General features: G+C 33.9%; 3 protein-coding genes and 1 pseudogene across 3 annotated transcripts; 2 read left to right on the top strand and 2 right to left on the bottom strand.

Moving 5' to 3' along the window:
* Window positions 1-5,617: 5,617 nt before the first annotated feature.
* On the bottom strand, window positions 5,618-46,503 carry LOC139976849 (uncharacterized; annotated as a pseudogene).
* On the top strand, window positions 17,696-29,828 carry LOC139977274 (uncharacterized). The gene is made up of 11 exons (XM_071986560.1): window positions 17,696-17,828; window positions 17,968-18,059; window positions 19,386-19,693; window positions 20,117-20,443; window positions 21,038-21,190; window positions 23,945-23,988; window positions 24,967-25,006; window positions 25,761-27,295; window positions 28,608-28,786; window positions 29,250-29,314; window positions 29,764-29,828. Exons 4-11 carry the CDS (start codon window positions 20,335-20,337, stop codon window positions 29,826-29,828), a joined length of 2,190 nt encoding a protein of 729 aa, XP_071842661.1. The 5' UTR covers window positions 17,696-17,828; window positions 17,968-18,059; window positions 19,386-19,693; window positions 20,117-20,334.
* LOC139976851 (fibroblast growth factor receptor 2-like) lies at window positions 33,642-43,603 on the bottom strand. Its single transcript, XM_071985681.1, has 9 exons — window positions 43,348-43,603; window positions 42,697-42,846; window positions 41,489-41,599; window positions 41,125-41,324; window positions 40,295-40,414; window positions 39,684-39,795; window positions 39,082-39,178; window positions 38,550-38,652; window positions 33,642-37,529 (listed from the first exon to the last, which is right to left on the bottom strand). The coding sequence occupies exons 2-9, from the start codon at window positions 42,761-42,763 to the stop codon at window positions 37,491-37,493; spliced, it is 849 nt and encodes a 282-aa protein (XP_071841782.1). The 5' UTR covers window positions 42,764-42,846; window positions 43,348-43,603; the 3' UTR covers window positions 33,642-37,490.
* A 4,206-nt stretch (window positions 46,504-50,709) lies between the features above and the next one.
* On the top strand, window positions 50,710-61,353 carry LOC139977476 (uncharacterized). Its single transcript, XM_071986827.1, has 10 exons — window positions 50,710-51,020; window positions 51,416-51,742; window positions 52,321-52,473; window positions 53,751-53,794; window positions 54,353-54,410; window positions 54,677-56,325; window positions 56,520-56,713; window positions 57,055-57,134; window positions 57,862-57,948; window positions 58,469-61,353. The coding sequence occupies exons 1-9, from the start codon at window positions 50,768-50,770 to the stop codon at window positions 57,936-57,938; spliced, it is 2,835 nt and encodes a 944-aa protein (XP_071842928.1). The 5' UTR covers window positions 50,710-50,767; the 3' UTR covers window positions 57,939-57,948; window positions 58,469-61,353.
* The last annotated feature ends 953 nt before the right edge of the window (window positions 61,354-62,306 follow it).

Genomic DNA, 62,306 nt, shown 5'->3' with positions numbered 1-62,306 from the left:
TGGACATGAATTAAACTTTGATCCTTATGAGATAGCGAACGAAGTAGCAAACCGATAGTTGATGTCACCTGTTGGATTCGCATGCACTGCATGAATAAAGTGCATTTAAAGAGCTACGCATCACATGAGAACATATATTCTTCCTCAGTGAAAAGTGTAAACAAACTTGACATCATTCCGAAATGATTCCGTCAGGGCAACCCATTATTCTTCACCTGTTTTACACGCAAAACGGATTTGTGGTAGTTTGCCCTGTACACTACGCCATACTGCTTTAATTATTGCTAAAGCCACACAGCTGTACCTTACGAATGTAACCCATATATCCAAGTGAATACTTGTAAAGATACAACATGTGAAATTCAGCGACTACTCGGTCTTCCTTTGTTAATACTTTATTAAAAATTGCACACTGAAAGAATATTTACAGTAAAATATTTCTAAGCTAAGAAAACTGACGGACAAAGATCTTACACTGAACATTTTAACAAAATCGGTCATCTGGTTATCTTCTGACATTTTCCAGACGACCTCCGTTCAAAGTATTTTACAGAAAGACAGCAAATCCGGACCTTTCCAGTGTGGCCCTGAATAACCACCAACGATCCTCTTTAAAGAAGGGCTTTTATCTGACCTACCGAAAACCTAGACCCAGTTGGCTTATGTTTTAACTGATATCAGCTCACTCGTAGGATCATGTTGAAGGAATTATTCAGAGAGTAAAAACGATCCGGAATTAAAACAGAAGATGATTTTGGTCGCCTACCAATGGTACAGGCAACTGCATGGACGGTTAATAAAAAATATGATCTCGTATTCACATCGTTGCCTTCATCACCGGAATATGCATCAATAAGTATTCCAAAATCTTATCAAGAACGCAGAGCAACACAATATCTACGTTATAACAAATGTATTATGCATAATTCAATTGGCCGAAAAAAAGATAGCTATAGACAATGGTTATTTCCTCGGATTATGTCACGGGTTGGAGTAACAGTGATTTTATCTGGACTTATACCAACCATATAATATTAATGTATCACTATTTTTTGCTTGTTTCGCACCTCCCCCAACGAGCTCATTATCCAAAAATGATACCGTAAAATTCTTAGTCATGATTATCATGTTTATTATACTCAGACGTCCACTTTGTATAATGAATACTCGTAGACAATATAGCTTTTACGCTTATTGAGCATTGAATTTGAAGGGAAAAAAAGAGAATTAGAGTTGATGTTAAATTCGCAAGGTTCCCTTTAAACGGTCACGTTATAATGACAGTAGTAACAAACAGTTTCTTGAATTGCATCTTTAATTAATAAATGCAAGTCCACTAATTTTCAGTTTCCACATAATCTTACCACGTTTATTTTCTACCTGAACAAAACAATCAAATTTGAAATTTAATCCACAGTAAGAGATAATTGAATTATATTTTTTCGAATTTCAATTATATCAGAGAATGCTAGAGAAATTCAATCTGTGGAATGTTTCTGAGAGCGCTAGTAAAGGTCCAGAAGCGAAGCTTTCTGTGGCATTATCATTTAACAAAACATGACATGATATAACATGGACATGAATATGAACACAAAAATCTCTATGTAACTGACACTTAAATTGGGCAGTAAAGTATATTAGCCCTTGAAACCTGTGTTCCCCAAAATTGTCAGAATTTCGTTGATATCTGTATGCGAGCTTAAACTCTTAGAAAGGAGCAGTAAAATTATTTGGAATGTTGTCACGCACGAATCTTAATTTCTTTACACAGCTGTGCATCAAGGTCTCCGCTAAACCATGATTTGAAAGCTATGAATTTGTAGACCTAGTACTCTTGAGGTTCTCGTATTCTACCATTTGCAAGTCAGGCCATGTCATATTACCAATGGTACTGTACGTAAATGTTATCTGACAAGAACTGTTGCAACAGCATTTGCAAGTTTTCTTAATTAATAAACAGTCAGTTTGTATTGTATATGGTTTTACGTGAATGCTAGCTATATAAAAGAGGGATACAATCACTCGAAGTTAACCAGCAGTCACGAACACAACAGAAGATACAAGAAAGAAGAATTTGTGTGGTTCCTGGTAGGTTGGCGAAATAAGTCGGTTTGGTAGTGTGGCGAGAACGTGGTTTTGTAATGTTGACTTAATAGGTTGACGGTGAAGCGTGGTCATTGAAATGGCGAATATACAGGTTGAAGACAAGTTTTTCACAAAGGGATATGGAAAAGAAGGTTCCAAGTAAAAGTTATTCATAACCTAAATCCGAATCTAGAACATCCAAGTAAAGTACAATACTTACAAGGTAAAAGTTCTGCAAGCGAGAGAGAGATAAATCAGCATAGGTGTATTCAATGAGAATGGTATAGCAAAAACCACGTGGAAGAAGGCACGGGGAAAGCAGAACGACAATATTAACGTTTAAGTAAGATAGAAATCCATGTGTAGTAAAGAGAGGACACACATCCTTCTAGTTGGGCGGCATGAATACAACTATATCATTTAAGGCTGCTGCATAAGACAAGCTAGCATGACGAAGCGATTACGCAACATTGTGTATTAATACATTCCTAAGGTACACGATCAATTAACTTTAACTACGTACGGCAGTTGTACTTTACTTGAATAGAATGCAGAGACATATTACACTCATTACGTATCAAAAGTGTAAAATCTACCGACTTGAAACACCTTGTAAGCAAGGTAGGGTGCCATAAATATATACAAACGCATACACATACGCATGCTCGTACACACACACACATATCAAATGTTTGGTCCTTATTTTATTCATATACGTTTGACAAACACCCGTCACCTATCAATGAAACAAGTATTACCAGAGGTAATTCACGATATTTCCACACAGGTGTAGCAATTATTTCCTACTTATTCATAGTAAAAATCGTAGAAATCGTTAGACGTTGAAATTATAAAGCCAAAAGTGAAGGAACAAGTCACATTTTGATTTGAAAGAGGGAAAATGGAAAATAAGTGACCGTTGAAGTTTTATAACGCAAACAATTCATTTGGGACATTTCCCCAAGCCCAACTGGTTTTCTTATGTTCATAATTTAATAGCTGATCTAGTTTTGAAAAAAATCCAAAGTTTTTATGTAAGAAAACTGCCTCGTTGATGTGTTAAAAGAAACCCTATTGTGGGATAACTTGTTTCTAATATGATGTCATTAGTTACTAATAATTCATTTTCTATAATACTTTCAATCGTTTCCCAAATTACCATTTGGTAATTATGTATCGCTTTTAGTGACTTGAAGTACGTATATGTAAGAAAGGGGTATTTTTATTCTATAGAATATATTTCAAGGACTTCAGCTTTATAGTTTGTATCTATTCTTGTTCTCTTGAAGTGACTTTAAATACACTGATTTCTGATTCGACTTGCGAAATGTATTATCAAATGCCTCGTATTGATTTTTTTTTTTCATTTTTTCATCGTAAAGTTTCTCAATTCCGATATGTGATACCCCACCTCCAAAGTCGTTGACAATTTGAGTGAACGTTTGGTATTCTAGCTATTTCAACGTAAATTTACTTGTTTTAAGAGGCTGGTATACGGCTGAACCTATTAGCCTTGATGACGTAATCGTAGCTCAGCTATTTGTTTGAAATTTAAGGAGAGCGTAGTAAAGAATATTTCACCAAAAATGTGAGCATTTGCACAAGAAGTCTATAAACATCAACAACATATATTAAAAGGACATTTCAGCCTATGAAACAGAACAGTTATGTATTTACACAGAACTGGAATGTGAAGAATACTAACATAAATAATAATAAGTTTCGCTAAACGGTGGCTATAATGGGACTTTCATTAACATGTGCTATAATTGTACACAAACGTAAATGAAACTTCGTAAGTCCAAAATTTATCTAATAATCGGTTGCCGAATGGTGGAACATCGAAGTGGCTCTTACAACATTCATACCATTACGCAACAATATTAAAGCAGCTCCCTGGTATAACGCTACTGAAGATATACCAAATAAGATGTAATACCTCTATTTATAATTGGTTCCAGTACTGCAGTAAACATAATTAGTGTTACATGTTGTAGCGTTGTCCATGTCTTGCTGTACAAGTCAATACAATTCAGCACACCTAAAGAGGTTAAGAATGTATCAAAGAAATACAGGCTCAATCCTGCTATTTTGTTTGTATTTTTACAATTAAACTCACTTAAAATACAACTATGAGGTATGGTGGGGTTGCGAGACCCTTAAGTAGATTGTTGGAATTGAATGATAGTTTGCTTTCATTTTTGCCCCCCCCCCCCCAAAAAAAAAACGAAAAGAAGAAAGAAAAAAAAAAACATGGAATAATGGCACCTATGCTAGAATGTGCGTTGGAAATAATATATATTAATATTAAACCTGGTCTATCTTTTGATGATATTTTCCAAATTGAATTCCCAACAAGGAAAGTTAGACATCAAGGACCCCTTCAAGAGCACAAAAATATCGTCAAATATATGATTTTTTTTTAAACAAAGAAACTACTTGACGGCAACGAAAGTACTAGTCATTATTATATTATATTATCATATCCATGATATGCATATAATCTTTAGGCTAGCATTAGCCATGATGCTATTGCCCTATGTAGATGCGATGATATATTCCATATTGAAACTCCACATGTTGTAAAATTCCTTGGAATGAAATCTCCTTTCATATTGTTATATATTAGTTTTTTCATTGTATTACTCATCTTGATATGTTTCATTTCATTACAATGATTTGGTGCCAAAATCCTGTCTTAGAATAGTCTGTCATATATATAATAACACTTCCACTTCTGATTATCTTTAAAACTTTGGTTACATATTTGTCAAATACACAATTACGAAGATACACGTGATTCTCCATCATCAAAGCCAACTTTAGCCTTAGTGTTCATATCATACAGGGAGTACTGAAAATACCGACTGTTGCAATATACCTTACGATCGCGATAACAAGCTATAAAACCGAAACTACTGTGTACTTCAATATCCAACAATACATACTTAGGGACAAAGTGCAACCATTGAAGTATTTCTATTGATTGACATGAAATAGTGATAAAACAGGCAGTGGCATGCCTGCATATAAACAGCACGTTGTTATATAGTTAAATAACTTCATTGTACAAAACGGCTATATGTAACCTTTTTCTAGACAATTTCTCAATCTTAGGCTGTGTTTTGCATGTTAAAGAATATGATTTCTACACTCAACTATAAGTTACTTACATGCATGTTTTGTTGTATTCTTTTTAGTCCACTCAAATGTGAAACAAAACAACCGAAGGTTATCTCAACGATTGCAAGGAAACCAATAAGAACGCACTAATGCTAGGTTGGCTTATTATGGTTCATAACGTTAAAAACCGTATCTCGCAGTGACATTCTTTAATACGTTCAGTGATTGGAACTACTGTTTAACCCAATAGTATCCGCATTCGTTTGACAAACTCGTCGTAAGGTCTTATTCCAGAATGCTAGTGATTTAGTGTACACTACATATACACTTTGCACGTACGTACATACGTCGATGAATAATCTAATTAGTGTGTGAAATGTACTGTAGTACGGTTTCCCATGAAGTACGGAGTACGGTTGCCCTAGTTAGCATAACCAACCAATATATTTCCAGATTTCGTATGTGTGCAGAATATTGACTTTAAGTGTACTAGAGATGAATCATATAAGAAATTAGTCTGACTGTAAAGGCTTGGGAAGTATTGCCTCCGTGACCTATGACGTCATAGGATCAAAGTAAAAGAACCAAAAACGGCAGTTTGACCATTATGCGCATGTCAAGATAACAAATTTGCACAAACCCTTAAAATATTATGTGTTGATTGGAACTACTGTTTCATGTTAATAGTGCATAAATCAATACAAAACTTCAAAAATAACCTATTCGAACGTTATACTTAAAAGTAAGAACTCAAGTTGATATTGAAAATAAACTTACTCTAGTAAGATAAAAAAAAGTACATAAAAAAGACAATTGGAGCAATCTTGGTGTACAGTATACCGTCTAGTTTTTCTTATCAGCACTTCTCATCCAAATGTCTTTGTTTTTCGCCAACAATGTCCAAAGCTGATATGTGTTCCATATTTGTGAGGCAAGTAACTGGCGTTCCAGAAAGGTCGTTTTGGAAGAGCAAAAGGATCCGCTACCAAATGTGTGTACATGGGAAGGGCCTTAAGAGTGCCCAGCCTCCCTTAAAGAAATGTTGGCATGAGTAGGGGTGTTTATATATAATAGGCTGTCACATTTCGCGAAATTCTGCTAAACTTTGAGAAAACAAATTAATTAATTACTTTTGTGTTAAAATACTCATGTTACAGTGTTACTCATCACTACATATTAAATACAGACAAAACTCAGCATTTATAGGTCGACGTAAATAAATTGGTGTAGTTCTTTTAATCAGAATGAGTAAATGGTAAGAATTATTGAGCTATGCATATTTTCACGTTCTGTCTAGAGATTTGCTTGAATGCTCAACTATACTTGATCCAACACGACAGCTGCAAACGTTAGCGATAAAGAGAATGACTGTAGGATTTGGTGTATATCTGTGGAGGAGAATATGTTACCAGTGAAGTTAATAGTGAGCAGTAGGATTAAGAAAAGTCGCAGCTTACAACTTATTTGAATAACAATAGTCAACAAATTCTTGACCGTCTGGCTGAATTAAAAATTTTCGCTGTAATAGTTAAATGTACGTGATAAATCACAAACCAAGCAGTTGGTTGGAACGCTTTGTAAATATAGACTGTAAATACTTTGAGAATAGAAATTTTTCACTGTTTCATATATTCTCTCATGTTAAGTAACAAGCAGTTTATTTTGCGTCTTCCTGTAGGGAATCTTCAGTCAATTTTCACCAGTCTGTTAAAGACTTTTCTTTGTAAACAGGAAATTAACTATGGTTCTGTAAGCTTTAAGCTTTAAGTTAAACAGAAAAGAAAATGAAAGTAAAGAAATTCAGAGAGGCAAGTAGCCTAAAAGAAATAAAATGACTGATACGCTAACTCTAAAATGATTTGCTTTAAACAGACAACTTTAAAGAGCAATAGAGCAATGTTTCATGGTTGGTCTTTTGAAATGTGAATACAAAACAATTAGGAATAGACACCTAAGATATAAGCACGCAATAAACGAATTAATTTCTTCTTGGTCATTCTTTCTAGTATTTTCGAAATTTTGTTCAGCGACTATTAAATATTATGAGGCGAACTGAGTGAAATTAATTGATTCAAACTTATTCTTCAACCCAATCATAAAATTAAAACGTACATTTTTGTTACAGAAGTGTCGTAGGAGCCGTGCTCTCATTATTTATATAATGTTCAGTAGTAAAATAATTTGAACGTAGGAAATTTCTGCTAATACTTCGCTTCTCTTAATCACATTCCACAAAATTAGTTAAAGTATGCAAAGTATGCAGAGTAAACTTTCCTTAGTGATATTCTTGAGAGAGTGCGTATATTTTCTCTAAATCGTGCCTATATATAGTGCATAGAGTAATATTGTTCATCATTGCATCAAATCAAGACTGTTAATCTCTAAATTATTTTATTATCGAAACAATCGAAATCTTTACTTACGACACTTTCACCATCAATAAATCGTTTTAACCCTTCTTTGAGCTTCGCCAACTTGATTCTCGTTTCGGGTTGAAGGCAAAGACAACGTTTCATTAACAGGTAGCTATTATTGGAGTGAGGAAGACAATGGTGAAAATACTGTGCATTTAATTTAAAAAGAGACCAAAAAAAAATAAGCAGACAAACACGAGGATAAAGAAAAGAAATTGACAACCAGTGCTGAGTCAAAGTTTAGTCATGATGCAACATAATTACTTCGGATGTGAAAAAACCCAAGACAGTCAGTAAAACATCAAACTTTCGTCAGAAGACAACAAACAGTTGACATCTGCAAAATATATATCTTACGTTACAGAATAATAAAGACTATGATTATCTAAGTGAGCATATCAGGGGTTAAAATGGTATGATTACCCTTCAGAATAGGCACAATTTAACTGGAAATTAGTATAGTAGTATAGATTACATTGAAATTAGCAAAAATGTTATAATATGATGTTAAATTGTGCTATATTTAATGTGTATAATGCTTACATTTCATTTGGACAACGGTTTGGTTGCGACAGAGGAGGGCTTTCATCAAATGCAGATTTAATGTCGCCTAATGTTCTCTGGATAAATGGTGTCCCACCTGCGACAAGATAATAATCCGTGTAGGCCTATGAACAATAATTCAGTCAAGGACAGACAAAACGAATTGTTGATGAAGAAATCATGTTCATAGAGTGTTCTCGTAAATGTAACGCAGCTTGCTCACTTCTATATACTTGCATGAGCGATTTAATTTTGTTACAATTTGAAATCACATAGTAATCACTAAAGAGTGTTTTTAATAACCGACTGAAGTAGAAATTTTACCTCAGATCTGTAGGAAAATACCAACTGGTTTACATTTTTAAAATCTTGAACTATATATAAGACTCATACTAATGTAACATATTATTTCATTCATTTGTCAGGGTTTTCAGTACATTAATGCAACAAAAATACAAAGTGAGCTTTTATAAATTCATTTGGTGCAAGCAATAGAGAGAATACACATAATATTTTGTTTTCCTGGCTGTCAGTGAAACAGTTTTTCTAGCATGGTAGCTCCCTTGACCAAATTGGTACCATCGTTATTTTACCGTTTGAGTAGACCTCCCACATGAATACTGCAAAAGACCAGGAATCACTTGAACGACTGTATTCACGTTTGAATATCGTTTCTGGTGCAAACCATGGGAGACGGCTGCATCTCTGCAAATGATAGCATAGTGTCAGTAAAATATATACATTTACGTGATACCTCTTAAATTTAAAAACGACTTAATGTTATGGTGGAGGGTACAAGGTCATCGGCGATCTGTTCTGATGGAAGCAGAAAATCGTTTTGAGGCAGCAAAGCCTGAAGTACCTGCAACACACACAAAGAGGGGCACTTTTCCAAGTTTACATTGAAAAACATCCAAGTTGGTTACCGCCATCAGTATGATATAAATTACATGATTTTGATTACATGATTACAAGATTGTGATTAACGTAATTCTCCATACAATGGAAGCCCTGAAGGGATTGTATTTGTTTTTAAAAATCCACTGTTTAATCCTTAAATAACTACTTTCCTTAATATCTGTTATATATTAATTAAGTACCTAGTTTAACATTCTTTAGCATTCAAATCAACTAACATATGTTAACTATGTACTTTATCCACTTTAAGAAAGTTTAATTGGACATTTAAGAAAATTAAATGTATTTTACAAAGTTATCAGTTCATGCGATGTAATGCTTCAAGTTGAAGTAAACATAAAGAGGATCTTAAGCCAAAATACACATTTTGAGTTATTTGTCCCACTTACGGTTTCCATACAGTACGTACCTCAAAGTCTATGCCGGATATAAACTTCTTGGTGGTAGAACAGGCGTTGAAATCATATAATTTACATACATCTCTGGAACTCATAAGAACCTTTTTGGCACAAACTCCAGGATGATCGCACTGAGAAATTATAATCAGTGGAATATAATCATCTGAACTTACAATATCACAATGAGAATACCTATACCTAATGAAAGTGCTCCTTTAATAGAAAGCAGAGATATATATGGGCACGATATATTTACTTTAGTCATGAAATATTGCAACTACCACAATATTTCTTGACGTATTTAATTACTGATGCATGTGTTAGAGTGATCAATCAAATAACAAGTGCATGTCTCGTGGCCACATATTCGTCTGTGGTCTCGACGGAATTTAACATGAAAATACAAGAACGCAATTTTATATAAAGATAATTGACTAGAATAACATTTCACCCAACAATACACGACTTTATCTGGTTGGCAATGAATAGGTATTAATTCTAGAATGTAGTAACTTTAAAGTAAAGAAACCCAAATATATTTGTATCATATTAAGAATCCTGTCCTGTAAGTTAGTTGTGCGTCAATATTATTAACCTCTCGCCCTAATGAACACATGTATACGTAAAGTTCTAGCACTATAAGAGGAGTAGGTCAAATATGATTATGCCTTTAGATATTATTTCACTTGCTTAGGCTAACGTGTTCTTCAGACGGTAAACGAACACCATCATTGAGAGTAGGAACGCCAGTTGGTGGTTACGATCACTAGAAATAAAAACATGGCTGTTTTCATTGACACGTTTTACATTATTAGCTAGCCTATACGTTTCACAACTTACGTCTATTGATTCTAGAAAAATCATTGCATCCAAAACCTCATAGGAGAACGACGCCAACTGTTTTATTTTTTACATACGCGGTAGCTGAGTCATCATGAGGGCTGTAAATAGATGTTGAATATTCATATCCATCTGAACTTTGACCCAGGAAGTCTTTCAGTGTTCCATTTGTTACATATTCAGTGTAAATGAAGTGAGGGGCTGTCAAGAATAGAATATAAAGAAACGTAATTCATTCAAACATTCAACAACAAATATGTTTTCTCTTACATTAAATATTGGGATGGGTATCACGAAAAAAGAATATCAAGTTTTATTATTTTATATATAAAAAAATAAAAAAAAAGTTTTATTACGGTACTTTTATTAGTGTCACATCCCACGATGTCGACAATATTAACATGTTTTGGTATGTTACGAAGATATTCTGCAAACAATCGAATCTCACACCAATCATCCCTTGATGAAGAATCTGTAATATAAGCAAGAAATCATAAGCCCAAAGAAATGAACAAGAAGAAAGAAATAACCCAAAATATAAATATAAGTAAATAAAAGAGGGAGAGAGCAAAAACATGCACAAACACACACAGGTATGTAAATATATTCATAATTACAACTCTGACGGTTGTAGACGTGTGTAACCGACAAAAGCTCAGCGATCTTTGTCTAAGCTGGTTGAGTGGCTAACGGTTTTATATGAATCCAGAACTACAACACGTGAATGTACCCAAATAGTCACAGTTTTGCTCAGAATTGGAGGGACAGGGGCTTCTGTACACCAGTAAGAGATTACCAGCAGAGGCAGTGGTTACTGGCATTGTACGAGCCGTGAACATTGTCGTTTTGTCGATAGACAACTGTGGGCATGTCTACGCACTGTGTTCGTGCGTGTGCATGTGTGTGTGACAGGGAGGTAAAGGGACATTCGAACATTGGTTTTCCTAGTAATTTGATCACCTTACGATGTAATAGAATATGATGTATTAAAGTCTTGGTCATCTGGTTGTATTTATTGCCCCAAATATGGTATCGTCAAATTAACCATGTAGTAGACATCATATCATTTATGTTGCACATGAAAATCACGTTCTTATAACAATAATAGTCTACTTTCAACTCATGTCTGGAAATGATTTGGACGGGGTAAAACACGAAGGAAAATATATATGGGAACATTTCATAATATGTAACATGCTAGTACCAATGAACCTTAGGATCATATCTATCATACGTCTAATATTCCAATCTTCCTATTATGAGAATATTACAAAACATTTAAGGAATTTTATATATGATATGTATGAGTTTAGTATGATATATATATATATATATATATATATATATATATATGTATACATATATATATATATATATATAATTAAATACATAAATAGATATCATTTACTCGCATGGTGGGATAATAGAAATAATTAATACATTATTTCATAACCAATTATTTACAGTAAATGTCTATGGGGCACGAACTAAATTAGAACTTTTTTCCCCTATTATATCAAACAATTGTATAACTAATAAAGAGTCGAAAGAAAATAACAACATTCACGCATGTTTAAAAACTGTTTGGTTAATATAATATCCTGGTAAAGTGTTGGCTATAAAGGGAGGTCTGTTCCCATTTTGAAGAGAAGCTGTCCATCTTATCATACGTCCTGAGCTCTGTAGACGTTTCCCAAGCAAAATGTCTGATCGATGATAAACAACGTTGTCTCCATAAAAGTACACAACATCTATAAATGAGACATGGAAATGCATATAATATTTAAATATTTCTTTGAAAAGCTGATGAGACTTAAATGTACATTTTTGTATCAGCTAGTTTTTATACAAAACTTGAGTGCATATTGTATAGCCTACAACAGAAATGAGGAAGAAATGTTAAAGGTAGACTTTCAAAAACAATGAAAAGTGACAAAAGAAGAGTATTGCGTAATCGTACGAAAATGCAGCAGTGCCTGTCTTACTCAGTTGATATATGCATGCAGGCGTCTGATCAAAACTACATTACGAATACCTTGCAATACACCCACCCACACAATAAGTAAAAAATATCCTAACAATCTAAGTCAGAAATAGCGTTATATCCATTTATGTCGTCTCTAACAACAACTCTTGGTTACTATCTAAAGCCATCGTGTTTCTCTAATTTCAAGAATATAGAATGTACGACAATTGATGCATGGGATTCTGCTTTGTGTAAAACGATTATTAAAAGAAAAGAACCTAAACCTTGTAATTCATCTGGCGATTCATATTGTACATTTTCGTGTATTCGGTTCTCAGAAATTGGTAAGTCCGGTAAGGGAGTTCTATGAAATCAAATAATAAAATGTAGCCTTTGGATGATAGGCAAGTGAGCAAAATAAGGGCTGACTAGAACAATATTCTTACAAGAATTGATAGAGTTTAGATTAATAATTTAATGCTTTCCTCAAACAAATATATTTAATATAAATATTAACATTCTTCCAGATCCTAACGTGAAGAAAAAGAAAATTGAAAACCACATAAAAGTTTAATACTGTTAATTTACTGGAAAAGCAGGACAGATTTAGATTTTCTGTGAAAAGTTTCTTGTGATAAGAAGGAAACAACACCGAGGCGCCAAGCAATACACTCGACATTATGCAAGTCTTTAGATGTAATCTACAACACTTAAGTGGTGGGTACAATTTTGAGTGTATGGATACTGAAGGTTTGCAGTAATAACATATAAATGTAGCAATAACATTGGGATACTCACAACTGAGCTTTAAAGCTACGTTTTCCTTGAAGAAGATAAAAGAAAGAAAGAGTTCAATGTCAGAATTTTTTGTTGAATTCTACAAATACCCATGCAGGCCTAGTGTGTAAACAAGGGAGTTATTTGCTAACACTGCTCGCTCTGATGGACTAATATTCGGTACAACCACGTTTAATAAATACAAGTGCAACATGGAATCTCAAAGCATATGAACTGAAATTAAAAATGAATAAAAAACGGCAATTTGATACGGAATGGATTTTGTTTCAAGAATCAACTATAACTAATTACGATGAGTTTCTTTGCAAAGACAAAACATGGATTATTGAGTTGGTTTGGGTAGGGGTAGGTGAGAATGGCAACACCGTGGTCAGGTGCTCCATGTCTTGTGAGAGACCATGCCAAAACCCGTTCTTATTAAAATAAGAAGTGCTCTTTAATAAAATCACTTTAACTTATTTGTTTTAGCTAAGAAATGTAATATGGCACTAAAATAATGAAGTTTGGAGTGCTAGAAATTTGAGTTAAAGTTGTGGTTGACTCTTCAAGTTTCATCTTCACTGCCTCTCGATGTTTGTCCCTTCCCTCGGATTCAGTCATCTTTCTCCACTATGATTAGGGTTTGGAACGCTTTCGTCATTGCTAAAATTATGCATAGCTATTCTAATCAGATCTCACAAATTGTATGTAACCATATTTAAATGTTTCTTCTGAACAGCTGTTTGGTAAAAAGACCATCACATGACAAGTAAATCTAACATAACAGCTTACTTTGTTGACTTCTCCTTACGATGAATGTGACTGTAAGGATTATGATCAAAGCAATAAAGCAAAGAAGAGTGATTGTAAAGACAACCAGTAGTAACTTCGTCCCGTCGGATCCTGAATTGTGCTCATCTGTAGCTAGGTTCAATAAAAGAAACTTATGTAATTTACTGTGTTTTAAATTATGTTTTCTACTTAAAATCGTTCTCGTTATCAATTGGTTTGTGCATTGAGAATAGTTAGTTCTTAATTTCAGATATAATTTCTAGTATCTAAAAGTATTCACGTTATATTTCAATTTAATCATTCTGAATAACTTCGTATTTAATATTACTATTAGATTTTGTATCAAAAATGTACTGTAATACTCTTTGTTCCGTTCAGCTGTTGCAGTTCAACAAAAGTTTTCAAGTTTTTCTTTTCATGGTGAATTTGATAGTTTATGTTTTGCACTTGACATTGCAGTCTCAATGAACTCGTTCTTACTAACCTTTCGCTTTCGATTTAGTTTATGGTACAAAGATAGCCGAGGCTTTTCTCATCAAAATATCAGGGCCGAGTCTACCCCTGTCAAGGCTTGTGCTGCGTACACTCACATACGCACGCATATGGGCCCACACACACACACACACACCTATGTATATATAAATGTATTTACGCATCAAACGTCACATGAAACATAAACTACGTCATTACATTATTGCTTATTAATATTGAACAGAACTGTTTACCTGGATATGTTTAAGACACTTCGTCTATTAACTCAGTGTGTCACGGAATAATAAGAATGATCAAATTATCGACTTTGTCAGTTTGATAAATGATTACCTGAATGTTAGGAATTTAATCAAATTGACCTACCTAGCACTTCATCGTTTCGAGAGCAGTTGAATGACGTTGTGACCTGAGTGATATACGGTCCAGACACTTTGCATTTAACAACGTCAGTTTCCCTAAGGATGTTGAATGTCTTCGTCCATGCAACTGTTTGATTCGAAATCTCATAAAATGTTTTACTTGAAATCGCATTGTTGTTCACTGTCCACTTCATCGTCACTGGCTGCAAAACGTCATTTGCAATGCATTCTAGTCTTTTCATTATTTCTGAACAAAACGACCCGGCTGACTGTTTTGAAATCGAAAGTGTAGGATGGACTAAATTGAAGGAACAAAAATTTATTGCATGAATGAAATTGTGTCTGTAATATATCAAGTTAAGTATGAATTTGGCCTTAGAGATATCAATATTTGGGACTGACAATACTGTTCTCAAGTTATTTTATAGCGGATTGATTTTGTATTAAATAGGAATATAAGCATGTCACTTTGTATCGGTACCTACCTATAACTCTCAGTATAAACGTCACGGTAGTTCCATTCTGACTTTTACATTGGTACGTCTCGTTTGCGTTATGGAAGGTAACAGTTGGGATGAAAAGGGAGGAAAATGTAGGGTGACACACATCCCGCAAAATGTTATCATCAACCAATCGATGTTCATTCAGAAAAATCCTTTCGTCGTGCCGTCTCCAAATTACATCGCTGGACACAGATATATCCATGGGACACACCAGGCACAATCCATTGTCGTTAGATACTCGGCAAGGTACCAAAGAAACCTTCTTGCTCAAACTCGTATTCCACAAACATTGCTGAAATTTTCCGTTTGGGAAGCCTGTTTGTTAATAGAAAATAATTATTTTAAAAATGGAATTGCAATGTTTACATTAATGTACTGTCATATATTCGTTCACATAAACATAGGAAAACAAACTATACATACCTGAAAAAGCTAGGCTGACAGCCATTAATAATAACACACGTTTTAAATACATGATATCCGCGTTTACCATTCGAGTGTTAATGGTGATATTGTAGCAATGTAAAGTTACATAGCACATCATTCAGATGAGTTTAAAGGACTGCTACGGAGTTTTTGTGTTGACATTCTAAGTGCATGTCAACGATCATTGATCAACGCACTTATAACTTTTATTTTGATGTATCAATGTATGATGGTTACATATTTAAACGAGCTTTCATCTCGATATTTAAGTACAGTCTAAATTAATGACTAGATATTGATATATTCAGATATCATTATGGCGTTAATTTAATGCTTAATGTATAAATAGCTTGCATTTCAATATTTCAATATGCCTAGGTAATAAGATCGTAATAAGATATCAGATCTGGAATTATTAATGTCTCAATACTGGAATATTTAGGCATGTTACTAATATTGTGTATTTGCACGTGAATTTGGTAATGGTTAGAAATATTAAGAACCTGTTTCTGAGTAAATATTTAGTTATTAATGTTCAAATAGTTAACTTAGTCAGATCTGAATATCTATCAATTTATTATTATTTTTATTATTATTATTATTATTTATATATATATATATATATATATATATATATATATATATATATATATATATATATATATATATATATATATATATATATATATATATATATATATACTTATATATATAAACCATACATCAATAGAAAGGGCGAGCGAGCGATCTTACTACCTCTTCGTCACCTGAAAAGCTCCGTATTGAGACAGATCATGTGATTTCTTTTTAATTTCAGTTTTATGTCAGGAAAATGGCGAAAGGTTAATCCATGGAATTGTATGCATACTGTTCATCATCCGTAAAATGCATAACATGCTACGTCATTATGATATTACTCTTTCGTTTACCTCCATGTCGTTAGCGAAGTCTGTTCAAAGTATCTCTTTCGAGATCCGACGTTAGGAATCATAAATGATTTCGAGTTGGTAAGCATGATGTTTGATTTCTAGAGTAAGGCAAGTATGTCACCAAAACAGAACCAGTACAGGTGAACGCCTATACGCCTACAGTGGAATTCGGACCTTCCTTACCGGGTTCGAACCTCTGAACATACAATTATCGTCCATAGCCAAGTGGTTAGGATGTCCGTAAATAAGGCGGGAGGTCCGGGTTCGAACCCCGGTTGAGGCTGGAACTTGTTTTTGCTGTTCTTGATTTTTCAACTCACAACAATTTTAATTTTATATATACTTATAAAGGGGAAAGTGGGAGAATGTTAAGCAACTTTTTATTTCAGCTTATAACTTTAAAATAAAAGAAGATAACTCTTATAATGGCTATGGGATGAATATGGAATAATCTCTGTGTGATATATACTTATTCCAATGCTAAGTTATGCTACAAAACTTATTGTGTTTGGTGTTCGGGATTACCCGACAGTATGGGGCAATGACGAACACAGCCTTGAGCATGGAATTTCCCCAAAATTGCCCCAAAATTGCCCCATTCGGAATTGCCTCATATGCAACAAAACTATGTGAAAATGGTGCGTAATAGAAATATTTGTTACTAAGGTTTTAGTAACGTTAAGTAAACAAGTTACATGATTGTAGTTGTAGCAATTACATTAGAGTTTCACATTATAACAACTATAAATATATGCGTATATATATATATATATATATACGCATATATATATATATATATATGTATGTATGTAAATATATATATATATATATGTATGTAAATATATATATATATATATGTATGTATATATATGTATATTAACTATCTGTTGGATTTTCTATGGGTCATTACACCCGTTAGAGTTGATAAGGAGCCAATAACTTCTTGTGACCTCGACTTTATCTGCGCGTGTACTTTGTTTTCAGTACTGCAAACCATTTTTTGTTTACGCATTAACCAATTAGCTCCCAGCCAAACAAATCATTCCATCACTATTGAAAAAAGTAAAGAAAGCACGTCCAAAGTGCATCTAGGTATGAATACAATTATTACAGATGACATCGTTAAACAACAAGGTTGAAGCACACGTACTCTTAGCCCTATCTTATAAACATAAACCGTGCTATACAGTGTCATTACAAATGCGCTCGCATGAGTAACAGGTATTTGCTACACTAAGGAATTAACATCTCGTCTTGCGACTGGTAAGTTTTACGTAGATTAATGACTACGAAGTTGAAAGCTACAACAATATTGGCGATTTTGCTTATGAGATAATTTCTATTAATGTTTGCCTACATTTCTTCGGCAGGTTAGTTATTATATTCCGTCTATTTCTTCCAGTTTCTTTGCTGTTACTACCAAGTTTGACGGAAACAAAATGGCTGCTAATATAGTAGAAATTTCTTTGCTTGTCATATGCCTGTTTTCTGCGGGTAAGTATATGACTTTATACTTAGCGTACTAAACAATTCATTTACATCATGATTGCTAACACTTAACTCGGGTTGTGCTCTGGTAGATTTGATTTCATCTTTTTATTGCAATTAATTCTGGGCATGCTTCATAAAGGACAACTATTTCAACGAAAACACCTTTTAATCGATAATCTAGTAAATTGGTTTCGATACAAAATAACGAAGTATGTAGACCTAGAAAATAACAAACATCGGTGTTAGATTTGGTTTCCATTTTCCGCATTTAATGGGTCGTATTTCAACTAAAGATAAACCATATTTACACTTAGGTTTATGGCTAGAGGAAGTAACTACTGCGACAATAAACGAACAAACTGTCTTCAAAATCACATACAGAAACGTACTGGGTAAAGCACTGACTGACGATATGCTACAAATCTGTGACTGTACCATACAATCCGGGTTGTGGCAACGTAATGTTAACGACCAGCCTCCTTGTTGAACGTTCCATGTAATGGGCAAAGCGTTAGTGTACTTAACAACTTATTGAACAAATACGATGACATTTTAATAAGTGCAAATGTATTTCAGCACCAATTCAGGCGTGTGCAACGACGGAAGAGTAGCGCATATCATTGGCGTATCTGAAGTATTAATTACTGAAATAGTATCAGCAAACAGTTATGTATTTTTTTTTACACATATGCTTGTATCTAGAACTAATGTCAACTTTTCAAAAATTCCATAAGGTAATGTCTTAGCTGATATCAGGCATACCAGAAAGTCTTGCGTGATAGCCTTATTCAAAATAGTACAATCCAGAGACTTGGCTAAGAGAGGTTAAAAGTACGAGCTCTTCATGGACGAATCAGGACGAGCCTACGATATTGTGTACCTTGCGCATCTTGCACGACTAAATGGTAATAACATTTAGAAGAGTACGATCACAAAAACAACACATCATTACAATAAAAACAGTGCAGTCTAACGAGATAAATTTATAGAATAGTTGATATATGTGTTAAATAAATGTGTTAAATAACTGACAGTTTAAGGAAAAGTTCGTACAACCAATATTTGACTTACATTTTTTGGTGAGTTACTTGCAGATACAACCATAGTCCATAACCATTTGATTAGAAATTCGCCATGATATATACAACTTTGTGGATTGACCTTCTTTTTATTTTGTATTGATAAAAATACTGAAAATGTATTTGAAAAGTTCCTTTCGAAGAATACATTACGTCCATTTCCGAGACTGTTGCGATCATGTTTCGATATAGAACATTCATCTCTCATTTTAGCTGTAATCTACCCCATATGTTTATATTTTATCCTTAGGCAACACAATTCAATGCAGTAGAAGGAATTACGCTCTTATTGGTAAAAATGTGTCAATGGATTGCAAGTTGGACAATTTCGATGCAGTATACTGGTACAAAGACAAGACGTCCTCTTCAACTCCCCTTGTGAAGATAGTTGATGGAAAAGGACAGTACCTATACGGGAAGAAGGACATTACGACATTACCGACAAAGGAGCCTTAATAATTTATAACGTAAAGAATGAAGACTATGGTCGTTACGCCATTCTTTGCATTTACTCAGATGATGTCTTTGTAGAACAAATAGTGCAGTTAGATGCTGCCAGTGAGTATGATGACCTTTTAGCTTTCAGTTAAATTATTAAAGAAAAGCCACATTATTTCCACGGTGTTTCTTTGTATCATCATCTTATGTCATCTTCGTTTGCGTTAGAAGTATAAATACATGTACATATTTTAGTCAGTTTTGTATTCTGGTAGGAGATGAAGTAGGAGCTGAAGTAAAATGTTAAAGTCAATACTTCCATTTTTTTTGAACTGTTGGTTCTTGTAAATTAGTTTGTTGAATTGGGAAATAAACGGCCTTTTTCACGCTCATCAAATATTTTATGGCCAGTGTTACTTAAAAAAAAGGTCATCGGCCATTAGTAACTTCTTATGACTGTAACAATATATATAATTTCAATTGCTTAAAATTTGGGTAACAATTATATTAACGGATATTAATTTTACTTCCTTTCGCCTACAGTCCAGCCTCATCAAAGTTGCCCAGCTATTACAAACTGCTCTTCCTGTCAATGTATCACTGCTCCAAATAAGATCCATAACGTCACTTGCATCATCAACAACGCTCGTCCACTTGTTAATCTTAGCTTATTACTTGAAACAGCAGTTAATCATACCGTTCTTTTTAAAGAAGAAAGGGTCACATATGATAACTATAGTGATACGTGGGACAGCGAAGCTATGATAGGAGTTCTTGTACCGAATTGCGATACAGCTATAAGACTACGTTGCACGATAATAGGGAAGAATGACTTCGACGTCAGTGATAGTTTTCTGGAACTTACTTCTGGTAAGTCTTGCATGTTATATTTTAGTAGCATGGAGATTTTTGGTGAAGCATTGGAATATTGATATAATATATTAAGTCAAAGTGAAACAATGAAATGGGAGCTCCTTCATAAGACGAGAATGAAGCGTAAACACTTCAAGCTAAAATCTCCAAAAAAATTGGTCCCAATTAGTTTTACGGTGATATAACTTGCACAACATTTTCATTACTATTACTACTTTTTCTTACACGTAATAAAAACTGAATAGTTCTTTGGTACATATTATTTGAACATGGACAACTGTTTTGTCATTGCATTAGAATGCTGCTTGTTTTAAATAATAAACATCAAAGACACGTTCAAGAGTAGGAATTAACAGTAGTTTTATGAGCGTTCTTAATGAAATGTAATAAATTAATAAACATATAATAAAATAATAAAAAACAAGGAAGTTGGAAAAAATTATCGAATGGAGTCCTTTTACCAAATAAAACTAATGTGGAGATATACGTTATGATGTAATAAGCTTGTTCCAAATGTTTAGGGAATGTGATGAAATGGGACCTAAATATTCACTTAAATATATGTCACAAACTATTTTTCGTTTCATGCAGATCGATGCTTTGTATCAGCAGCACCTACCTCTTCGTTGGAACACAGTGTGCCCACTTTCTTTGAAGATCGTTGGATTATTGCCGTGATGGTTGCTTTTTCACTAATAGTTCTCTGTACCTTTGTGTTTATCTGCCTTGCTATTAAGAGGAATAGTAAGTATTTCATTCTGATTTTCAAGTGGTAGATTTCCTTCATGTAGGTGACATAGTAAGTGACAGTGGCACATAGATATTCTTAATATCATACTGAAACTAATATCTTTCTGATAAGCATGAAGGAAATGTCAGATTCTCAAACTTTCAAGACATCCGCTACAAACAAAAGTATGGTATGGTAATGTCAACTATTTGTTGCTATCATTTCTCATCGATACTAAACATATCGGAGAAATTGGTTGCCTAAAAACGAAGAGGGACTAACAATATTGCAGTATATTTATATTTAAATATATCAAGTGCGTTTTTGATATATTGATATCCACTGATTATAAACTAGTACACTAAGATCACAAGTGTACATATAATAACTTAAATAGAACGATTAACTCTTAGATAATTAAGTAATAATGTAATCAGAGATAATTATATAATTAGAGACAATATCTCAGCAAGCAAAGCTAATAACTGCATGAAACAAATTCCTTTCAGCTTTACTCAATTCCAGCACATTTTCTATACACAATTTCTACCATGGAAAAACTATTTAGAATGTAACCGTACATTTCACACAATGTGGCATGAGCTTCATAAAAAAATGGATCGTTCTTAGCTAGCTCTCTTAAATTAGAATATTGTGTTATTATGTAGTACTTAGAATTCACTTTAAAAAAGAGTACCCAGAACCCACATAATCAAGTAAGGTTTTAGTTATCTTTAGGCCTGCTGTTTTTGCGAATAATTGCCAACCATTATGTAGGTCATATGGGTAGATTGCGATATGGTTGTGTTTAGTTTTATGTTAAATACATGATTGAACTAAGTGGAACACTGTGATGAAAAAATAACCGTGTGTCAATAATAAACCATTACGGCAAAAAAGCGCTTTATCCAGTAATAAGCTTTGCAAGGTTTAGGTGTGGTGCTCGGACGATTGATTACAATTAGAGAAATAAGCTGATGAGACTGTGCAAATTCGTTATCAGTTTCAACGACCTATACGTTCGAAATCGACTCATGACGTATTCATAGCTCCTGTAGTGTGACGTCATCCGTTCATTTTGTTCTGTTATAACAGCTGAGCAAACGCTATAACCACGCTATCAGTACTGTGAAAATGCCGATGTGCCAAGCATTTGGCTGTATTAATAGGCCTTCAAACATGAAAAAATACAATTGTTCTTATAATTCCACACAAGGAACCTATTTTATTTAAGAACATGACACAATGCCATGTGAACCAACACGTTTACGTATGCGACCTAAATATTTAGCAGAAGCAATGGATCGAGAATCAAATGATATTAGTGGAACTGGTACCAACGCTATTGCTACTAGTAACAGTCCTAGTTGCCACCATTGGTACTCGGCGGTGAATAGGCACAAATTCGTAAGGATTCGACCAATTTCCATTTTCATGAGTTGAAGCACTTTATTTGTTCAGCGCACTTTCGCGTATGAAAAATACAGCTTACAGTACTGATAAATGTAGCTTATTCAACAAAAAGAGTAGTAGCAATACAACATGGGCTTATCTACGTATGTATTGTTGGTTTGTGCCGTGTCGTAGCCTATGCTCGTGCAGGTAAAAAAATATATTAAATGGGATCCAATCTAGTTTGAATATTACTGCGCTAACTACCTTAGATAGTATTCACAGTGTGCAATAATGACGTCATATCATTGTTCATACTTTAAAACAATATGTCAATTAGAGAGTTATTCAATTTAGATTGACATGGTAATATAATCGATTTGAGACTTGGTGCGTTGTGGTATATAACTATTCTCTTTTTTTCTAGAATTAAATTTGAATGTCAATTGATTATTCTTTAACTGCTGCGGAGTTATTAAATCAACCCTTTTCTCTATTTCAATTGAAAACCTTGAATACGGTTCAAATAACCATACAAAGAAGCGTCTTTATTTTCTTACTTTCTACGTTTATCTAACTAGTCTTGTTTAACGGAAGACGAGATTAATAGTACGGTTATACATCATTAACCTCGAACCAAGTATTTTATCATGTTCCACATTATCTAGTTGCTTGAAACATCGCATTAGTCTCACACCACACAAGTCTCCTAAACTTTCTACTCAACATTTGGCTGTATGAACAAATAACAATGAAATACAATAAGTCATTTTTATAAAGGAATTGCGGTTTTATGCCTTACACAACTATGTTGCCTATGATCTTTTATTTTTTTGGCACTCTTAATCCTAACAAACAGAATTATAAAACCGAATGGACAGTCCTTCAGAAACTAATTTGACTTCATATGGTGAAAACGTCTAACGTCCCTAGACATATTTTTGCATAAAGACTACCATCAAAGTATCATCAATTATGCCCTTGCCGTCCTACATCTTCACGATAAAAATTATTAAAACGCAATTAATTTGTTGCTGCCGAGGTCACCGACTACCGTTTTGGTTTTGAATGTTCATGTTGCATGGTAATGTACTTATACGTGTATAGTAAGTTAAAAACTGTACCAGATGGATTTCAGTTTACATAATTAAATACTTTAATAAATATCCACCTTTGTTGGGTAATAATTAACAGACATGAGTTTAATTTCAAAAGTTGTGTATTTCGATAAGCTTCATGTACAATGAATTTGATGAACGTGTACTGAATTAGCATGGACGGGAAAGAAAATACTGGAACAAGAACGTATGTGTTTGTCAAAAGAAAAAAATCAACGCTTTTTCTTAACTTTTCCTAACTCCCAATGTTAATATCAGGGAACGTTTCCCAAAATACCGATGGCCGAAATAATTTGGAATTGGTAAGTTAACTGAATAACATTTTCCCTCTTTATTTTCGTCTTTAATCTTAAAACAGAATTATTGTGCTCTCAATAATAGTAATCTTGATTTTTTTTTTGTAAGAAAAATGCCGATGTATGTTATATGATTAATATTTATATACAATTTTCATGGCTGGGTAACTCCGAGAGAAACATTATGTAATGAATAGTATGTTTATGCTCTGATATGATTTTCTACGTTGGGATAGTTGTATAACATGCTTTATTGACAAGTAGGCAATCTTTGGAGTTTATTGTTTTATGTTAAAACCGCTCTAAATTTTCATTGAAATTTTCATTTTTTGATATATTATTTTAAAACTATCAGCAATTTTTCCGTTTGGCATGTGCACAGTTCATTCCATACTTTCGATCATTTGTTATCTTGGTACGTGCACCATTCAACCGTCGTCGATAGCCATGTGGACTTTGGAGTTTTAGATTGATGTAATTTTATACACAGTAAAAGTTGCGTTACTTTATATTTGACATCTGAACATATTGCTCCGTAAGTCACTGGTGGGATTGTATCTCATGCCGATATACACATCGACGGGTGTGTGTATTGGTAAGAGATTAGTGGTAAACATTCTTGATTATCCACATACATACACATATCACTATCACAAAAACGGTAAGATTCCCACATGTCACTGTGTCACCTTATGGTACTCAAAAAGTCACATAACCTATCAAGTTTCAGTATAGTTTCCTAACGGGTGTGAGATGAACAGCGATGTTAGTGCAAATGTTGGACATGTGGCACTTGAGCACATCTTACCAGCTGCATATTGAACATGTAGGGGTGAGTAAGGCGTACCATTTTAACACATTGACTAGCATTGGTTTAATGACATTTGTTCACATAGTTAAGCGCCAGTCGTTTATTTTCTATTCCGACTCCTTCTCAGTATGTTCGTTTTACATGACCAATCATTTTATTATTCCGTTTCTCAGGAATCAAACAATCCTCTTATTGAACAACATATTGAAAATGGTAATTATTCGTTTTTTTGTGTTACATTACTATGTTAAGAAAAACAACAGCACATCGATACCAATAAGGTCCCATTAGGTCAAATTCCAACCACCTCAACCTAGTAACAGAATTCAAAATAATTCGAGGTTGAAACAAATACAAATCTAGGTCATACCGTGCTCAAGTTGTAGTTTGAATCCATACTATGGTCTTGATAGCATAATTTACCAGCTCCCACCCCATGCCAAACTTTGTAAGCCAATTATATTAGATAACAGAGATAACAGAACTGTGCTGTTAATATTGATCAATTATAGGTTGCGGTATCCGTCATATTCCCATTCGGCTTCCTTATTTATATATGAGCATGTTTGCTCAGGAACAACATTAGGTAGCGAAATATCTCTTTAAATTGCCACGCATCTTGTGTTCAAATGTCTTTTAGGTACAGCAACAGCTTTTACAACAAACACATGTGTCCAACAAATAGTTGCGTAGGCCTACACGTACTTACAACAACAATATACAACAATGAAAGAAGTTCTTACTCTTACTTAGTGCATGCAGTTTGTGTATGTTACAAACTGTCAGACATGGGAAAATCAACACTTATTGTGAACATGAAGTAACATTTATTTACAAGACTTCAAACTATGTATTTTATAATCTGTTTGAGTTGGTTTGACTCGGTTTCAAGTATTCTAAATTGTAAATGAAGTGTGAAGGTTTCAAGCTGCTTTATAACAATATCATTATCTATCTTTTCACTTAGAAGAAGCGTTAATTAACCTGTTGGGACAACTTCAGTGTCGTTACCAGGGAATGACCTATATAAAGTCGTTCACGTGGGGAGCAAGTATCCCTATTCATGAGCTCTACACCGGGATAAAGTGTCATATTTCAGACTTTACTAGCACTAAGTGCAGCATCACAAGTACATCGTTATCTAATTCAACTGTTATTGATAACAAAAGGGTTCTTTTAATCGCTGACATAGGCCAAGGTAAAACAGCACTATGCAAGTACATGGCGAGCCAGTGGCTTAACAAAACACAAGAAGAACAAAAGGAAGATATACTCTTCATATTACCACTAAACGATATTGATATTTCTCGTGGAATTGGGCGTAACGTACACAACCTCCTATCACTGGATATTACATATGAGGTATTGTGTGATATCATAAGGACCAGAAAGTGCCATTTGTTACTAGATGGATTAAAGAATCAATCTCAAGGAAATACGAAATACAAAGAGAACAAAGACTTAATACAACGATTATTTGGTAACGCAATGTGGAATCAATACCCACACTTAAGACTTTGGGTTACATCACGATATGTCGATGAGCAGAATTGTGTTTGTAAAGAACCATACACGAAAGTAACATTATCAGGTTTTGATGATGAGCAAATTGATGAATATATAGTGAAGACAGTTTCTTATTACAAGCGGTTGTCAGGAAGTCCAACTGACTCTTCAATGGAATGCTTGCAAAACAAAGTGAGGTCAATTTTCGACCAAAACAATATTTTATCTGGTTTCAAAACAACAGTAATGCTCACGGTTTTGTTTATTAACATTATAACATCACAACTGCTTGGAGTTAAAGGACCCTTCCAAGAAGTTAATCTTAATAAGTTAACTCCATTGGTTCGTTCAGTAATTGCTCATTTCAATCAAACATTTGCTGATAATTCTGACGGGTCATTAGACACTTGCAAGGAAAAGTTAACATCTGTACGTGTTAAACTTGGAAAAGAATTGTTTGATTCCAACTTGGCCGCACCTCTGGAGAAAAGAGATATTAGCAACGAATGGATACAAATTTGCCAATCTGTTGGATATATCAAACATAACAAACGTCGACTAAAATATAACTCATCAGCTAACGTTAATCAGTTTTATGACTATGTGCAAGAATTTTGTGTAGCCGAATATATTGTGTCAGACAATGTACATTGGGTAGATCTCGTTTTAAAGGTACAGCATATTAATCAGGCAAAGTTTTCTCGTTTACTTATCATACTATGCGATCTGTCCAAAACCATGAAACAACAAATATTCCGGTATTTAGCAGAAGAGCAACTATGGAACCAACTTGCAGACTGTCTATACGAAACAGAAAACGATGACGTCATTAAAGACATCGAAAATAACAATCATGTTAAAATCACTGACTTTAGCAATCCATTGACTCGTTTAAAGGGAATGCCATCCCAAAGAACGATACGTGCCAGAACCCTGGATACACGGTATCACCAAAACGCATTAAAGGTGTTCTTCATCAATTCCGTACAGTCAAATGTGAGTAATATTTGTTTTTATGTTCACAAGCTACAGGATCTCAATCCGAAATTTTGGGTGTAAGTGTAACAATTTACAAGCTTAAAGACGAAACACCGATAATACGATGAAAAAAAGGTGATGAAACAAAAGCTATGTCGCAAATGTAACTGTAAATGCGAAGGTACGTCATTAATTAGAAATAATGTTCCGATTTAAATTTACATTCTAATTACTTATTTGTTCATGCGAGCAACGTCTACCGGTATTGCTAAGTTACTCTGTATTTATGAAGAATTCAAGTTCCTTCGCTATCAATAATGTGAAAATGTTTGTATGCTATTTCGTAAACACGAGCAAATTTCGGGCTGCCGTTTAACGACTCATAATATGATTAAAATCAAGGCTTCAGTTTAAAATATTGTTACACCAGCAACATGCATAGTGATGTATTTATCTTGAAATGCAAAAAGACAACACTAGTTAAAGCATTATGCAAAAGAAGACATTTACGAGGTCGAGGGTTTCTTGTTAGCTAAAATACAAAGCATATCAAAGAATATTAACTAACATAATATATTCTTTCTCAATCACTACACAAAACTGTAATTCTGTAACTTGGTTCTCATTGCTCCGATATAATTTATTTTATTAAATATTTGAAACATATGAAACAAATTTGATTTTTAAATACACTAAAATATTACACAGTTATAAAATTCTACTGCACATAGATATGCACAATTGTATACATCTGCCTGCATTTAGCCTCATCCTTAAAATGATTAAAACGTTCTACGACGTGGAGTTGAAAATTGCATCTTCTTTATATTCTTTACATATGACCAGAAAGATACTTCTTACGTTCTATTTCTCCTCCCTCCTCCCTCCTCCCTCCTCCCTCCTCCCTCCTCCCTCCTCCCTCCTCCCTCCTCCCTCCTCCCTCCTCCCTCCTCCCTCCTCCCTCCTCCCTCCTCCCTCCTCCCTCCTCCCTCCTCCCTCCTCCCTCCTCCCTCCTCCCTCCTCCCTCCTCCCTCCTCCCTCCTCCCTCCTCCCTCCTCCCTCCTCCCTCCTCCCTCCTCCCTCCTCCCTCCTCCCTCCTCCCTCCTCCCTCCTCCCTCCTCCCTCCTCCCTCCTCCCTCCTCCCTCCTCCCTCCTCCCTCCTCCCTCCTCCCTCCTCCCTCCTCCCTCCTCCCTCCTCCCTCCTCCCTCCTCCCTCCTCCTCCCTCCTCCTCCCTCCTCCTCCCTCCTCCTCCCTCCTTCCTCCTTCCTCCTCCCTCCTCCCTCCCTTCTTAATGAAAAGACATGTTACCATTTGTTCTATTCTTTACAGATACATTTTTCTGAAATATCGCTTGGTGTAGATTGTCCTATTGATTTTCTCCTCAAATTGACTTTGCCTAAGGTTCAGCTACTTGTGTTCCGTAGCTTCACCTTTAGAGGGCCAGAAAATTTCAAGAAAATTGTTCTGTGGGCAATTGACGAAACACAAAACGTTACAAAGGGGATACGGTAATTAACTTTATTTTTTTGCCACCATGCTCCAGACTCAAAATCATGACGATTTTATTCATATTAGCCAATAAAATACTCCGTGTTACAACAAATTTGTTCCGCGATTGGTTACATGTGTTAAAACTGGGAAGCGGAAGTCATGAACAACCGCACACTACACGGCCATCGCCGACTACTTGTCAGTATTCATATTTCCGACTGATACGATGCGAATGAAAATCGGCTACGCAGTCGTGAACATACACTGAAGTCGACTATCGCAGCTCGAGAAATATCTGATAGAAATCATCAGAAGAGAGAAAAATGTGTAAGCTATCGTAACTCGATATACCATTACGTATCATAATGAGAAGTAAAAACGATTAATGTTTGGTTCATTATTTTACGGAACTTTGATGACAAAATAGTTGTTGAACGTTTTGAAAGTTATGTTCTTTGTCTTCTTTTTCTTGTTTTCCAGGTTTCTTGAATGCGATGTTCCCAATACGGTTGATTGTGTTTGTGGTGTCGAAATTAAGATTAAAAGTGAGTTTTAATAGTGGTGACATTCTAAAGCATTATAATTGGTTCGTACCTTGCCAATATTATGTTTGATAATATTGTAATGATATCATTTAATAATATAATCATAATTTCGATGCCCTTACCTCAGATGGTGTCAATCTCTACGCCGGAACGGTGTAATTGTATCAAGAAATCACCTACGGAAAGTGTTACTGGACACTCCATCGTAACTTCATCACATCACTGTTTTGTATGTGTTAAAGGAACACTGAACATGAGTATGATTATCATACATTCGCCCTCTTATTTCTTAACACTCCTAGCCTGGTAATGGGTGACATCAGTGTTGTATACCTGTAATGTCCGCTAAAAAGGAACACTGTACATAATGTCATTAACTAAACATTCAGTTTTGTGAATCATTCTTCGTTGTATTTCATCATAGTCATGAATGTCTTTTCCCTTTTCAGTAACAAGGAAACAAAACGACGGAAAAGAAGAAACGCTCAACCCAACAAATGGAACTTGGAAATAAACTTTTCACTTTTGTATGCTTCTTACTAATTGCGCATCAGTCTCTAATATTTTTCATCGGTAAAATTATATTTTGGTCAATAAGGCGTACGTTATTGCTATAGGTTACGCAGTCCAAAATCTAACATGATTGATTCGATTACTACAGCACGTACTTATAGATAGTTGCCCCGACAACGTTACTGCTTAATGTTCCTTTCCTATTGAGTAGATGGCGCTAATGATACATTCGTGTCGTTATGTAAGTCGACAACTTGTTACAAATGATTAAAATAATGAATGTGATGAAACACTTCTCTCACAGTTAGAATTAACTTAATTGTAAACTTAAATCAATATATGTTAATATAATAGTTTAAATCTGGTATTAAGATAATGTCGTAATTATAGTCGTAATGATTATAGCGCAAGGATATGCGTTACATCCCATGCAGTGTTTTACTTTGGGTTGTACAATACTTTTATTCGTGTATTACGTATTCGATAATAGGTATTCTGTTTTCTTTCTTAACAATTTCAACCTATCCATTATATCACAATACATCACATTAATAACATAAGGCAACATCCCGTCACTGTTTTCAAAAGGAAAATGAAAGAAAATAAAGAAGTTTTGCTCAAGTGATATAACTGGACTATGCATTTAAGAGGCAGATGGCTACAATATTGTACAGACGTGAGCTGAACGATTTAAACACATGGAATAAATACCGTACTGTGCATTCAACAATAAAATCGTATTCATGTGCTGGTATCATGTTTAGTGTAACTAAAACCATGTTTCTTTTTTTTCAGGTACAGAGTACCCAAAGTTGTGTCGGCGACACTGAGTAGCTTAAAAACAGTACCGCGATGACTTCTAGAAGCATGCCTTTGGCTATCAATGAAATCTGTTTTAATATTTTTGTATTTGAGATTATTTTGCTGCTAAAACCAGCAACAACGTTTTATCTCTTAACTAATCAATGCTTATATCAATAAGGATGGTAACTTGATTCCTTGATTAATAATATACTCTTTTGCAATAATCAATGGAGAATAATAGGAAAGGTTTGGAACACGTGCTGAATACTGAATTATGTTGCTAACTGTTATAACTTGCTGTAAGGTGAAATGAACTGGTGTGTGATAATAATTTCATCAATCGCTATGTTATGCACATTATTTGTAGGTTTAGTTAATTTTGTAAGCAAAAACATTTGATATATATGATATGTAGTCAATCACACATGTTCTGAGTTATATAGGTCACTGAAATTATGATTATGGTGTTTAAATTTGACATGGACATTACGTTTGTATAAAATATTCTTGATAAAATTTCCAACAAATTGCTCGCTTCTTCGGTCAACAGTCAATTTCTGTCATCGCTGTGTTCCTATTCTACATGAAGCAAAATTTGCTTTTGATATTGACAACATTTCTACGCGATAGTTTGGAACAATGATATTAATGCGTTCTATCTTTAGCTCGACTGATATAATGAATTATACACAGTAGTAGATCGTGATGCCATATGGTATAGCTTAGCTGATAATATTAGATACTCTTTGTGTACAACTGTGCCAGAAATTTATCCCAATTAAAGCACCTGGAAACTGGCTCCCCCTGAGGGTTTATGGTAATGGAAGACAAGCAATGGTCCCTCCCACCCTTTCCCAGCCCTCCTCTCATGAAAAAAACCTTAGTTAAATTAGTTAAATTATACTGGTTTAAAAGTGCAGCTCTGTATATTAATCAGTTTTTTTAAGACAAAGTACTCCAAAACTAGTTCATGTTGCAGAATATCTTAACTATTGTGCAGAGTGATAGAGGACCATCCTGAGGGACAACGACCTTTATCTCTGATTAATCAGGGAATCAGTGAAAACTTTCAGTTGCTTCATCAAACCTTGAGATAGTCTGCCAGAAAGTGAATGAGCCAGGTTTTTCCATACAGCGACGATGGTCTTTCATTTAGCAAAACTGTGTTACAATCACTAGAAAATACAAAAAAATTAAACTTCGTCTATGTTGTCTCTCTTTGAATTAGTCCTTGTAAAATATCTTGAAGAGTTTTAAGTACTGCGTCTTTGTTGTAAATATAGTGTTTCTTATTTTACCGAGTTAAGTGTGCTTGCATATTGTACTTGAGTAAAATTTTCAGTATACGATTGAAAACAATACTATACAAAGGCCAATTGGTCTAAAATCATTTATGGAATTATTTATTTGTGTACAGGTGAACTATACTGTTCCACCTGCGTATGTATGTAAACAGCTATTTTTACTTCCTTTGGGGTTAACATGTAACCTTTATAGTAAGATCAATATCATCAAAGCATGTATCCTTGAAATTGTTTGTTAGTATGATTTTCAGAACCTGAATACAGAATTTGGAAATTGAAAAATGCATTATTCACTTCTTAACTTTTCTAAGCTTTAAATCAATAAGACAAAAGTTTTACTCGATAAGCTAAAAGTGTTAGTTAAAGTGTTGTATGCCAAATTCACTTACACATCATTGCTTTAATTACCATTGGTATTAATCCTTTATTCTTTTCCGAGGTTCTTGTCCCCGGAGTTGGTCGGACTTGACATATATGTATGTAGAAACAACGTTCTTGTTTGTATTGTTGTGTTCTTTGTCTACCTTGACTTAATATTGCATTTGAACAGGTGGTTTGATTACAATCTTGGTCCATTAGTATTTCCTTTTGACATGATAAAACAAATTGCGTATCAAGGATCCATATTAACAACAAGTGTAACCTAAAATCATAATCAATATGCCACTCATCGATGTTGTTGTATAATATGGTGTTGTTGGGTATTATAATGAATGCAACCATGGACGTATAAAAAATACTGTTATTCCACCACGTTTTGAGAAAATTTGATCCATCCAAGGTTAAAGCTCTGGTAATAAAATTTGGTCTGTACTCGTGTTACAAACAGTTACAAGGTAGAATGTGAAAACAATTATATGGTTCTCAGGGTAGCCAAAATCAGCAATGCTAAAACATGTATGTGAAAAACAGCAAAATTTAAAAATAAATACGATATTTCACTCTTTAACACATTCATAACATCATAACACATGCCGCTGAACTATCTAATAACTAAACGTTCATAAGATGAACATGAACAGAAGAAGAGTCTCAAAGTAACTGACAATTCAGTGTATGTGCACTTGAAACCTGTGTTCCATAAAATTGTCAGAATTTCTTTGATATTGGCTTAAACTCTGAGAAAGTAACAGTAAATTGAATGGAATGTAATGAGGCTTAACTCTTAATTTTTTTACACAACTGTGCAGTCATAATATATGATGAAAAGTTGAACAGGTCTACGCTAAACTATAATTTGAGAGCTAATTAGTTGTTAACCTAGTACACTTGATGTTCTTGTATTCTACAATTGCAAGTCAGGGCATTCCATGTTAGCAATGGTACGAAAAATGTTATCTGGCAAGAACTTTTTTAAAAGAATATGCAAGTTGCATTGATAAATTCAGTTTGTTTGTTTGGTACTTTCGTACCCCTTGTACTCATTTCGTATGAGAAGTGCCAAATCTACCCCATCGAAACATCATGTAAGCAAGGTAGGGTACCATAAATACATGCACGCGCATGCGCATATGAACACGCATATCAACTGTTTTTGGTACTTATTTTACTAAGGTACATAACGCTAAATGTTTTTTTTTTTTTGAACGAGCTAAATAATTGAACGCTATAGGTAATTGTTGATAGAATGAAACGCAAAGTCAAAATATTAGCTATACAAAAAGACTGGGCCTTATTTTTTGTATTATCCGTGACCTATCAAAAAGAAAAACAGATATTACGAGAGGTAATTCACGATATTTCCGAAGACGTGTAGCAATGAGTTCCTACTTATTCGTAGTAAAAATCGTTGAAATCGTAAGACGTTGAAATTATAAAACCGAAAGTGTAGGAACAAGTCACATGTTGATTTGAAAGGACAAAATTAGAGAAGAATTTTGAAAAAGAAGTAACTGTGAACTTTCAATAGCGCACACAATTCATTTGGGAAATTTCCCCGAGCCGAACTGGTGTTCTGACCTTCATATTTGTTGGTTTGACCTACTTTTGAAAATAAACCTGAAGAACTTATTTAAGTAAAAATATCTCCGCCCACACTTCTTCATTGCTGTGTAAAAAGAATCACTTATGTGCGGTAACATGTTTTTAATCTGATGTCACTAGTTATTTATAATTCATTAATTATAACACCTTCAATTGTTACCTAACTTAACATTCCTTAATTATGTATCTATTGTAGTAACTTTAAAGTACTACACACATATAACTCAGAAAGAGGTATTTTCGTTCTCTGGAATGTATTTCAAACGCTAGTGGGAATACTGTACTTCAGCTTTAGAGCTTTTATCTAATTTTTTGTTCTCTGGAAATTATTTTAAACACAGAAATACACTGATAACTGACTAATAGGAATTAAACTTAAAGCGAAATGTATCATCAAAGCCCCGTATTGAAGCTGTCGCATTTTCTCAGCCTAATATTTCCCATTCCGATATGTAACACCCTCACCCCCAGGGCTCGTCATCTAAATACAATTCCATTATAAACATGTAGTATTGGTAATTAGTTGCAAAATAACATCTTGAACATGTTCAACGGAATACGGCTTAACCAATTAGCGTCGATGACGTAAATGTGACTCATATACATGTTTGATATTTAAGGAGAAAGTAGTAAAGAAACGTTCACCACAATAGGCGCATTTGCACTGAAAGTCTATCAACATCAATAACATATTAAAAGGACATTTTATCTTCTACACTAGAAGTAAGAAACTGAGAATAGTTATGGGATTAACACATAACTGGAATGTGAAGAATGCTAACATCAAGAATAAAACGTTTCACTAAACAGTAGCTATAATGGGATTTAATTAACATGTGCTATACTTGTCAACTAAAGTAAATGAATCTTCGAAAGTTAGAAATGTATCTACTAATCGGGTGCCGAATGGTGAAACATCGAAGTTGCTCTTACAAGAGCTAACATACATACCATTACGCAACAACATTACATCAGCTCCCTGATATAAAGCTACTGAAGATATACCAAATACGATGTAATCCCTGTATTTATGATTGGTTCTAGTACTGCAGTACATATAATTAGTGTTACATGTTGTTTTAGCGTTGTCCATGTCTTGCTGTACAAGTCAATACAATTCAGCACACTAAAGAGGGTTAAGAATGTACCAAAGAAATACAGGCTCAATCCTGCTATTTTGTTTGTATTTTTACAATGAAACTCACGTACAATACAACCGTGAGGGTAGGGTGGGGTTGTGAGACTCTGAAGTAGATTTTTGGAACTGAATGATAGTTTGGTTTCATTGTTGCCCCCCCCCCAAAAAAAAAGATCGAAAAGAAGAAAGAAAGAAAGAAAAATATGGAATATTGGCACCTAGGCTAGAATGTGCGTTGGAAATAATATTAGTTTTAAACCTGGTCTATCTTTTGATGATATTTTCCAAATTGAAATCACAACAAGGAAGTTAGACATCAAGGACCTATTCAAGAGCACGAAATATCGTCAAATGTATTAGTTTTTAAACAAAGGAACTACTTGACGGCAACGAAAGTACTAGTCATTAGTGTATTTTATTATCATATTCAGGATATGCGTATAATCTTTAGGCTAGCATTAGCCATGAGGCTATGACCCTGGGTGGATACGATATACATATCATATTTAACCTCAACATTTAGTATAATTCATTGATATGAAATATCCATATACAGTGTTGGAATGTATTTTTTTATATAACTCATCTTGATATATTTCATTTCATTACAATGATTTGGTACCAAATCCTGTCTTAGAATACACTGACACATATTAACCCACCCAATTCTGATTCTATATAAAACGTTGGTTTATACGGGTCGTATGTAAAAAAACAAAGTACATATTTGTCAAATACACAATTACGAATATACTCGTGATTCTCCGTCATCAAAGCTAAATTTAGCCTTAGTGTTCATATCATAGAGGGAGGTACTGGAAATACCGACCTTTGCAATATACCTTAAGATCGCGATAACAAGCTATAAAACCGAAACTAATGTGTACTTCAATATCCAACAATACATACTTAGAGACTAAGTGCAACCATTGAAATATTTATATAGGTTGACATAAAATAGTGATAAAACAGGCAGTGGCATGCCTGCTTATATACAGCACGTTGTTATATAGTCAAATAACTTCCATTGAACACATTAACAACGGCTATATGTAACCTGCTCTAGACAATATCTCAATCGTTGACTGTGTTTTGCATTGTAAAGAATAGGATGTTTAGACCAAACTATAAGTTAATTACATGCATGTTATGTTGTATTCTTTTAAGTCCACTCAAATGTGAAACAAAACAACCGAAGGTTATCTCAACGATTGCAAGGAAAATACTAAGAGCGCACTAATGCTAGGTTGGCTTATGATGGTTCATAACGTTAAAAACCGTATCTCGCAGTGACACTCTTTAATACTTCCAGTGATTGGAACTACTGTTTAACCCAATAGTATCCGCATTCGTTTGACAAACTCGTCGTAAGGTCTTATTACAGAATGCTAGTATAATTTAGTGTACACTATATATACACTTAGCACGTACGTACATACGTCGATGCAAAATCGAATTAGTGTGTGAGATGCACTGCAGTACGGTTTCCCTTAAAGTACGGATACGGTTGCCCTAGTTAGCATAACCAACCAAATGTATTTCCAGATTTTGTGTGTGTGCAGAATATTGACTTTAAGTGTACTAGAGATGAATCATATAAGAAATTAGTCTGACTGTAAAGGCTTGGGAAGTATTGCCTCCGTGACCTATGACGTCATAGGGTCAAAGTAAAAGAACCAAAAACGGCAGTTTGACCATTATGCGCATGTCAAGATAACAAATTTGCACAAACCCTTAAAATATTATGTGTGATAACAAGCGTATCATGTTAATAGTGCATAAATCAATACAAAACTTCAAAGATAACCTATTCGAACGTTATACTTAAAAGTAAGAACTCAAGTTGATATTGAAAATTAACTTACTCTAGTAAGATATAAAAATACATAACAAAGACAATTGAAGCAATCTTGGTGTACAGTATACCGTCTAGTTTTTCTTATCAGCACTTCTCATCCAAATGTCTTTGTTTTTCGCCAACAATGTCCAAAGCTGGTATGTGTTCCATATTTGTGAGGTAAGAAACTGGCGTTCCAGAAAGGTCGTATTGGAAGAGCAAAAGGATCCGCTACCAAATGTGTGTACTAGGGAAGGGCCTTAAGAGTGCCCAGCCTCCCTTTAAGAAATGTTGTCATGAGTAGGGGTGTTTATATATAATAGGCTGTCACATTTCGCGAAATTCTGCAAACTTTGAGAAAACAAATTCATTCATTACTTTTGTGTTAAAATACTCATGTTACAGTGTTACTCATCACTTCATTTTAAATACAGACAAAACTCAGCATTTATAGGTCGCCGTAAATAAATTGTTGTAGTTCTTTTAATCAGAATGAGTAAATGGTAAGAATTATTGAGCTATGCATGTTTTCACGTTCTGTCTAGAGATTTGCTTTATTGCTCAACTATACTTGATCCAACACGACAGCTGCAAACTTTAGCGATAAAGAGAATGACTGTAGGTTTTGGTGTATATCTGTGGAAGAGAATATGTTACCAGTGGAGTTAATAGTGAACAGTAGGATTAAGAAAAGTCGCAGCTTTCAACTTATTTGAATAACAATAGTCAACAAAATCTTGACCATCTGGCTGAATTAAAATTTTTTGCTGTAATAGTTAAATGTACGTGATAAATCACAAACCAAGCAGTTGGTTGGAACGCTTTGTAAATATAGACTGTAAATACTTCGAAAATAGAAATTTTTCACTGTTTCATACAAGCAGTTTATTTTGCGTCTTCCTGTAGGAAATCTTTAGTCAATTCTTACCAGTCTGTGAAAGACTTTTCTTTGTAAACAGTTTGGAAATTAACTATGGTTCTGTAAGCTTTAAGCTTTAAGTTAAACAGAAAAGAAAATGAAAGTAAAGAAATTCAGAGAGGCAATTAGCCTACAAGAAATAAAATGACTGATACGCTAACTCTCAAATCCTTTGCTTTAAACAGACAACCTTTAAAGAGCAATAGAGCAATGTTTCATGGTTGGTCTTTTGAAATGTGAATACAAAACAACTAGGAATAGACACCTAAGATATAAGCATGCAATACACGAATTAATTTCTTCTTGGTCATTCTTTCTAGTATTTTCGAAATTTTGTTCAGCGACTATTAAATATTATGAGGCGAACTGAGTGAAATTAATTGATTCAAACTTATCCTTCAACCCAATCATAAAATTAAAACGTACATTCTTGTTACAGAAGTGTCGTAGGAGCCGTGCTCGCACTATTTATAAAATGTTTAGTAGTAAAATAATTTGAACGTAAGACATTTCTGCTAATACTTCGCTTCTCTTAATCACATTCCACAAAATGAGTTAAAGTATGCAAAGTATGCAGAGTAAACTTTCCTTAGTGATATTCTTGAGAGAGTGCGTATATTTTCTCTAAATCGTGCCTATATATAGTGCATAGAGTAATATTGTTCATCATTGCATCAAATCAAGACTGTTAATCTCTAAATTATTTTATTATCGAAACAATCGAAATCTTTACTTACGACACTTTCACCATCAATAAATCGTTTTAACCCTTTTTTGAGCTTCGCCAACTTGATTCTCGTTTCGGGTTGAAGGCAAAAACAACGTTTCATTAACAGGTAGCTATTATTGGAGTGAGGAAGACAATGGTGAAATACTGTGCATTTAATTTAAAAAGAGACAAAAAAAAATAAACAGACAAACACGAGGATAAAGAAAAGAAATTGACAACCAGTGCTGTGTCAAAGTTTAGTCATGATGCAACATAATTACTTCGGATGTGAAAAAACCCAAGACAGTCAGAAAAACATCAAAGTTTCGTCAGAAGACAACAAACAGTTGACATCTGCAAAATATATATCTTACGTTACAGAATAATAAAGACTATGATTATCTAAGTGAACATATCAGGGGTTAAAATGGTATGATTACCCTTCAGAATAGGCACAATTTAACTGGAAATTAGTATAGTAGTACAGATTACATTGAAATTAGCAAAAATGTTATAATACGATGTTAAATTGTGCTATATTTAATGTGTATAATGCTTACATTTCATTTGGACAACGGTTTGGTTGCGACAGAGGAGGGCTTTCATCAAATGCAGATTTAATGTCGCCTAATGTTCTCTGGATAAATGGTGTCCCACCTGCGACAAGAAAATAATCCGTGTAGGCCTATGAACAATAATTCAGTCAAGGACAGACAAAACGAATTGTTGATGAAGAAATCATGTTCATAGAGTGTTCTCGTAAATGTTACGCAGCTTGCTCACTTCTATATACTTGCATGTGCGATTTAATTTTGTTACAATTTGAAATCACATAGTAATTACTTAAGAATGTTTTTAATAACCGACTAAAGAAGAAATTGTACCTCAGATCTGTAGGAAAATGCCAACTGGTTTAAACGTTTAAAATCTTGAACTATATGCAAGACTCATACTAATGTAACATATCATTTCATTCATTTGTCAGGGTTTTCAGTCATTTATGCAACAAAAATACAAAGTGAGCTTTTATAACTTCATTTGGTGCAAGCAATAGAGAGAATACACATAATATTTTGTTTTTCTGGCTCAGTGAAACAGTCAGTGAAACATTCTTTCTAGCATGGTAGCTTCCTTGACCAAATTGGTATCATCGTTATTTTACCGTTTGAGTAGACCTCCCACATGAATACTGCAAAAGACCAGGAATCACTCGAACGACTGTATTCACGTTTGAATATTGTTTCTGGTGCAAACCATGGGAGCCGGCTGCATCTCTGCAAATTATAGTATAGTGTCAGTAAAATATATACATTTACGTGATACCTCGTAAATTTTAAAACGACTTAATGTTATAGTGGAGGGTACAATGTCATCGGCGATCTATTCTGATGGAAGCAGAAAAACGTTTTGAGGCAGCTAAGCCTGAAGTACCTGCGACACACACAAAGAGGGGCACTTTTCCAAGTTTACATTGAAACATCTAAGTTGGTTAGCGCCATCAGTTTTATATAAATTACATGATTTTGATTACATGATAACAAGATTGTGATTTTAACTTCCTTTAGCATTCAAATCAACTAACATATGTTAACTATGTACTTTATCCACTTTAAGAAAGTTTAATTGGACATATAAGAAAATTAAATATATTTTACAAAGTTATCAGTTCATGCGATGTGATGTTTCAAGTTGAAGTAAATATAAAGTGGATCTTAAGCCAAAATACACATTTTGAGTTATTTGTCCCACATAAGGTTTCCATACAGTACGTACCTCAAAGTCTATGCCGGATATAAACTTCTTGGTGGTAGAACAGGCGTTGAAATCATATAATTTACAGACATCTCTGGAATTCATAAGAACCTTTTTGGCACAAACTCCAGGATGATCGCACTGAGAAATTATAATCAGTGGAATATAATCATCTGAACTTACAATATCACAATAAATATACCTATACCTAATGCAAGTGCTCCTTTAATAGAAATCAGATATATATATATATATGGGCACGATATATTTACTTTAGTCATGAAATATTGCAACTACCACAATATTTCTTGACGTATTTTATTACTGATGCGTGTGTTAGAGTGATAAATCAAATAACAAGTTTATGTCTCGTGGGCAAATATTCGTCTGTGGTCTCGATGGAATTTAACATGAAAATACAAGAATGCAATTTTATATAAAGATAATTGACTAGAATAGCATTTCACCCAACAATACTTGACTTTATCTGGTTGGCAACGCATAGGTATTAATTCTAGAATGTAGTAACTTTAAAGTAAAGGAACCCAAATATATTTGTATCATATTAAGAATCCTGTAAATTAGTTGTGCGTCAATATTATTAACCTTTCGTCCTAATAGACACATTTACACGTATAGTTCTAGAACTATGAGAGGAGCAGGTCAAATATGATTATGCCTTTAGCTATTATTTCACTTGCTTAGGCTAACGTGTTCTTCAGACGGTAATCGAACACCATCATTGAGAGCAGGAACGCCAGTTGGTGGTGACGATCACTAGAAATAAAAACATGGCTGTTTTTATTGACACGTTTTACATTATTAGCTAGCCTATACGTTTCACAACTTACGTCTATTGATTCTAGAAAAATCATTGCATCCAAAACCTCATAGCAGAACGACGCCAACTGTTTTATTTTTACATACGCGGTAGCTGAGTCATCATGAGGGCTGTAAATAGATGTTGAATATTCACATCCATCTGAACTTTGACCCAGGAAGTCTTTCAGTGTTCCATTTGTTACATATTCAGTGTAAATGAAGTGAGGGGCTGTCAAGAATACAATATAAAGAAACGTATTTTTTTTCAAACATTTAACAACAAAGATGTTTTCTCTTACATTAAATTTTGGGATTCGTATCACGAAAAAGAATATCAAGTTTTATTATTTTATAAATAAAAAAGAATTATAAAAAAGGGTTTTATTACGGTACTTTTATTAGTGTCACATCCCACGATGTCGACAATATTCACATGTTTTGGTATGCTACGAAGATATTCTGCAAACAATCGAATCTCACACCAATCATCCCTTGATGAAGAATCTGTAATATAAGGAAGAAATCATAAGCCCAAAGAAATGAACAAGAAGAAAGAAATAACCAAAAAAATAAATATAAATAAATAAAAGAGGGAGAGAGGGAAAAAACATGCACAAACACACACAGGTATGTGAATATATTCATAATTACAACTCTGACGGTTGTAGACGTGTGTAACCGACAAAAGCTCAGCGATCTTTGTCTAAGCTGATTGAGTGGCTAACGGTTTTATATGGATCAAGAACTTCAACACGTGAATGTACCCAAATAGTCACAGTTTTGGTTAGAATTGGAGGGACAGGGGCTTCTGTTCACCAGTAAGAGAGTACCAGCAGAGGCAGAGGTTACCGACATTGTACGAGCCGTGAACATTGTCGTTTTGTCGATAGACAACTGTGGGCATGTCTACGCACTGTATTCGTGCGTGTGCATGTGTGAGACAGGGAGGTGAAGGGGACATTAGAACATTGGTTTTCCTAGTAATTTTGATCACCTTACGATGTTATAGAATGTGATGTATTAAAGTCTTGGTCATCTGGTTGTATTTACTGCCCCAAATATGATATCGTCAAATTAACCATGTAGTAGACATCAGATCATTTATTGTTGCACATGAAAATCACGTTATTATAATAATAATAGTCTACTTTCAACTCACCCATGTCTGGAAATGATTTGGGCGGGGTAAAATACGAAGGAAAATATATATGGGAACATTTCATAATATGTAACATTCTAGTACCAATGAACCTTAGGATCATATCTATCATACGTCTAATATTCCAATCTTCCTATTATGATATATATATATATATATATATATATATATATATATATATATATAGCTATATAGCTATATATATAACTATATATATATAATTAAATACATAAATAGATATCATTTACTCGCATGGTGAGATAATAGAAATAATTAATACATTATTTCATAACCAATTATTTACAGTAAATTTCTATGGGGCACAAACTAAATTAAAACTCTTTTCTTCCCTTTTATATCAAACAATTGTATAACTATTAAATAGGCGAAAGAAATAACAACATTCACGCATGTTTAAAAACTGTTTGGTTAATATAATAACCTGGTAAAGTGTTGGCTATAAAGGGAGGTCTGTTCCCATTTTGAAGAGAAGCTGTCCATCTTATCATACGTCCTGAGCTCTGCAGACGTTTCTCAAGCAAAATGTCTGATCGATGATAAACAACGTTGTCTCCATAAAAGTACACAATATCTATAAATGAGACATGGAAATGCATATAATATTTTAAATATTTCTTTGAAAAGCTGATGAGACTTAAATGTACATTTTTGCATCAGCTAGTTTTTATACAAAACTTGAGTGCATATTTTATAGCCTACAACAGAAATGATGAAGAAATGTTAAAGGTAGACTTTCAAATACAATGTAAAGTGACAAAGGAAGATTATTGCGTAATGGTACGAAAATGCAGCAAAGCCTGTCTTACTCAGTTGATATATGCATGCAGGCGTCTGATCAAAACTACATTACGAATACCTTGCAATACACCCACCCACACAATAAGTAAAAAATATCCTAACAATTTAAGTCAGAAATAACGTTATATCCATTTATGTCGTCTCTAACAACAATTCTTTGGTTACTATCTAAAGCCATCGTGTTTCTCTAATTTCAAGAATATATAATGTACGACAATTGATGCATGTGATTGTGCTTTGTCTGAAACGATTTTTAAAAGAAAAGAACGGAAACCTTGTAATTCATCTGGCGATTCATATTGTACATTTTCGTGTATTCGGTTCTCAGAAATTGGTAAATCCGGTAAGGGAGTTCTATGAAATCAAATAAGAAAATGTAGCCTTGGGATGATAGGCAAGTGAGCAAAATAAGGGCTGACTAGAACAATTTTCTTACAAGAATTAATAGAGTTTAGATCAATAATTTAATGCTCTTTTCAAACAAATATATTTAATATAAATATTTCCATACTTCCAGGTCCTAACATGAAGAAAAAGAAAATTGAACACCACATAAAAGTTTAAGACTGTTTATTTACTGGAAAAGCAGGACCGATTTAGATTTTCTGTGATAAGTTTCTTGTGATACGAAGGAAACACCACTGAGGCGCCAAGCAATACACTCAACATTATGCAAGTCTTTAGATGTAATCTACAACACTTAAGTGGTGGGTACAATTTTGAGTGTATGGATACTGAAGGTTTGGTAATAAGGTAATAACATATAAATGTAGCAATAACATTGGGATACTCACAACTGAACTTTAAAGCTACGTTTTCCTTGAAGAAGATAGAAGAAAGAAAGAGATCAATGTCAGAAGTTTTTTTGTATTCTACAAATACCCATGCACGCCTAGTGTGTAAACAAGAGAGCTCTTTGCTAACACTGCTCGCCCTGATGGACTTATTATCGGTACAACCACGTTTAATAAATACAAGTGCAACATGGAATCTAAAAGCATATGAACTGAAATTAAAATGAATAAAAAACGGCAATTTAATACGGGATAGATTTTGTTTCAAGAATCAGCTATAACTAATAACGATGAGTTTCTTTGCAAAAACAAAACATGGATTATTGAGTCTGGATATGGGTAGGGGTAGGTGAGAATGGCAACACCGTGGTCAGGTGCCCCGTGTCTGGTGAGAGACCATGCCAAAACTCGTTCTATTTAAATAAGAAGTGCTCTTTAATAAAACCTTATTTCTTTTAGCTAAGAAATGTAATATGGCATCTTAATACTTAAATTTGGAGTGCTAGAAATTTGAGTTAAAGTTGTGGTTGGCTCTTCAATTCAAGTTTCATCTTCACTTCCTCTCGATGTTTGTCCCTTCCCTCGGATTTAGTCATCTTTCTCCACTATGAGTAGGGTTTGGAACGCTTTCGTCATTGCTAAAATTATGCATAGCTATTCTAATCGGATTTCACAAATTGTATGTAACCATATTTAAATGCTTCTTCTGAACAGCTGTTTGGTAAAAAGACCATCACATGACAAGTAAATCTAACATAACAGCTTACTTTGTTGACTTCTCCTTACGATGAATGTGACTGTAAAGATTATGATCAAAGCAATAAAGCAAAGGAGAGTGATTGTAAAGACAACCAGTAGTAACTTCGTCCCGTCGGATCCTGAATTATGCTCATCTGTAGCTAGGTTCAATAAAAGAAACTTATGTAATTTACTGTTTAAATTATGTTTTCTACTTAAAACCGTTCTCGTAATCAAATGGTTTGTGCATTGAGAATAGTTAATTCTTAATTTCAGATATAATTTCTAGTATTCAAAAGTATTCACGTTATATATCAATTAAATCAATCTGAATAACTTCGTATTAAATTTTACTATTAGATTTTGTATCAAAAATGTACTGTAATACTCTTTGTTCCGTTCAGCCGTTGCAGTTCAACAAAAGTGTTCAAGTTTTTCTTTTCATGGTGAATTTGATATTTTATGTAAATGATACTAACGTTTGCACTTGACATTGCAGTCTCAATGAACTCGTTCTTACTTACCTTTCGCTTTCGATTTAGTTTATGGTACGAAGATAGCCGAGACTTTTCTCATCAAAATATCAGGGCCGAGTCTACCGCTGTCAAGGCTTGTGCTGCGTACACTCACATACGCACGCATACGGGCCCACGAACACACACACACCTATATACATATAAATGTATTTACGCATCAAACGTCACATGAAACATAAACTACATCATTACATTATTGCTTATTAATATTGAACAGAACTGTTTACCTGGATATGTTTAGGACACTTCGTCTCTCAACTCAGCGTGTCACGGAATAATAAGAATGATCAAATTATCGACTTCGTCAGTTTGATAAATGATTACCTGAATGTTAGGAATTTAATCAAATTGACCTACCTAGCTCTTCATCGTTTCGAGAGCAGTTGAATGACGTTGTGACCTGAGTGATATACGGTCCAGACACTTTGCATTTAACAACGTCAGTTTCCCTAAGGATGTTGAATGTCTTCGTCCATGTAACTGTTTGATTCGAAATCTCATAAAATGTTTTACTTGAAATCTCATGGTTGTTCACTGTCCACTTCATCGTCACTGGCTGCAAAACTTCATTTGCAATGCATTCCAGTCTCTTCATTATTTCTGAACAAAACGACCCGGCTGACTGTTTTGAAATCGAAAGTGTAGGATGGACTAAATTGAAGGAACAAAAATTTATTGCATGAATTAAATTGTGTCTGTAATATATCAAGTTAAGTATGAATTTGGCCTTAGAGATATCAATATTTGGGACTGACAATACTGTTCTCAAGTTATTTTATAGCGGATTGATTTTGTATTAAATAGGAATATAAGCATGTCACGTTATATCGGTACCTACCTATAACTCTCAGTATAAACGTCACGGTAGTTCCATTCTGACTTTTACATTGGTACGTCTCGTTTGCGTTATGGAAGGTAACAGTTGGGATGAAAAGGGAGGAAAATGTAGGGTGACACACATCCCGCAAAATGTTATCATCAACCAATCGATGTTCATTCAGAAAAATCCTTTCGTCGTGCCGTCTCCAAATTACATCGCTGGACACAGAAATATACATGGGACACACCAGGCACAAATCATTGTCGTTAGATACTCGGCAAGGTACCAAAGAAACATTCTTGCTAAAACTTGTATTCCACAAACATTGCTGAAATTTTCCGTTTGGGAAGCCTGTTTGTTAATAGAAAATAATTATTTTAAAAATGGAATTGCAATATTTACATTAATGTACTGTCATATATTCGTTCACATAAACATAGGAAAACAAACTATACATACCTGAAAAAGCTAGGCTGACAGCCATTAATAATAACACACGTTTTAAATACATAATATCCACTTTTACCATTCGAGTGTTAATGGTGATATTGTAGCAATGTAAAGTCACATAGCACATCATTCAGATGAGTTTAAAGACTGCTACGGAGTTTTTGAGGTGACATTCTAAGTGCATGTTAACGATCATTGATCAACGCACTAATAACTTTTCTTTTGATGTATCAATGTATCAAATGTATACATATTTAAACGATCTTTCATCTTGATATTTAAGTACAGTCTAATTTAATTACTTGATATAGATATATTTAGATATCATTATGGCGTTAATTTAATGCTTAATGTATAAATAGCTTGCATTTCAATATTTTAATATGCCTAGATAATAAGATAGTACTAAGATATCAGATCTGGAATTATTAATGTCTCAATGCTGGAATATTTAGGCATGTTACTAATATTTTGTATTTGCACGTGAATTTGGTAATGGTTAGAAATATATATATATATATATATATATATATATATATATATATATATATATTTATTTATTTATAACCATATATTAATAGAGAGAACGAGCGAGCGGTCTTAGTAACTACTTGTCACCTGAAAAGCTCCGTATTGAGACAGATCATGCGAATTCCTTTTAATTTCAGTTTCATGTAAGGGAAAAGCGATAGGTTAATCCATGGCATTGTATGCATAACGTTAATCACTCTTTCGTTAACCTCCATTTCATTAGCAAAGTATTTCCAAAGTATCTCATTCGAGATCCGACGTTAGGAATCACAAATAATTTCGAGTTCATTAGCATGATATTTGATCTCTAGAGTAAGGCAATTATGTCACCAAAACAGAACTAGTATTGTTCGATACAGGTGACAAACGCCTAAAATGGAATTACGACCTTCCTTCCCGGGTTCGAACCTCTGAACATAATTAGCGTCCATAGCCTAATGGTTAGGGTGTCCGCATATAAAGCGGGAGTTTCGGGTTCGAATTTTGGTGGAGGCTGGGAGTTGCTTTCACTGTTATTGATTTTTCAACTCACAACAATTTCAAGTTTATATATTTCTATAAGGAGGTGGAAGAATGTTACACAACTTATCATTTCAGCTTATAACTTCAAAAAAAAAAAAGATAATTAACTAGTATAATTGCTGTGGGTTGACAATGGAATAATCTTTGTGTGGTATGTTCCAGGGGATATATATTTATACCAGTACTAAGTTATGCTACAAACCTAATTGTGAGTGGTGTTCGTGTCGTGTTTACCCGACAGTCTGGGGCAGTGACAAACACGGCGTTGAGCATGTTCGGAATTGCCCCATATTCAACAAACCTATTTGAAACTGTTGCATAATAGAAATATTTGTTACTAAGGATTTAGTAACGTTTAGTAAAGAAGTTTGTACATTATTGAAGCTGTAGCAAGACCATTAAAGTTTCACGTTATAGCAACTATATATATATATATATATATATGTATATATATATATATATACACACACACACATATATATATATATATACACACACACACATATATATATATATATATATGTATATATATATATATAAATATATATATATATATATATATATATATATATATATATATATATATATATATATATATATATATATATATATATATATATATATATATATATATATTTATATATATTATATGGACTATCTGTTTGGTTCTCTGTGGGTGATTACACCCGTTAACGTTGATAAGGAGTAATTACTTCTGTAACCTCAACCTTATCTACCCGTTTACTTTGTTTCCAGTTAGAGGTACTGCAAACCATTTTTTTGTTTACGCATATACCAATCGTACCGCGGTATTGTATACAGGGGTGCTTTAAAAACACAGAAAAACCTAATCAAATATAAGGAAATACTGATATAAAAAGCCTAAGTTTAGGTGTAATGTACTAGTCCATCCCAGATCACAAAATGACAGTTAACATATCATTTTCTCTATATAAAGTGCATTTTTGTCGGGAAAATTAAGGCAACGAGGAAACTAGCAACCCTATATAATGTAACGATATGGCATATATTTGTAAAATGCCTTGAGTGACCCTCAAACGTATATTGGCTCCCAACCAAACAAATCATTCCATCAATATTGAAAAAAGGTTAATTTAGCACGCTCAAAGTGCATCTAGTTATGAATACAATTATTACAGATAACATCGTTGAAACAAGGTTGAAGTACACCGACTCTCCGCCTTATCGTAAAATCACAGTACTAACAGTGGAATAACATCTCATCTCTTTACGACTGGTAAATTTTACGAAGATTAATGACTACGAAGTTGAAAGCTACAACAATATTGGCAATTTTGTTTATGAAATAATTTGTGTCAATGTTTGCCTACATTTCTTCGGCAGGTTGGTTATGATATTCCGTTAATGTCTTTCAGTTTCGTTGCTGTTACAACCAAGTTTCGCGGAGATAAAATGGCTGCTCATATAGTAAACATTTCTTTGCTTGTCATTTGCCTGTTTTCTGCGGTCAAGTATATGACTTCATACTTAGCGTACTAAACAATTCATTTATATCATTATTGTAAACAATTAACTCGGGTTGTGCTGTGGTAGACTTGATATCAGCTTTTTATTGCAATCAATTCCGAGCATACTGCAACAAAGAAAATATTTCAAAGGAAACACCCTTTAATTGATTATCTAGTCAAGTGGTTTTGTGGCAAAATAACGAAGTATGTAGACCTAGAAAATAACAAACATCGGTGTTAGATTTGGTTTCCATTTTCCGCATTGAATGGGTCGTATTTCAACTAAAGATAAACCATATTTACACTGTTGGTTTAGACCTAAAGGAAGTAACTACTGCGACAATAAACGAACAAACTGTCTTCAAAAGCACATACAGAAACTTACTGGGAAAAACACTGACTGACGATTTGCTACGAATCTGTGAATGTAACATACAATCCGGATAGTGGCAACGTAATGTCAACGACCAGCCTCCTTGTTGAACGTTTCATATATTGGGCAGCTTTAGTGCACTTAACAATTTATTGAACAAATACGATGACATTTTAATAAGTGCAAATGTATTTCAGCACCAATTCTAGCGTGTGCAAGCCAATGTCAAGCCCTGTCCACGGCTGACTTTGACGGAAGAGTAGCACAAATTCCATACGGTAATGTTTTATTTGATATCAGGCATACCATGAAGTCTTGCATGATAGCCTTATTCGAAATAGTACAATTCAGAGACTTGGCTAAGTGAGGTTCAGAGAACGAGCTTTTCATGGAAGAATCAGGGCGAGCCTACGATCTTGTTAACATTGCGCATCTTGCACGACCAGCAATGGATAGGACATAAAATTTAGCAGAGCAAGATAAAAAAAATGACACATAATTACAATAAAATACAATGCAGCCTAATGAGATAAAGTAATGAGAATAGTTAATATTTGTGTTAAACAATATGTGTTAAGTAGCTTGCAGTTTGAGGAAAAGTTCGTAGAACCAATATTTGTTTGACATTTTTGGGTGAGTTACTTGCAGAAGCAACAATAGTCCATAACCATTTTTCAGAAATTCGTGAAGATATATTCAACTGAGTGGACCTTACTCCTTTTATTTATTATTGATAAAAAATACGAAGATTAATTTAGAAAGGTCCTTTCGAAAAATACATTACTTCCATTTCCGAGACTGTTGCGATCATGTTTCGATATAATAATATAGTAATTCACAGTTCTTATATAGCGCAACTTACAATAAAGTCTCGCCGCGCTGTACTTAACCCTGGTCATTGGTAACTTGTCACACCTACACACCAAAGTGTGCACAATTCAAACAATCTCTCCTGGGGCACCACAGTGCACCACAGCCACGTGTCCCCTGGGGGACTTCCCATAGGGTGCATAATATTTGTGTTAAACAATATGTGTTAAGTAGCTTGCAGTTTGAGGAAAAGTTCGTAGAACCAATATTTGTTTGACATTTTTGGGTGAGTTACTTGCAGAAGCAACAATAGTCCATAACCAGCACGCAACTCTATTTACAAGTCACCTCGAATGTCCCCATTTATTCACCTGGGTGAAGAGAGGCAATGGAGATAAAGTGCCTTGCCCAAGGACACAACGCAATGATCTGGCCAGGGCTCGAACCTGTTATCCTTAGATCACAAGTCCACTGCCTTAACCACTTGACCACAACGCCCCCTCTTCCTTGATATGCAACATTCATCTCTCAGTTTAGCTGTAATCTACTCCATATTTGTATATTTTATCCTTAGGTAACACAATTCATTGCAGTAGAAGGAATTACGCTCTTATTGGTAAAAATGTGTCAATGGATTGCAAGTTGGACAATTTCGATGAAGTATACTGGTACAAAGACAAGACGTCCTCTTCAATTCCCATTGTGAAGATAGTTGGTGGAAAAAGGACAGTACCTACATGGGAAGAGGGACATTACGACATTACCGACAAAGGAGCCTTGATAATTTACGACGTGAAGTATGAAGACTATGGTCGTTACTCCATTCTTTGCATTTACTCAGATGCTGTCTTTGTAGAAGAAATAGTACAGTTAGATGCTGCCAGTGAGTATGATGACCTTTTAGTTTTCAGTTACAATTACTTTAGAGAAGCCAGATAGTTTCCACAGTGTTTCATTGTGTCGTCATATGATGTCATCTTCGTTTGCGTTAGAAGTATAAATACGTGCACATATTTTAGTCAATTTTGTTTTCTAGTAGGAGATGAAGTGGGGGCTGAAGTGAAATGGTAAAATCAATACTACCATTTTTGTTTCTTTGCTAGTAAGTTTGTTGAATTGGAAATAAACGGACTTTTTCACATGTATCAGATATGTTAGAAAAAGTCATCAGCAGATAGTATTTTCTTATGATCGTAACAATACATATTATTTCCATTGCTAAAAATTTGAGTAACGATTATACTAACGGACAATAATTTTACTTCCTTTCGCCTACAGTCCAGCCTCATCAAAGTTGCCCGGCTGTTTCAAAGTGCTCGTCTTGTCAGTGTGTTACTGCTCCAAATAAGATCCATAACGTCACTTGCATCATCAACAACACTCGTCCACTAGTTAAACTTAGCTTATTACTTGAAACAGCAGTAAATCATACTGTTCTATTTAAAAAAGAAGATATCACATATGATAGCTCCAGTGATACGTGGGACAGCCTAGCTATGATAGTAGTCCTTATACCGAATTGTGATACAGCTATCAGACTACGTTGCACGGTCATAGGGGAGAATGACTTCAGCGTCAGTGATAGCTTTCTGGAACTTACTTCTGGTAAGACTTGTTATATACTAGTAGCAAGGGGACTTTGGGTGAGGCAAAATAATGCCTCCCAGATGCATTCGAAATATTCGAAATATTGATATACTATTACTAGTCAAAGTAAAATAATGTAATGGGAGCTCGTTTAAATGACGAAGTGAAGCGTTAACGCTTTAAGCTTAAACCTATCATAATATTTGTGTACCAAATAGTTTAATGGTGATAAAATTTGCACAACGTCTTCGTTACCAGTATTACATTTCTTACACGTAATAGTTGACTGAATAGTTCATTGATACAGATTTCGTGAACATGAACAACTTTTTTTTGTCATTCCGTTCATTAAAATGCTGCTTGTTTTATATAACAAACATCAAATAAACGTGCAATATTAGAAATGAACATTTTTGTAAAAGAGTAATTAATGAAATGTAATAAAATAATAAAGATATACATATAATACACATTTTAAGGCGAAAAAATATCGTATGGAGTTCTTGTAAGCTGGTTATACATGTTAAGGGAATGTGATGAAAGTAGCTCTTAATATTCACTTAAATATATGTCACAAATTATTTTCGTTCATGCAGATCGTTGCTTTGTGTCAGCAACACCTACGTTGTCGTTGGAACACAGTGTGCCCACTTTTTTTGAAGATCACTGGCTTTTTGCCTTGATGATCGCACTTTTACTAATAGTTCTCTGTACCTTTGTCTGTATCTACTTTGCTATTAAGAGGAATCGTAAGTATTTGATTCTGATTTTCAAGTGGTATATTTTCTTCATGTAGGTGACATAGAAAGCTACAGTGTCACATAGATGTTCTAAATATCATACTGAAACTAATATTTTTATGATAGCATGAAGGAACTGTCATTTTCATTTGGACTGCCTTTAGCATTATGTACGTCTTTTCATGACTAATATGAACTTCATATACTGTCATCTCATACGTTCAAGCCATCCGCTAAGTACAACAGGTATTGTATGGTTATGTCAACTATTAGTTGCTATCACTTGATACCAAACTTATCTGAGAAATCGGTTGCCCGAAAAACGAAGTGGGACTAAAACGATATTGCAGTATATTTATATTTAAATATATCAAGTGCGCGTTCGATGTATTGATATTAAATGACACTATAAATATAAACTAGTACACTAAGATCACAAGTGAACATATATGAACTAACTAACTCTTAGATAATTAAACTACACTAGGCTATAATCAGAGACAATATCTCAGAAAAGCAAAGCTAATAACTGTATACCAAAACAAATCTTGTCAGCTTTTCTCAATTCCAGCAAATGCCTTATCACCCGGTACACATATATAACACATTTACTACTGTAGAACTTACAGTTTTGTACCACAGTAAAACTTAGTTCGTGCTATAAATCGGTAGCGTGTGCTATTAGGATTATAGTAAGAACTAAGGATATGTGTAATTCCAACAAATCCAGTTGTTTTGGGATTTGGAATTATAAATATCCTCAGTTCTAACTGTAAACTTAATAGCACATGTTACAAATTTATCAAATTTGTCAGCACGATCCAGTATTTACTGTGGTACAAAACTTGAAAATTTACAATAGTTACTGTAATCTCTGTGTGAATCGGCTGATCAATCATTAGAGAACCGAGAAATCGCATTGCTGCATGAGATCGACGTTCAAATACTGATCATAACGGTGCAATCAATAATTCTAAAGAGAATAATATACTCCAAAGAGCATTCCTAAGAATACAGGGTTTCAGTTCAACCTCTCATATTTAAAGCATCATCGCTCAAATCAGTACACGAATGAACAAAATATGATGAATTAGAAAACCGGTAGAAATCGGCATTTTGTGAAAAATTATAAACAAATATAAGAAAAACCTTACATACAATAGACAGTGGAGATAACATGACTTTTAAATATAATTGAAAGGTGAAACGATTAGAACAGTCTGGTTTAATTCGCGATAACCATGTTTAGCTTAAGCTAAACAATGTCTATTAAATTTTCTCTGCAGATAACACTAATCGAAGAAATAATAATAACGTAGAAGTTGCACTGGTAAGTTATATTGTGAAAAGTGCCTTTGTCTAAAACGAATCGGGCATGTCTGTATTGTGGTTTTATAACATATAGTAATTTGTTAGAATTCAAATTTGATGAACGATAATTATATTTGTATCAAAAATTTATGTGTAATATTATTTCCTCATTATTTTATGTGATCTTAAGTCATCAGCTATAATACCGCTAAACTAGAAGAAGGAAAGTATGGAAGTCATCACCAAGTGTGAGAATTGTATTGTGTTAACACGTTATACTCTTTATTGATTACAAGGTCGTTTACATGTTATCTATGCAATGTGCGCCGATTACATTATATTGGCAACGCCACTGCAGTCCTGTTAATTGATTGTTCTTGATTTTAAAATTAACCATGTGGTTATAATACTTTTATTGCATATTCAATTTATTATATAACGAAATTGATATATATATATATATATATATATAAATATATATATATATATATATATATATATATATAAATATATATATATATATATATATATATATATATATTGTTTTGTTTTGTTTTGTTTTAATGATGATTGTTAGACCACAGTGCCACTTTTGAATGAAGAAGAGAAAGGAGATATTACGGGAATCGCTAAAGGTATTATCAGATTTGTTATTCCATATGAAGGACTGCATCATGTTAACCATTACTTAAGGATAATCTTCGCTCACACAACAAAATAATGTTGTTTTATACGATATAAGAAATTGAATAGACAACTTACGTTGAATTCTCAGTACTGAAATTTAGTGCACTATACTAATATTATTTGATTCGATTGCTGTAAACACACCGATGAACTCTTGATTACATCAAACAAAACTCTTCTATCTATTTCTTCCTTCTTTCATATTTATACCTAGAGGAAATGACACATCGTTTAATAAAGTATCTCACAGACGAATACAACACACTTAGCTTCATCAAGCCTTTACCATGGGGAAGAGAAATACATATAAAACATGTTTATACTGCTTCATCTTTCGATGTTATCACGCCAGAAGACAGTCGCAGTGTCTCGAGTACTGACTTTCTTGAATCTGGTGTTCAAGATACCATGAAAAGAATCATATTCATTGCCGCACTCGGTCATGGGAAGTCAACGCTGCAGCAGTATTTAGCGTGGAAGTGGTCCGAAAAATCGAAAGAATCTAAGAGCGAGAGACTTTTGTTTTTCTTGCACGCTAAAGGTATTGACATAAATAAAGGGATAGCAGAGGCTTTGTATTCCAAACTACCAGCTGATGTTCAACAGATCCTTAGGGTAAAAGATTTAGCATATATACTAACGAATAGGAAATGTCGCATTGTCATTGATGGATTTGATGAAATTGCACCAAACACTCAAGAAATGAAGAAACACAACGTTCTGACTCCTGGTGATATTCAAATAAAACAACTTTTACATAATTCGAATTTAGATGGTTATCCTGATATGCAGCTCTGGGTTACTTCTCGGGAACTTGATAATTATAACGCTCACTTTTCTTCACCGTTTACGGAAATTCATATGCGAGCACTCACGACGCAACAGCTGGAAAACTATGTTGAAAATGTATGTAAGTTTTATTTGTCTTCAGCCCAAGTTGCCAAATCTGAAGATTTTGGTAAAAATAACGCAACTGCACATTCAAAGAACCGAGAAAACAATGATAAATTACCATCAAACAGAGACCCAAATAATATGGAACCAGACGTTGCTACATACAAAGCGGCTGTAAAAATGCATTTGGAAGATATAGAGTTATTTCAACAGTTCAGTAAATGTCCACTTCTTATGACGATGTTCGTTCATATAATAGCTTCAGAGGCAATATGCACAGGACCGAAGGAATTGAACATTGATATTAATTCACTTTCATCACTGGTTAATGCCGCCAAAGCATGCTTAATTAAGAGATATTTACAGAAACCTAACAACACAGTAGAAGAGAAAACAATTGAATCTATTGAAAAACGTTTAGGCATGATTTCTTTAAATAATGACGAGCTTAATTCATGTTTGCAGTCAAGTCAGTTAGAAGGCACATTAAGTGCTGCTGAAATGAATATAGCCCTAGCAATTGGATTATTGCAGAGAAATCATTCAAAAAGAGACGTTAGTAACTTAGCGTATTCGTCGCAAAGTAGTGTTGAGTTTTATCATCCGTATATTCAGGAATTAATCATTGCTCAATATGTTACGAGCAGTTCTCTTGACAGGTTGAGGTTTGCTTTCGAAATGCTAATCAAAAATGCACCAGAAAGCAATAGAATTGGAAGAGTATTACAGTTTGTATGTGGAACAAGTGGCGATAAAGCGAGATCTGTCCTAGAATTTCTGGCAAATAAAGGACTGTGGGATGTATTAGTGGACTGCTATTACGAAGCCTCGGATAAAGCAAAAAAGGCATCATTTAAAGTCATTAACGAAACTTTAACAAAAAGTCGCAATATTACCATAAATAAATTGGAAAGAAGGTATCACAAGAAGGCGGCGATAGCTTTCTGCGAGAGCTGTAATGCAAATAAGGTAAGTTTATTTTTTATTGTGCTAATTAGGGCATATAAACAAGTCTTATTATCACGTTATCAAACTTGTTGTTGATGTTCATTCCATTGAATACCCGTTACAGTCATATATTGAAGATAGTAGCAGTTCAATATCGATATCACTTAGTTTGATGTAACTTACATTTTTAAAATATATTTCTTACTTTCACACAGGTTTCTGTAGAGTGTATGTCTTTTAGATATTCAGATGGTCACACTCATTCGAAGATGGTTCTAGATGAATTTACAAAACAAATTACTCTCCCAAAGATGAAGCAGGTCTTATTTGTTGAAATGTCCATTGGCAGTGACGACACTTTGATAGCCCTTATTCGAATGGCAAATGATCATGCCATTGAAACTCTCGGGTACGGAGTATTATAGCTATTTGTCTTAAAAGTTGTAACAAATTAGTAAACACAATTTAGAAATACATATAAGAACAATGAAAAGTGTAAACGTTAATGCGAAACTGTCCATACGGCAGCAAATGGAAATAAAATAGAAATGTTTTGTGTTTTGTGTTTTGAAAATATTAAGTTTAGGATTTAAACGCTAAGATCACTTTGTGCCAGGGATTTTTTGTATCGTTCTTGCTGTGTAACAATTATTCACCAATACTAGGAATACAAACACTTTGCATCAAATGTAATTTCTCTTTTGGTATTGTTCTACATGATTCTGCTTCAAATTCTTCTTCTTCTTGCAGATTCCAAAATTGTAGTTTTCCAAATAACATAGAAACACTAGAAAAAATTCAAGCATTGAATAAAAGCATTAACGTTGAAGGTGAGAATGTATCTTTCGTAAAAGAATGAGTATATATATAAGAATATATATATATATATCCACAAGAAAAAATGGAAAAAAATGATGCTTTCATTTCCAACTTTATTACTTAGAACGTTAAATAGGTAACAAAATATTTCGAGCGTTTACACGGCTCTTCTTCAGTTTTACTAATGAAATGGTAGAAACTAGACCGTATTGGTATTTAGCTTAGCATGTATGCTCATAAAAGAGAGATCCCTGTTGAGCCCATTGTTGTGTGTGTTCAGGCGTAAGATGGTTTTTAGTTCCCGGTTGTTTCTTTCATGAGCGGTTTTGAAGAAACCGTATAGAATGACAAATTTGAGGTCAGATAAGTTGTGACTGGGGAGATTAAAATGTTTGGCAACAGGGAAACCTGGTTTATTATTGCGGATACTTAGTTTGTGGTTATTGAAGCGCTTCAATAACCACAAACTAAGTATATATATAGATATACATATTTAATGTTTTAAAACCCCGAGTAGTTTAAGTTTTGGAAAATTATTTTATTAGAACAGAAATCACTAAAAGAAACTGTACGGGCATGAGTTGGGGAAGGCGGAGGGGGGCAGAGAGTAATAATATAAGAAGGTATCTTCATCCCCGGCTAACCGGTTTAAGTCGGGAATGTCTCTTTAGAAGATGCATTTCGTACTGCTAATCATATCGCCGACGAATTAAGCTGTTGTATATATTATGTTAACAGTGCTGAAAATCAATTCCGATTCTGAAATTGAAGAAGTATTGGATTTAAAAAGAGGAAAATGGATACGTTATTTCTAACAAAACTCAAGTAAGTATTATAATATGGGCTTCCATCAAATACTAAATGTTAGGGAATTGATCATGAAAACAGTCGCAATACGTTCTTATTTAAATTCCAACTCATCGAAAATCCCATGTTTAATGGATTAAACTTGAAGGAGTTATCACGAAAAAATAAAAAGAGAATTTCAGCATGACGATTATGAACAAAGTGAAATATACGAAACATAAGATGTGATCGACATATAGTTAGGAAGGATAGATCAGTTGGTAAATAAACGTTTACTCCTTTAAAAATTAAGCGTTTTGTAATCGACGTTCTTAAAAGAATGCGAATGGAGTTTCACCAACAAATTAGAAAGCTGCAATATAATTACGATTTAACTGATATCCACATTTTTCACCAAATTGAAAATTATTTTTACAAAGCGTATAAAACTTACTCTTACTGTTATATGTATTTAAATAATATTTATTTATAATTTGTCAATAATGTAAACAAATATTGTATTGAAATTTTGTTATGTTACTTTTTATTTTCGTATTAGGGTGGATCTTCCGCAGAGGACGATGCTTGAAAGACACTAACGTGTTAGACAAAGTGAATATTTTAAACCAGTCTGGAGAGAAATTCACTATTCGAAATCTGTCAAGCAAGGGGACAAGCAAGGTTATGGTGTAGCCTGAGTGTCTAGCCGCAAAATTCATCACAGGTGTTACTGTACTATACAGAGATGACTGTATATAGACTGTGATAATGCTAGTAAAAGTATAATGTATCAATACCAAATGTTCATCCGATTGTACCCTCCGACAAGATTTATGAATGACGAGTTTGCAAAGTAAATGGATATTGAAGATATGTATGTTGTTATCTGGTGAAAACTTTTAGAGAAGTGTTCACTATCTGTAAATCAAAATCTTTGTAAGTTTACAAGGGAAAGAACTGGCAACAAGTTTCACACAATATCTTATTTAGTTTTTGGTCAGTCTGTACAATAACATATTAAAGGTATTTTTACAGACTTCCCTAAAATAATTCATAAAATATGTGGGAAACTTGTTGCCATTATTTTTTACTGTAGAATTACAGATTTTTTATAAGAATAAAATTCATTCAAACAAAACTATAAAGCCAAACAAGAGGACCAAACAACGGTCATGAGTAACTAAACTATGAGAGTTGCAAGCTTCACTTCAAAACTGGAACCGTTCCACTTTATATGAACAATGGTTATGTAAGTAAGATAAATATGTAGAAATATATGTTGGATCCAAATCAGTACTTATGCCTCCAAAGTAAAAGTGACCATTATCCTTGAGTACGTTCAGTACAACCAACGACATAATCTATAGGCATTAACTTTAAAACCGTACCTTACAGCCTACCACGGAACGTAACAAGTCTAACTATAACGCTAGGCTAACACTAAGCAAACACCGTGGATGACGAACTAACGTGTTGAAAATATACCTGGCTCTGTTTAAATTTTAAAAATAATCATAGGTTGCACTTATAATTCAATAAAGAGCTCTATATCCCAAATGGTAATATTTCAAAGGATAAGTTAGGTCGGTGGGGGAAGGAAACAAATCAAACTTACCGCTAAAGTTGACGAAACGCGGCGTCTTCTTTGTGCGAACTGCAAATTCAGTACCACACATATACCCGGGTGTTGATGTAGCTGAATAACTACTGTAAATTTACATGAGACTCTGCGGTTAAATACAAAAATACTATGATTTTATTTTGGATAAAATGGTAAACCGAGGTTTTCAAAAAGCAAACATGAACATTATACTAATTACAGTAAAAGCTGGGTTAGAATATAAACATTTTACTCTTCGTAAATTTACAGGTAGTCAATACAGTGTTATGGTACTAAGTCAGATAAAGATCGATTGTAGCTTTGGACGCTTTTCGGAAGTAAGATAATCTGTACCAGAAAAAAGGTAAGATCCATGACTCTATTTGATTTGAGTTTACGTACTGGACATATATTGCCAATATTTCACTATCATGGTATCTACCTTTATTTCGAACGAACGAAAAGAGAGGGGGGATGGTTTACCACCATCTATCGACAACAAACATTTATGAATCGAAACTGTACCCATCAGCAGCATTACGAGAAGACTTTACATTGGCCTTATTCTACCGTGTTTGAGCAGTACGCTATATTTTTTCTGCCGCACACAAGTCGAGGTTTGAGTATTGATAACATATTTTCTTGGTTTTGGCGAAATCCGGACGTCAACGATCAACTTGACTTAACGAGGCACTATGTACTCGGATAAGCGAACCTATTAACCATGTCTCATTCAATGTATACATATACGGTGGCAAGAGGAGGAGGAGGAAGACTGAGGACATTGTAAATGCTAACGGTGTTGGGAAGTCATCGAGGGGTGGGAACATTTATTTTATCAATTAAAACAAAAGAAAGTAAAACAAATGCAAATAATGTGTGTTTGTTGCTGTTTTCTTGTCAATTTTCCCAGCCACCGTAAAATAAAATCTTCTTGGATATGCGGCGCTTCTCTCTCTCTATGTATATAGTTTTCGTATTATTTCTTTTTAATGTAACCTTACAACTAAAAATTATCGTCAATAAAAACAGGTTAAGATATGAATATGTATTATTTCTTTTCACAATTCTCTAATGTATACAAACCAATCACCACTAAACAAATGTTATAAAGTATAACTCAATTCGACATAATTGTAATCAATTTTCCAACCACCGTAATATAAAATCTTCTTGGATATGCGGCACTCCTCTCTCTCTATGTATATAGTTTTCGTATTATTTCTTTTTAATGTAAACTTAAAACTAAAATTAATCGTCAATAAAAACAGGTTAAGATATGAATATGTATTGTTTCTTTTCACAATTCTCTTACTTATACGAACCGATCACCACTAAACAAATGTGACAAAGTATAATTCAATTCGAAAGAATTGTAATCAATTTTCCCAGCCACCGTAATATAAAATCTTTTGGATAAAGAGGCATTTCTTTCTCTTTCTTCCTCTCTCTCTCTCTCTCTCTCTCTCTCTCTCTCTCTATGTTGATATGTTTCTTATTATTTCTTTTTAAAGTACGCTTACAACTAAAAATAATCGTCAATAAAAACAGGTTAAGATATGAATATGTATTATTTCTTTTCACAATTCTCTAATGTATACAAACCAATCACCACTAAAAAAAAATTAACAAAGTATAATTCAATTCGATAGATTTGTAATCAATTTTCCAAGCCACCGTAATATAAAATTTTCTTGGATGTGAGGCATTCCTCTCTCTCTGTATGTATACCTTTTTCTTACTTCCTTTCAAAGTAAGCTTACGACTAAAAGTAATCGTAATTAAAAACAGGTTAAGATATGAATAAAGATAAGAATTAATACCAGTATGCCTATATTATACTTTTAGTTACGATATTTATATATATATATATATATATATATATATATAACACCCCAACACCTTTTACACTTGCGACCCTAAAAAAGCTTTCTAAAATACTGATTTCCTTAAATTATTACCTAAAATACGTCCTAATTGTGGTGGTGATGGGGCTGCACCCCTATTACTCCTACCTTATATTAGCAATTTATGTGAGTTAACTTCACGCTGTAATACAGTAGAAGCAGCTGCAATAATAGCTAAATCAACTCGTATATTCCGACCGCAAACCAGGCCGAAATACATTTTAGCCCTTCTTTGTAAACAGAGGGATATTTCCATGCGTACCACAACCAACTATTGACTCGTTCTACTGCCATAGAACACTAGGCCAGGACGAATGTACCTAGTAGGTAACTGAATCATTTAAAATACTTCTCTACGGACAAAATCTCCCCCATTAGTTTGGAATTATAATTTATTTTGTGAATTATTAATTGATCAAATAAAATTTCAATTGATTTTTCTTACTCATGTCACTCACTCTGTTGATAGACAAAATCTTTAGAGACTCATTACTCAAGTCATTACTGTGCGACTACTGTGCGACTACAGTGCGACTACTGTGCGACTACTTGCAAACTTTTGCATAGCAAAATGAAGTTCTTTTCGGCAGTTTTAAGTTATATATACATCTTCATGGATACATGAAAAACATATAAATGAACGTGATAAATAAACATTTCCAAACAACTTTATTTACTTATTTTTCATTTGCTCCTGATGTCATCGTTGCCTGAATTACTAATTTAGAAAGACCGATGTCTGAAACTACATACCAGTCAAATGATTCTTGGCAGCATTTACATATTATTACATCAGACGGTGAGTGTGTGGTTATTAAAAAGTTTTACAAATCAAATATAGTAACAGTAACCTCTGAGTAGCCTTTATGTTACTAATAAAGTCATCATAA

The sequence above is a fragment of the Apostichopus japonicus genome, chromosome 12, assembly GCF_037975245.1.
Source record: "Apostichopus japonicus isolate 1M-3 chromosome 12, ASM3797524v1, whole genome shotgun sequence".
Lineage (NCBI taxonomy): Eukaryota > Metazoa > Echinodermata > Holothuroidea > Aspidochirotida > Stichopodidae > Apostichopus > Apostichopus japonicus.
The sequence above is the reverse complement of the archived record's forward strand: the minus strand, read 5'-3'. Positions and strand labels throughout refer to the sequence as shown.

What these genes read in the sequence shown, in the direction of transcription:
- LOC139976851 (XM_071985681.1), bottom strand. Translation starts at nt 42,763, where the DNA reads ATGATAAGATGGACAGCTTCTCTTCAAAATGGGAACAGACCTCCCTTT. An exon ending in TATAGCCAACACTTTACCAG is followed by an intron (nt 41,600 to 42,696) that starts GTTATTATATTA and finishes CTTATATTACAG; the next exon opens with ATTCTTCATCAAGGGATGAT. An exon ending in TTTTTCTAGAATCAATAGAC is followed by an intron (nt 40,415 to 41,124) that starts GTAAGTTGTGAA and finishes ATAATTTCTCAG; the next exon opens with TGCGATCATCCTGGAGTTTG.
- LOC139977274 (XM_071986560.1), top strand. Translation starts at nt 20,335, where the DNA reads ATGATAGGAGTTCTTGTACCGAATTGCGATACAGCTATAAGACTACGT. An exon ending in CCTTGCTATTAAGAGGAATA is followed by an intron (nt 21,191 to 23,944) that starts GTAAGTATTTCA and finishes TGTTAATATCAG; the next exon opens with GGAACGTTTCCCAAAATACC. An exon ending in TGTCGAAATTAAGATTAAAA is followed by an intron (nt 29,315 to 29,763) that starts GTGAGTTTTAAT and finishes TTCCCTTTTCAG; the next exon opens with TAACAAGGAAACAAAACGAC.
- LOC139977476 (XM_071986827.1), top strand. Translation starts at nt 50,768, where the DNA reads ATGGATTGCAAGTTGGACAATTTCGATGAAGTATACTGGTACAAAGAC. An exon ending in ATAACGTAGAAGTTGCACTG is followed by an intron (nt 53,795 to 54,352) that starts GTAAGTTATATT and finishes GATGATTGTTAG; the next exon opens with ACCACAGTGCCACTTTTGAA. An exon ending in CATGCCATTGAAACTCTCGG is followed by an intron (nt 56,714 to 57,054) that starts GTACGGAGTATT and finishes TTCTTCTTGCAG; the next exon opens with ATTCCAAAATTGTAGTTTTC.